At 32.5% G+C, this 72,089-nt stretch overlaps 1 protein-coding gene and 2 long non-coding RNA genes across 3 annotated transcripts; 1 reads left to right on the top strand and 2 right to left on the bottom strand.

Moving 5' to 3' along the window:
- Nucleotides 1–9,114: 9,114 nt before the first annotated feature.
- On the bottom strand, nt 9,115–9,825 carry LOC127736821 (uncharacterized). The gene is made up of 2 exons (XR_007999205.1): nt 9,767–9,825; nt 9,115–9,273 (listed from the first exon to the last, which is right to left on the bottom strand). It is a non-coding gene; the product is annotated as an uncharacterized LOC127736821 (long non-coding RNA).
- An 18,714-nt stretch (nt 9,826–28,539) lies between these two features.
- On the top strand, nt 28,540–62,949 carry LOC127736829 (uncharacterized). The gene is made up of 8 exons (XM_052247419.1): nt 28,540–29,115; nt 30,312–30,860; nt 33,708–33,809; nt 51,609–51,902; nt 53,208–53,402; nt 54,772–54,864; nt 57,967–58,083; nt 62,825–62,949. The coding sequence occupies exons 1-8, from the start codon at nt 28,554–28,556 to the stop codon at nt 62,947–62,949; spliced, it is 2,037 nt and encodes a 678-aa protein (XP_052103379.1). The 5' UTR covers nt 28,540–28,553.
- LOC127736857 (uncharacterized) lies at nt 37,542–39,529 on the bottom strand. The gene is made up of 3 exons (XR_007999228.1): nt 39,267–39,529; nt 38,686–38,773; nt 37,542–37,668 (listed from the first exon to the last, which is right to left on the bottom strand). It is a non-coding gene; the product is annotated as an uncharacterized LOC127736857 (long non-coding RNA).
- Nucleotides 62,950–72,089: the final 9,140 nt, after the last annotated feature.

Here is a 72,089-nt window from a genome sequence, read left to right as displayed (position 1 = left end):
CAAAACAAAAAATATATAAGATTCGTATTAGCATGGGAATATTATATTGACAGTTATCATTTCCAATGTCAAATTGAAAATTCGCGGCAAAGAAAAATCCACAATGCTTTTCAATAAAAAAAAAAAGGTAGCATACGCTATAAATGTATTGCTTTGGGATATCATACGGCATATTTTGTTAATATTGAAAACAAAGGTAAAACATGCTGCACCGAGGAACAAAAGATCGAAATGCTGGAGTTTTCTTATTGACAACATATTGTCGGCATTCCAATGGGAACGAACTGTCTCCTTGTCGACCTCTTCTTTCTTTCACATGAGTCGGAGTTCCTTCAGACACCTGTCAAAAACAAAAAGATCAAAGAAGCCAGATCATTTAATTTCACATTCGGATATATGGATGGTGTTCTTTCCACTAACAATCCTAACTTTCCTATTGGGTTCCATTGACATGTCTTCAAGAACTAGAAATAAAAGAAACTAGAGACACGGCTTGCCAAGCCTCATTTTTATACTCATACCTCGAACTTGACATAAACGGTCATCTTAGTAACAGAATCTACGAACACTTTACCTGTATATGTGATAAACATTTCCCAACTCATTCGATATTCAGAGCTTGCAGCTGTTGCTCAGACTTTATGAGACGTCACCACTGTCTGAGCAGAAAGTTGATGCAAGTTGATGAACCATGGGTATTTCAAAGAAGGTCTTGTTCTTTTCCTAAAAAAGTTCATCGGAAGAAATGCCTCTACCAAGTCAGGAATATGACAGTTGTTTCCATTCGTTTGATGTGTTTGAATGCGAATATATATGTCTAAACTCTTTTAAGTCATTTTAGTTACAACAAACAAAAGAACTATAATAATGTCAATTGGACCTACTTTGAATTTTTATTACATAACTTTTTTGTTCGCTATGAAGATTCCGTATATCGTCAAGTTATCGGAATTCTAATGGGGACTAACTGTGCACCATTTATTGCAGACCTGTTTCTGTATTGTTATGAGTTATAATTTATGAATAAAATCAGCAAAGACCATCGAAACAACATCTGATACAAAAATTTAATAACACTTTTAGATATTTGGATGATATATTGGCTCTCAATAATGACGACTTCAGTGTGTACACTAAAGATATTTATCCTGCTGAACTGACTTTACATAAAGCTAATACTAACAATGAACACTACCCATTCCTGGATCTTGATATCTATATCTTTAACGGGAAGCTTAATACCAAAATTTACGATAAAAGAGATAATTTTTCATTTCCTAATGTAAATTATCCATTTCTAGTGACGTTCCCTTGTCACCATTTGTTGGTGTTTATGTATCTCAACGTGTTCGATTCGCTCGTGTATGTAACAACGTATTTGATTCTAACGAAAGAAACCTATGTATTACCATAAAATTCATTACACCAGGGTTTTCGATATCACAAACTAGTCAAAACATTTATCAAATATTCCGTTTCTATGTATGTTGGCGTTTGTTTTTGTTGCAGTTCAGTGTTTCTGTTGTTCCGTTGTTTTCCTCTTATTGTTTATATGTTTTCCTCAGTTTTATTTTGTAACCAGGATTTGTTTTCTTTTAATCGATTGATGACTTTTGAACAGCGGTATACTACTGTTGCCTTTATTTACTAAATTTTATCATCGTTACAAGGACATCATTAGTAAATATAAATCAACATGCAGACATCTTATACATTCAGGTATTTCACATCCAATCTTTTATAGTAATATTCTATACAAAGCACCAAAATGTCCTCATTCACCACAAAAGCTAACCTAACCTCTAAACAGACTTATTCTGAAGGGATATAGTTATCATACTGTTGTTAGGTCATTGAAGATGGCATATTTTGGAACTAATATTGATTCACTCATAGGGTCTTTGCATCGGAAATGAACACATTTATTCTATAACCAGTTGTTGGCATGATACGGGTTATGTTCTTCCCATATAATTTATGATGGTATGATACTAAACCCCTAACGGGAGGGATTGTGCTTGATTTTCATATGATGAAGACATAATCTTTCAATTGGTTTAATTGAGGTCTGGAGCTGGCATGTCAGTAACTGCTAGTAGTCCTTTGTTAATTAATGTATCACTGTCATTTTGCTTAGTTTCTTCTGTTAACTATTCTGACATTTGTAGTTATCATACTGTTGTTAGGTCATTGAAGATGGCATATTTTGGAACTAATATTGATTCACTCATAGGGTCTTTGCATCGGAAATGAACACATTTATTCTAAAACCAGTTGTTGGCATGATACGGGTTATGTTCTTCCCATATAATTTATGATGGTATGATACTAAACCCCTAACGGGAGGGATTGTGCTTGATTTTCATATGATGAAGACATAATCTTTCAATTGGTTTAATTGATGTCTGGAGCTGGCTTGTCAGTAACTGCTAGTAGTCCTTTGTTAATTAATGTATCACTGTCATTTTGCTTAGTTTCTTCTGTTAACTATTCTGACATTTGACTCGGATTTCTTGTGTTTGTTTATTCTACATTTGCTAGAGGTATAGGGGGAGGGTTGAGATCTCACAAAACATGTTTAACCCCGCCGCATTTTTGCGCCTGTCCCAAGTCAGGAGCCTCTGGCCTTTGTTAATCTTGTATGTTTTTTTAAATTTAATTCATTTATATGTTCCGGAGTTTAGTGTGAGGTCCATTTTCACTGAAATAGTACACATTTTTGCTTAGGGGCCAACTGAAGCCCGCCTCCCGGTGCGGGATTTTCTCGCTGTGTTGAAGACCCATTGATGGCCTTTGGTTGTTTTATGCTCTTTGGTCGGGTTGTTGTCTCTTTGACGCATTCCCAATTTCCATTCTCAGTTTTATTGAGCTTTTGATTTTGACATTCGATAAGGGACTTCCGGTGTTGAATTTTCCTTGGAGTTGGGTATTTTTGTAAGTTTACTTTTCACTTCTACCTACCGACTTTAAATGTATCAACTGCGATGTCGCGGCAATTTAATGACACGTAAATTAACTTGAAACATGAACTGAATACATTTCAGAACACACTTCGACCATAGAGACGTATACCATACAGTTTCAATAAATAGGCAATGTTTATTGATTTTTTACTGGTCAAAATGTACAATAATTAACACCAGATTTGATTGATTAATGAGTGCAGAATGTCTAGTGACATATCCATAGGGATAGTAAATAAATTGTGCTAATTGAAATTAGAAATAAAAAAAAAATGTATATCTTATGAGGTATAATTATCATGATTCTGTCGTTACTGGTACATACTCTAATAACGGTTTTAATTTAACTCCTGAAAATAAAATATAGTCGTTCTTTATTTCAAAACGTTGCAAGATTTAAAATGATGGACTGGCGTTCGCTTTTTTTTTATATCATTCGATTTGACTGATAAAAAGTATATCTTGTGAATTTAGGACGGCTACATGGAAGTTGGTCACCAAAGAATTTGTTATACTTTTTTCTTCAACTTTTACTTACTAACAAAAGTTGTTAAAAATTTAATAATGATGAACTAATTCTTATGAAAACAAATCTGTTAAAGTTATCTATTCAAAGCTTTTTTTATTTGACTGGCTTCATGGTGCCATGAAGTTTGTGTAGATACAAAAGGTCGCAGATAAAAGAGGGGCGAAAGATACCAGAGGTACAGTCAAACTCATAGATCGAAAATAAACTGACAACGCCATGGCTAAAAAAGAAAATAAAACAGACAAATATAAGTACATTAAACACAACATAGAAAACTAAAGACTAAGCAACACGAACCCCACCAAAAACTGGGGGTGATTTCAGGTGCTCCGGAAGGGTAAGCAGATCCTGCTCCGCATGTGGCACTTGTCGTGTTGCTCATGTTATTACAAACCCGGTAATAGTCTTATTCGGTAGGTCACATTCGTGCGAAATATACTACAAAACAGATAATCCTTAAGGATCATCTTAAATATTTATTAGATGGAGATATCTTATTTTTTATTTTACTTTTTATATATGTAAAATTGATAATAATAATTATGAAGCAATATGTCTAACTAATTGCATACATATCAGTGATATTTTATTTAAGATAATTTTATTTCTTTTTTATTAATTGTTTTGTAATTATCACAGTGCATGTAAACAAATGCTCAGATTGTCAAACACATTTAATTCAATTGAGACACATATGACCGAAGAGAAATATTTGTTACCGTTTTGATATATGTATTCATGCCACAAAGGTTGGTATCGATTTAAAACACCAATAAACGCATATACTGTTCATTTGATATATGGACATTGTCATAACATACTCAGTACATAATTGCAGACATTTAGTAAGCGTCACTACCAAATATTTGTCTTTGAGCGTTTCCGATGAAGGTAAACCAAGAAAAGCGCTTCGGACGCATGAAAATAAGGTATTGTTTTCATTATTTACCAAACCTCACAACATAAAACACTAGTTAGACAATAAGCCTTCAACAGTACCTCTGGGTAATATTTGCTGCGAATCTGTTTTGACCAAATCATATCATGGGTCTGCAAAACACAGTTATTTTGTCAACCGTGAAAGCCCTATACATACGACACTTTTTTGGCTGTTCCGTTTTAACACCCTCCCCTATTAAAATTATATTAATAATATTACATCATTCAATTATAAATAAAAAAAAAAAAAAAACATTTTTCACCTAGAAATGTTTTTTTTTTGTCTAATTGTATTACATTTTGAGGCATACAAGAAGCCTGAAAACGCCCGGTGTTTACATTTGACGCATGAAGCATTAATATGACGTCACTTTGTTTAGTTGCTTGCCAAAGACGATAAGTAAACAATATTTCGCGGAGTACTTTCTTTTATGAAATTCTATCCCGAAAAATAACTGAAGTGGACTTATTTTTTTATTTTGCATTCAAAGAGAGATAACCATATTGTATATGAAGCTTGGCCTACGTTTAACATGGATTTTACTGTCACAAATTGAGTTAACCTGGGGCCGGTTGTTCAACTTGTCGTTAAGTCTAACGCTGTCGTTAAAATATGCTAACGCATCGTTAAAATTTAACGCATGGTTAAACCTGTTGCTCATCTCTACGTTAAATTTTACGCAACGTTAAACTGTCGTAACTTCTATAAAATCTAACGCTGCTATTGACCTTCGTTAAATACTTAACGAAGGGTTATAATTTATAAAATGGCTGCTCTGTTGATGGTACCTAGGCAAAGAAAAAAGAGAATCTTCAGAGGAATGGTTTGTCATCTTAATAATTTGACAGATACTGAAATGAGGACAAGATATAGGTTTGGAAGAGACTCTATAGCCTACATATGTAATATTGTGGGAGATAAATTGAGGAGATCCACAACAAAGGAAACTGCTTCAACAGTGGAACAACAAGTATGCATAGCCTTGAGGTTTTATGCCTCTGGGTCATTCTTACAAGTGATTGGAGATACGATGGGGTACGATAAAGCAACTTATCTAGATCAGTAAATGATGTTACTAATGCTTTGCTCGATGTTAAAGACAACTTCATCCAGTGGCCAAAAGACATTAATTCTATAAACAGAATGAAGTGTGGTTTCTACAGACAAATGAACTTTCCAAATGTTTTGGGATGCATTGATTGCACGGACGTCAAGATACAAGGGCCATCAGAGGACGAGGCAGCTTTTGTCAATAGGAAGGGGTACCATATTGTGAACGTGCAGGCTGTGTGTGATTACGAAGGTACTTATTTAATTTAGTAATCTTATTTATCTCTGATCTCCTCTTCGTCTGTTTATTTGTTTACCTTTATTATTATATCCCTTAATCTTTCTCGTCAGTAAACTCAGCCCTCGATGTTATACGACCCAAATATTACCAGTGATCGATCGACGATGACCACGATAACTAAATTTAGAACGCTTATTCCTTAAATGGAGTTGTAAAATGACGACCCTCACCCCAAATGTTCATCTGCATATTTTGCAATCAAAGGCGATGCAGATATCGGAATCTGAAGCTAATAAAGATGGGGGGACAGGGTGAGGGAACATGGGAAAATATTTCGATCGATTTTTGTCCAGGAGTGAGGGAATAGGGAAGTGTGAAGCAGGGACCCCCCGAACGCCCCTCAATAAATAAAAATAACGGATTTTTTTTTAATTTGTACGTTCAAATTGGGCCTTAGTGCTTTTACAATTTATAAATCATGTTTGGGCTTTGGGGTTGGGGTGGGGGCATTGTATGCTATCTTTTTCAATTAGAACGCGCACCTGTGAGGGAACCCAAAACACTGTTGCATGTGCCACTTAAATCATATGTACTATTTCTAATCTATACAATGTTTATAAATGAAAACATATTACTGATGTATTTTTTTTTGTACGTTTAACTTTTATTCCATGATGATTTGATTGAACCTATCAGTATATTCAATAATTTTATAATTTATGTATGTTCAAAATTGTTTTCAGGAAAAAAAATACATACGTTTCCTTCGTTATTTGTCACAAGTAACAATAGACTGACCTTTATTCAAGCTGCAGTTAACTGTGACATTAAATTCGTACTCCTCATAAAATAAAATTAGTTTAATATATTTTCAGGGAAGTTTACCAATATATCTGCTAACTGGCCAGGTCAACCCATGATTCCCACATCTTCAACACCTCAAACCTGTGTCATTACCTGGAGACAAACAACAGAGGACTTGCAGACGGTTTGATCCTCGGAGATAGCGGGTATGCATGTCGCCCTTTTCTCATGACACCCTATCCAAATCCCAGAGAAAGACACCAGCAAAGATTTAATAGAGCACACTCCTGCACAAGATCCATTATTGAAAGGGCTTTTGGCTTTAAAGAGAAGATTTCATGTTTTGCACTCCGAGGTAAGAATAATTATAGAATACTTAAAATATATTAAAATAAAAATATGTGGTATGATTGCCAATGATAATACTCAAAACCAGAGACCAAATTACATAGACGTTAAAATCTATAGGTAACCGTACAGCCTTCTACAATGAGATAATCCACGCCACATAGTAAGCTGTAAAAGGCCCAAAAATCACAAATGTTAAACAATTCAAACGAGATAAGTAGCTTCCAGATTTATGTACAAATAATATATATACGAATCATCTGTACAAACACCCCTTATGATGCAGAGCTATAACAGTTAAATAACCTAGGCAGTTTCGTACAACAAATGCAAAAAAAAAACTTCAATCGAGAAGAAAGAAAATATATAGAGAAAAAAGGGACACAAAAAAGAAACTAATTATGAAAAGGACAAGTAGACACTAAGGGAGCTACCATCTAATTTTTAGGGGGAGGCTAGGATGAAAAAAATTGTCCTGCTTTTTTCTTTTAGTTGTGATCTCTGTCCTGCCTTTTTATTTTTCACACTTATTTTTACATAAATTGTCATTCTGCCTTTTTTCCCTCAAAACTCCTGTCCTGCCTTTTTTTTAAATTTCATACAAGCCCCCCTCCCCCCCCAAAAAAAAATCAAATGGTAGCTCCCTAAAACTAGAGACAATTGTTGCAGAAAGACATACAGTTCATATGAATTAAAGATTGTCAATAGTGAACCTGCTATTAAAGTAACCATTATTTTTTTTAGAATGCAATGAAAAAAAGTCATTAACATGGTATTTTTTTGTAAAGGGGATATCTGCATGGGTAATTTTCCAGGAGACGATTGTAGAAGAGAATACACTTCCGAAACAGTATTATTATCCGAGTGAAAGATATCCGAATTAAAAATTAACTCTTCATGCCCATAATTATGTTTTTAAATTTCAGGTCAGAATGAAACCAGAAAAAGTCTGTCGAGTCTTTGGTGCTGGTGCTGTTCTACATAATAGCTTTAACAAGGAATGAACCTTTGGATGATGTTTGTGGTGTACATGTTCAGCAAGACCAGCCAGTGCAAGTTCCGAATTTTGAAGGAGAACAGGATGGTAGACACATTAGTGAGCATGTCGCAAGAGTTTTCTTCCACTGAAATACATGTTTTGAACACAAAATAGTCTTTATTTTTCATCCAATATAATATTGTGATAAATAATACAAGTTATGTTTTCTCAAAACACATGCATTCGACATGTTGAATTGAAAGCAAATTATGAGTTCATATTACATTTACGGTAATGTGAGCTATTGGCACTACTAGGTGTCCGTTGTCAACATCTTGTTTACACATCATCTCCGTGTTAATTCTACTCTGAATGATATCTTACCCTAAGGATTGGTTAAGGTATAGATTTAAGGTCATCCTTTGGACTTTGTTCGTCCAATCAGTAAAACCCTTGACGCAAAGTGGGTCTTCCATAGACTGTTGGATGTGTAAATACGCCGGCACATCCGGTTGGAAAGGGGATGTAAAATCTGATAGCATTGTGTGGAAATAGTGTAACGCTATGCATATTATAAGAGCCCTTACAAAAACTCGTGAAGGGTCTGATCATACCTATTGTACTCTTTGTTAATTTGTTCTCATCATGAACATGCATGAAATATACGCCACTGGATGTAAAGCAAACGATCAAAATGAATGGCACTTATAAAAATAGTGATCAAATCCAAGGTCAGAACACAGTGCCAAAATATAAACATTTCCAATAAAATTGAGAATGGAAATGAGGAATATGTCCAAGACACAACAACCCGACCAAAGAGCAGACAACAGCCGAAGGCCACCAATGGGTCTTCAACGCAGCGAGAAAATCCTGCACACGGAGGTGGTCCTCAGATGGCCCCTAAATAAAATTCTGTACTAGTTCAGTGAAAATGGACTTCACACTAAACTCCAAAACATATAAATGAACTAAAATTAAAAAACATACAAGACTAACAAAGGCCAGAGGCTCCTAACTTTGGACAGGCGCAAAAATGCATAGCCAGAATTAAAAAAACAAACATAACATACAAATTGTAAAATTCAATTGTCTCGAATACACCAAAACATAACACAAGAAGACTCAAAAGTGGTATATAGATATATCAAATCAAAATAAAAAAAATGCAAAATACTATTGAACGAAGAAATTGAGTCCTAAACATTATTTGTGACTTGGTACCGTACACATGCATTTTTTTGGGCAAATAATTGTTGATTGATAAGAAAAATAAATAATTTAATTCATTAAAAGTTGAGAAAATGTTAGTGGAGTATTCTCTTTGTCTCGTTTCATTTCTTCCAGCAACTCTATCTGAAGATCTAATTTCCTCATCTCTTTAGTCTGCTTTGCCATTTCTCCCTTCAAATACAGTATCTGAAATGAAAATGATACATGTAGATCTATATATTTTTAACATACCGGTATATCTTTATATGTGTCTGTATACCTTACAACTCTTGTGGAATTTACAGAAGTTTTGCATGAAACTGAGAGTTCCAGATATAGTGTTTGATCTGTTGGACATATGCTTTGTCCAGAGGCTGGGAGCCCATAAATTTAAATTAATTATTTTGGAAGATTTTCATAAAGATGAAGATTGCAACATTTGAAAATGAAATGTTGATTAAGTGTAATTTAAGATCGATTCACGGTCTCACATCATTGCCTATAGATACAAACCAATCGATGGGGACCCAAAAGGTCAATTTTTTCTTAGTGTTGATAATTGATTTTTACCTTTTCATTTTTCCGAGTTATGACAGTCTTGAACCTACCACCGAGTCATTCATTATAAGACAATGGTATGTCAATCGTTTCTAAATTATTCTGGATTATTTCTAAAATAAATGCAATTGTAAAATTTTACCTGTAGCTCATAAACATCATCAGCAGTTGCTTTCCTCTTCTTTGGATTTACTGCTTTCTGTGTTGTTGGAGTCCCCAGCTCAACTACTGCAGCTGCTGGGCATGGCACCTGGATATTTACAGCTGGCAGAAGTGGTAATGGCTGATGAATGGAATCAGATCTAGATAGGGACAGTGGCTGGCTTGGAGGGGTATCAAACAGGTCCTGGGAATTTGTTGCACTCTCCAATGGCAATGCTGCTGAGTTGTCAACTAGAAAATATAATAAGGTGGTTGTTATAAATTATCATGAATGGAAGTCATGTGTGTCTATTGTTAAATTTTTCTTACTTAAAGAGGTTTTTTGTTTAGCCATTCTTTCTTTGCTTTCATTGACCTAGCCTGACAAACCATATGCATCAATGACAACCAAAATGAGATGGCTAGTAACAGAACTATATCAGAAGACAAACTTCTGTCCAATTATAAGGCAGTATTGCACCATTTAAAATAATTTTCTAGTAAATCTATTGGTTTTGATGGATTAATGGATTGGTGTTTAACGCCGCTTTCAACACTCCATGCTATTTCGTGGAAGTCAGCTCATATTGGTGGATGAAGCTGGAGTAAACAACCGATATTAGGTAGGGACATTTCCAATCCTTAGTCAATTATCATTGGATTGGAGTGCACCTGCCCCGTGCTGGATTTAAACTCACAATCTCACTCACTGGCTATATATATATTGCTAATTGTAAAATGAAAATTACTGGCCCATCTACATTTTACACTTAATTGTAGATGTTGAAATTGCATCCCCTTGGTAGATTTGACAAAAGAAAAAGGACCTATTCCAGTGGCACTTCTGTGTATACCTTTCTGTAGGACCCCCTCCCCCTTTTTATCAACATAACTTTTTCACTCATATCCCACCAGGTTTAACACCATCTATATATATTTATTTTCAAAATTTTGAACGATCATCAAAAGATGATTAATAAAATTGTTTTAGTCTAGGCCTTTACGAGCGTATTCCACGATATAATTTAAGGTACGGGTTAGCCAGGGTCCGAGAGACATCGTCCTGTCGGCTACAAATCAAAGGGAAATAACAGCAAGCAGGTTCTTCCCTGGATAAACGAACATTTGAACTGAACATGTATTGTCCCAAACCATCATTACAACATTGTCAAATGACAATATTTAAAATCAACCATCGTTAGAAGAAAGTGTGTCATGAGGTAATGAGGTTCAAAACATAATATGTTCATTAGCATGCTGAGCGTCTTTCAAGGTTAATATTTAGGACGTAAGTATGTGAATGCAGACGACATAAATAATTGACTAAATGAATTAAAATAACTTATTATTCACTGAGTAAAACTGAATATAGCCGAATGTTAATTAAATACTAAGCTTACACATGATTAAGGATCAATAAATAGTTAAATACCTGTCAATTTTGGATGACATGGTATGAATAATCGGCGATTTCTTTAATCAACAAAAAGTTACATGAAATCGGAGAGAATAACTGAATAACGAATAGCATTTTAAGATTCATTATTTTTATATGTTCACAAAAGAGTATGAATTAGTTTCTGATACATACCAAGTACACTTTCAACTCCTACAAGACCTTTGAAAGAAGCTGAGTCTTTGCAAAGGTCTATTGTCCTTTCTATGGCCAAACTCAATCTTTTTGGCTGTGGACCACCACCAGTAACCCTCTGCTCTTTGTTCAGTTGGCTAAACACCTTTTTAGCCTCCTTCTTGGTGTTAGCCCATTTGTCTTTACAGTCTTTGGTAGACCTGTTGGCAACACTCAGAGCACTGACCAAGATAGAAATCCTGCTCCAGACAGCAGTCTTTCTAGAATTGGTAACTCCATCCCCAAACTTTTCATTAAACACTTTGTAATTTTTTTGTACTTGATCTTGTATAACCATTTACTACTTCTTGAGTAAAGAAAGGTTTTCTGTCCCTATGTTTTTTCGCAGAAGAAATGTCAGCCATGTTGAAATAAATATTAACAAACCAATGCATTGTGGGTAACAAAAATAATCTCTAAACTTTAGTTAAATATTTAACGAGGGGTTAAAATATCATCGTTAACTAACGACGGCGTTAAACCAAGTTGAACAAGACCATTTTAACCATGGGTTAAGTAACGACACGTTAGAGTATTTAACGACACGTTAAATTTAATGCTTACGTTAAGTTAACGACAAGTTGAACAACCGGGCCCTGGTCGTTTATATAAAGTTGGGCAACAGATAATTTTTAGAACTAATGCGTGTGAGCATATATACTGTGATTATACTGGTTGACAATAATATAGGTCGCTATATTAGAATGAAAATTAATGATTACAACCATTCAATTTAAACACTGTTGACTATTGACATGCAAACTACATATGGCTTTGCTTTGTATAGAAAGATGTCCATAAACAATCATTTATAATAAAAAAAAATCAGAAATGGGTTTGTTCTTTCATTTTATTGATTGAAAGTTGTTTATTCAATTTTAAATCTATCATGAGAATCCATGACAATGATGCAAATAATAAACCATAGGTTAAGTAAGCAAAATTATTCGAATGGCTTGATAAGATTGAAATGCTGCTCGAGGCAGAAATGTGTCGTCCATTAAACCACTTTCTGAACCATAAAATGTGTTACAACAAAACAAACTCTTAATTGATATCCATTGTCGGACACTCTATCTTGGATCATCAACGTTCAAACATTGGAAGACCGAGGATAAATACGACCGATGCACGTATACGACCGAACCTGAAAGAATGACTGAATCTATGTAAGGGCAACTTTACCATGACGAAGTTGGTACCTTGGATTCTGAATAATTCATTATTCTGATAACGAAGATTTAAGAAACGTTTGCTAAAAATCATGTCTGTACCGAAGCACAAAACTTGAGCTGATGATACGCTCGGAAACACACTGTCAACTAGCAGTGGTATTGAACCAATGCCATGTAGTGAAAATTACATCTCATTAAGTTTGTACGTCCTAGACGCTTTACTGGTCACATCTAGAAAAACCGTGAAATATAAGACTTAAACACATGACGAGCTTTATGAACAAATGGGAACTTAGAGCATGGCTGTAATATCTTAGTCAAATTTGCCTTAGAAAGCATAACCTTTATTTCTTGTTAATTCCTTAATTTACCAGTGGAGAACAAACAGTGCCCGGATGCATCACCAGCCCAGTCGTCAGCACTTCTGTTTTGACATGAATTATCAATGATATGGTCATAATTATAAAACAAATATCTATAAACTTGTAATTTTTAAAAGCATAAATATGTTTACCAAGGAAAAGATTATCTTAATTGTATTTGGTAAAACCAGTTGGAATTTTGGGTCCTAAACACTTGTCAACTTCGTACTTTATATTGCCTTTCTAACTGTTTTGATTCGAACGTTACTGATGAGTATTTTGTAAATGAAACGCACGTCTGTGGTACAAAATTTTAATCCTGGTATCTATGATGAGTTTATTTCCTATAGCAGTGGTATCGACCTAACACTAGCCTAGGATAAAAAAACATTTTATTAATTTTATTCGTCAGTTTAAAACTTTTGTTTCTCACACGAATATGTCTCTTTCAAATCGATTTGCAAGATTTGAACATAAGTAAACTACTGTCGCTTTAATTTATAACATACATTTGGCATGGCGGTTATATTTCTTAGAATGATAAGATATGATAAGAAAACAAAATTCTTTTTATTTGAAATTCTTAGTTAAAAAACTTTGAATATCTGTAATGATTTATTTTTTGTATAGTTTGGGTTTTAAAAAAAAATATTTATCAATAATAGATTTCATGACACATTCATACGTTTATGTATCTTTATTGCATTGAAGCATATGTTCTGTAGTTAATTTATTTTGAATAAGAACTGAATAGTCGTTTTTTTTACATCGTAGAAACAAGTGAAGGAATCAGTTCTATCTCATATCCAAAAACAAAATGGCATACAGAAAATTCAGCAGGTTTGTAAATTTTGCACATGTGATACAGGTGCATACGTTTTTTTGTTTATTTTTTTTTTCTATTTTAATACAAAATACGATATCGAATTGAAACTTAACAGATGTTAACCAACAGAAAAACATAGACAACATAAACGAATTGAGAATAACAAAATACAACAAAGATACGTTAATCAAAGGCAAAATAACTGACCAAAGAAAAGGCAATATCGCGGCGACACAAAATTATAAGTCTAAACTAAGAATATTGGAACAAAAAAAATGATTTTTTTTTGTGGGCAATCACCGCACATAAGTTGATAAAACAGACAACAGCCTGGCAAAAATAAAAACAAATAAGACAAACAACAGTAGCTTAACAGCACACATTAAAACCAATTTAAACTTTGAAATACCAACTCAACAGAATAAAACGATATTCAGTATGCCGTGAGTGCTTCCCAAACAAACAGAATTCAACCCTCCTTCATACACAGGATCTACAATTTTGTTGCAACGTTAGTGGTACGTGTTCTAAAAAAGTACGTTCGAATGAGCTGATCAACCTTTAAAGGAATATGTTACTGATACAGTTAAGTATATATATTGACTTACATCTAGACATTGACAATGAGGGTCGGTGGTAAACTAAACTTTTCGATACAAGAGATGATCTAGCTTCCTAGTTGTGAATTTCCATTTCTATGAAGCAACATTTCAGCAGCGCCTGCATATGGAGTACATATCTCCAAGTTGATACAATATTCTAGGGCTTGCATTTCCTATCATTATTTTCTTGATAGAGGGTTGCTGCTCACAAGGAAGCTTTAAAACCAAGAGAACCAAGTGATGAAGTTGAAATCATTCGTTCAAAAATTTTACGGACGCCATCCCGAATTGGTTGACCGGTTTGGGATATCTGTTACACAGATTACAACGGATATGCTACAGTTGTCGTAACCACAATACCGTCCTCTTTTCCCCGAATGTGACCTACCGAATTAATTTATCACCGGGTTTTTACTTACATGAGTAACATGACGGGTACCAGATGTGGAGTAGAATCTGTTCATCCTTCCGGATCACCTGAGATCACCCCCGGTTTTTGCTGGGGTTCGTGTTGCTCAGTCTTTAGTTTTCTATGCTGTTCTGTGTACACTGTTTTGTTTTTGTCTTTTTGTCCCTTTCGTTAATTGCCATGGTGTTGCTAGTTTATTTTAGACTTATATTTTGAATGTCGATTTGATATCTTTCGCCTTGATTTTACTAGTAGATATCAGAATTGCGATTGGTACTAGCAGGATTATGGATCCCGTGAATTCAAATTTGTACTATAACTTATCACACTAACTAGTCAAATACATCGATTAAACGTCACCTGCATATATTTCTGGAAGGCATAAAAGCAAAAATTAGACAATTTTAATTAGCTGAATGCAGTATATGCTTATTGTAAGTTTCGAAGTTTAATATATACAACATGCTGTGTACACTTTATGTTTCTCATACGACTAATTAATATGTTATCACGTATGACGTAATAAACGTAGGTCAAATAGGTCCAGTAGGTCCAAATCTAATCCGATAAACCTATATTTCATTAACATAGTATTATTGAATTGTGTTCTTTACACTTCCACAAATATCCATATCAACATGTTTTTATTAAATAGATTACTTATAATATAGTACTAACAATATTCTTTATTTGTTTTGTAAACGTGCGATGTACAAGTATGAGATAAAACAAATATGAGCAGTTAAACGAATATTGTTTTCATAATTAAGCTTCAAATTTTGTTTAAGACAGAGAACTATCGTACTTGACTTATTCTATTTGTCAAATTATACAATTTGAAACACAACAATTTGCACAAAGTACAAGAACAATGCGAAAAATAGTGTTGATAAATTATGTTGCCGGAGCTTATAACCATACAATCTTAGGTTATTTTGATATGGCGTGGCTTGCTTTCATAATGCACGGGTTGCTTTCATGCGGCATGGATTGTTTTTATTAGACATGGGTTGCTTTCATTAGGCATATATTTTTTTCATACAAATTGAAAAACAGATGACGGATTCACACTACATATTCGTCTCTCATCCAATGTATAATCAACATTTGTATGAATTAAACGTAAATTGCAACATTATACACATAGTTTAACCACATTTCATGTTTTTAAACGTCTAAAGTAAACACAGTTGTGAATTTTTGAAACAAAGAATCGGAGCGTGTTTTTATACGTTTGTGTCGGAGGAGTTGGCTATTTGGTGTGGCTAGTGGTGCTTGTTTTGCTGTCTAATATGTCTAGTTAATATTTTTCCTTTTATGTTTTTTCTTCAAACACAGTTTAAAAAAACCACTGACAAGGTTTCTGATTGTTAATGGGTTTATACATTGAGTTGCTCGATGAAGACCTAATCTACCATCTGTTTATATCGCAGTTAGTATAATAACAAAATATAATCGTTCAATGTTATTTATTGTAGAGGCATACTTGAGAATACTATCTACACCTAATAAGTAATAAGAAGGAACTACATTAAAAAAAAAGATAATTCAAGACCTTAACAATGATTCACGTTCAATATGTCCAAACGCGGGAGCCTGTAACTCAGAGGTTGTCGTTCTTTGCTCTCTGTCCTTTTTACTTGTCGATTATTGTCTTAAGCAAAAATCTTGTTTAAATTGATACACTTTTTGTCGTAAGTGTCAAGTGTTCAGGTAGTTATACATGATTGGCTATCATTTTTCAGCATACGGATTTGACCGATCCTTATATAGGTAAATCAAGAAATGATCTTGGCCACAACATTTTATTAAGCGTTATTTTTCTCTCACTTCTATCTACCACTGTATCGATACAGCATTTGCCGGACTGTTAGTGGCCGAGCGTTTAATCAGCCTTGTAGTCGGTGCTTCTGTATTGACATGGTCCAAAACTTACTTTTTTCATTTAGATTTTCAGTTGATTAATTGAGAAATTATAAAAAAAAAAGGTTCCAACTTCTTCATGAAAAAATTACCTTAGATGGATTTGGTTATTTTGTAATCCCTTTGACGATTTAACAATCATTTCGTTCAAATTGATTCACTTTTTGACGTAAATTATGTTTGTTAAGGTAGATACTTGTATGCATCATTGGCATTCAAATTTTGGGTTATAAACGTTACTAATGAAGTTAATCCAGAAAATCACCCCTGACGCAACACAGTGATAATGTGTTATTTCCATTTGTTAAGTCACAAAACCGAAATCAGCTACAAGGTTGCAAATAGCATTCGGAACATGAGGTTCTAAGACGTTGTATCAAATCTCTACCTAGGAAAGAATAATATTTAAGTTAGTGGCTATATTGATTTTTTTTAATTCAGCTAACTATAGATTTTCAGGAATTCAATATTTGGTGCGGTTTGTGTTCAATCTTAAATATAATTAAGGAAGGAAGTTGCACATATTCTCATTGTTGAATGATTAAAATGACAATCTAGTTTTTGTCTTATTACATTGTCTTTGTTCTTTTAAAATACCAGAGATACATGAAAACACACAATGGCGGCGTTGGCTAAAATGTGAAAACATTCCTTCATATTTATTTGTGTACATTTGGCAATGAAAAATCATCGGATGATTTAAATGGTCATCCATTAAAAATGACTAAAGTATGTAGATCTTCGCGTTACAATAGTTATGGTGCATATTTTCTATTTGCAAGACGAAGGTGCGTGGATGTTTTCTTCTTTTAAAAAAAGAATTGTTGATCAGGAACAGTTTTTCTATAGAGAATGATTTTTTGAAGATGCCAGGAGTTTATAGTTCTTTAAAGTTACTGTCATTCTAAGCATGTTTGACTTATATATCCCTCATTTTTCAAATTGTCTGAACTGATCCCACTTTCTTTTCTTTGTGTTGCTGGTTATACAGCTCTCTGTCTCTTTGGTTTTGCAGGTTTGTCTGTTCAACAACCATGTTATTTGACATTCATCAGAAGCACGGTTCTTTCGTTTCTTTCGTTTTTCTTTGCTTATCGGACTAACTTCGTTAGTTTTTCAAATGTTTTTGTTTGCTTTCTTTTTTACTAGCACTTCATTATTTCATTTTTTTTTGGCTGATGGAGACTTTAACTTCTTTTTTCATCAAATGAGATGAACTTTAAATGCATTATAAGATAATAAACATTCATATATTCATTATTGATGTATCATGTATCAATAATCTATGACAGATTTACATAATAACAAATGCATAAACTGAAAAGAACAATTTTATATATACTGTAGGTAAAATTATATATGAGCTACCCAGCCTGTTTCCAAAAATAATAATTTGATTGAATTTTTGCATATGACATGTAGTAGCAAAATGCGATTCCTTAAAGTCTCGGCTTAGCTGTTTAGAATGTTTTTAAAGGAAATGCAAAAGGTTGGAAGCCCCGAGCAAATATGTAAGACACAATCTAGTATCTTACATTGTGTATGTTAGAACTACAACAATCTCATAAAACTATTGCAAAATAAATTATAAAACGCAACGAATTGTTGTTAACTTCATTGAATCAATATTCTTTTAAGTACTCAACAATACGTGTACGTCATGTAACTTGATTTCTTTTATATGACAAAGAGAGAGGAATGTGTATTTCATTTCTATACAAAAGAAACATACTGAAAAATGAAGTTATTTTTAGAATGAAGACCTGTTGGTGACCTTCTGCTGTTGTCTGTTCTATGGTCGGGTTGTTGTCTCTTTGACACATTCCCCATTTCCATTGTCAATTTTACTATTTGTAAATGTAATATTTGAATGTCTATAGATCTATAGATGCAAGATCAACAAAGTAAATAACAATAAGGATACTTTATAATGCAATTTGTTAATATACCCTTATTGCAATGTATTGCTCCTTATACATTTGATAACATCTTATCTGTATAAGACCTGGAGTTTCCATTTTTTTTATAACGCATACATTACATTACATATTTGCCAACACACGACTATTTGATAACCGTTCTTTTTTACAATAATGTTCAGTAATTAACGAAGCAATTGGGACTTGTGTAAATCGAGTAGGTATTCGTTTACTGATAAAAAGTAAAATTCGTCCATCGTTTACATAATCAGAAGGCTAACACTTCAATGAAAAATGCTGAATATGAACATCTGTCAAATGCATGGCTATCTATATGTCTGGTAAGAGCGCTGACCTATCCTCATGACCAGTCAAAGCAAATATTATTGTCCACAGGTCTTGTCTGAAGCAGACATATCGAAAAGACTGGTCTTCCACCGACATCATTATATTGCTTATAAAAATACGGAGATATGGTATGATTGTCAGAGTGGCAACCATCTACCAGACACCAAATGACAGAGATAAAAGCAATTAAAGGTTCAGTTTTTATCAATGAGAAATAAAAACATACTGTATAGTCCACTATGAAAGTCTCCGACAATAAAAATGTGAAAAAATTCAAACGAGAAAAAACAAACGGCATAATTTATAAAATACAATTTAAGAAAACTATCTATAACAGACTTGTACCAATAATGCCACTAAATAAAATGCTCCTAATTTAGGAAAGTCACATAACAAATGTGGCAGAGTTAAACATGTCTGTGAGCACCCATCTGCGAATAGAATCAAATTAAACGATGTTCAATTTTTTTTTTGAAATCAAGTGGGAAGAGCTTTTTGAAATTTTAATTTTCAAAACAAAGCTACTTATCTTGTTCGTTTCATTTAAATGTATATATAAAAATTTCAAAACCGGTTTAACATGAAGTATCTTTATAGACGTTACTTTGTAAAATGATAATTTAACAATTCTAATCCCTTCACTATAAAGTGCGTAGAAACAATGAATTTTTTTTGAATCGATGTTTTTACCTAGATGTAGCATTGCTTTTTTGTGACATCTATATGATATAAGAGAAGCATTTAAGTCTGCCTCATATATTGTCTTACATCTAGAAATTGACTATGAAGGTCGGTTGAAAACAAAACTTTATACCTTAAAACTGCATAGGGAGTATATGTCTCCCAGTTGTAACGATATTCCATGGCTTGTATTTCCTATCATGATTTCCTTGATAGAGGGTTGCTGCTCACAAGAAAGCTATCAAACCAAAAGTTCCAAGTGGTGAAGTTGAAATCATCCCTTTGTAATTTTTACCGACGCCATCATAAGTTGGTTGACCGCTATGGATTATCTGTTTCACAGATGACAACGGATATGTTCCAGTTGTCGTAACTACAATCCCGTCCCTTTTCCTCGAATGTGACCTTCCAAATAACACTTATCACCGGATTTTATCTTGCATGAATAGCATGACGGGTGCTACATGTGCAGTAAAATCTGCTTACCCTTCCGGAGTACCTGAGATCACCGCCAGATTTTGGTGGAGTTCGTGTTGCTCAGTCTTTATTTTTCTATGTTGTGTTTTGTGTACTGTCGTTCGTTTGTCTTTTACTTTTTCAGCCATGCCGTTATCAGTTAATTTTCCACTTATGAGTTTGAATATCCCTTTGGTATCATTCGCCTCTCCCCTATATGACAAACTGCTTTGTATTTAAGTTTAAGCGCAAACTAATGAGTTTATTGCAGAACTCAGTTTTTCATTTTCGTCTGAATTTAATGTTGATAGAAAAATAAACAACATTGCCATGATATTTGTTTGCATTAAATAGATTCATTTGTTCATTTGTTTTACTTTGAACCATTACCCAGCAAACTCACTTTACAGAAACAATGATATGAACATTCATACTTTTCATTATGGCACCCTCAACGGAGTTGGGATGACGTATTGTTATTCTACGTTTCTTTTTTTTCTTATTATGGCACCCTCAACGGAGTTGGGGTGACATATTGTTATTCTACGTTTTTTTTTTTTTTTCGTATTATTATTATTATGTCACCCGATCGACAATGTCGGGTGACATATTGCTTTTCCTCTGTTTCTTTGTTATTATTATTCTCATTCTTCCAATGATTTTTGTCCGGCAGTTTTTTTGGAGCAAATGGAATCAATCTTAATGGTTGTTTACTATAACAAGGAATCCTGACTTTCGAGTTGCAGCTTTGGAACTAAAAAATGGCTGCCATCACCATGGAAACCGAAAGAAGTTGAAGAAATAAAATTTTATGTTTGGTGAATTATTTGGGTATGCTTAAACTTAAAATCATCAAATTTTTATAAAATGCAGTTGTCGACTATATACAAGTTTCTGATTATTTTGGCAATCATTGGAACTACTATGTTGCCACAGAAACTACAGCAAAAATTTCAAAAATATCAAAATGCTCCAAATTTACCGAAACTTCACAGTAACGATAATCAACATTGGTAGAAGTGCAATTTGACATTTAAATTTCCAAAATGCTTACCGTTACCATGGAAACAATGCAAAAAAAGGTAAAAATGCTCTAAAAACCTTAAAGTAGCATTTCCTCCCTTAAAATGGTAGGTCAAATACATTGAAACTTAGATTGTATGTTCCCTCCAATGTACCAATGTGGCATCTGTCAAACAAATTTTTTGAATGGTCTCTGTTACCATGGACACCAGCAAAAATGTCAAAAATTTCCAAAATGCTTCAAACTTCATGAAACGTATTATGATAGTTAATTGGCAAGTATAGATGAAACTTTTGACTTCGGATTTTCCAAAATGGCCACCGTTGCCAAAAAAATGTCAAAAATTTCAAAATACTCCAAACTAAATAAAAATAGATATGATGGTTAACTGTCAAGTATAGATGAGACTTTTGATTTTAGAATTTTTAAAATGGCCGCTGTTGCCATGGATACGACAGAAATGTGAGAAGTCCAAAATGTTCTAAATGTACTGAAAATTTACAAACAGATGTATAGCAGTGCATATATGTGCATTCACTGTTTAATATTTTCGAAATGGCTGCCGCTTAGTGTCAATGGGGAAGGGTGACATCCGCTATTGCTTGCAATGGCAAATCTAGTTTTTATTATTTTTCTTCAACACATTTTGTCCGCGCTAGTTCTGCGAATCAAATGGACCAATGTTGATGGAACTTTACTATAATGAGGACCACATGTGAAGTTGTGTACATTGCTATGGAATGGTTCAAGATGGCCGCCTTTTCCATGGAAACAGCAAAAATGCGAAAAAAATCAAAGTGTTCCAAACTGAATGAAACTTTACAGAAATGTTACCTGGCATATGTAGAGTAACAGTTTGGCTTTGGAATTTTCAAAATGGGTGCCGTTACCCTGGCAATTGGGGGACGAGGGTGCCATCCGTTATTGCTACCAATTATAAATCTAGTTATGGCACCCTCAACGGAGTTGGGGTGACATATTGTTATTCTACGTTTCTTTTTTTTTTCTTATTATTTTTATTATTCTTCCACAAATTTTGTCCACGCTGTTTCTCAGAATTGAGTGATACAATGTTAATTGAACTATACTATGATACAATGTTAATTGAACTATACTATGATGAGGACCCTCATGTGAAGTTGTGCATCTGAATCTGGAATTTTTTAATATGGCCGCCGTTTCCATGGAAACTGCAAAACAGTGAAAAATTTTCAAAATTCTAAATCTTTCATTATAAGACCTAGCTGGATGAAACTTTATGGTAATGTTCCTTGGTATGCCTAATGTTGCTACAATATTAGGAAATTCCAAAATGGCCGCTATTGTCATGGAAACAGTGCGAAAATTTAACATTGACCCTATGGGAAAACACATTGAAGCTGCATTTCCTGCAAGAATGTTAGATCAAACCTTCCAGAACTTACTGGATATGTAACATGGCATATCCCAAAGTGGCACCTGTTTTTGGAATTTCGGAAATTGTACCCGTTACCATGGAAATAGCAAAACAATTCAAAAATTTCAAAAAGCTCCAAACTTGATAAAACTTCACAGAAAAGTCAACTGAGATGTGCAGAGTTGATATTTGTCTTTGGAATTTTCAAAATGGCCGCCGTTGCCATGGAAACAGCAAAAAAAAAAAAAAAAAAACAACATAAAACACCTCGTAAATTTGAGGCAAAATTATGTAATCAAGAGTATGTGCATACGATCAAATACAAATCTGTACTGCAAAACATCTTCTAGAATATGCTAGAAGAAAAAAAAATATAATTTAAATTGCTTCTATTCTATACAAAAATCGTGCTTTGAAGAGGAAATCGCCACCGAGAGAGAGAGAAACACTACAGTACATATTAGTGACATTTCTGTACTTGCATTAGAGTACACATCCGTGAATCACACACCTGTTAAAATATACACATTAGCTGAAATCAATCGATGAACGTGTAATTTAATTTACAAGAAAAGATACATGTATCGTGTGATACGCGAGCTAATAAAGAACAAAAATGAACAGTTGGTATGCCGCTCCGTCAATATATACACATGTTGTCTGTTCAATGTCCCCTCTAAAAAAAATATAAATGTGCTAAGTCCACGATGATATACTTTCGCATCACATGACGCCACGTTCTTCCTCGCGCGTGGGTCTATTTTTAGGTTATAAAGAATTCCCAAACTATGTATAGAACTCAAACTTATTCTACGGGAAGAGAAAAAAAAAGGGGGGGGGGTCAAAGATAGATATGCCAATTCCAGCATGTATAATAGATGTGCAACTTGACTTTGGTACACTCAAAATAGTTACTGCTGTGACAATGTCCAGCACAGGGTGACATCCTCCGCTATTGCTTGCAATAGCAAATCTAGTTATTTTTATTATTCTTCCACACATTTTGTCCACGCTATTTCTCGGAATTGAGTGAACCAATGTTGATGGAACTATACTATAATGAGGACCCCCTTTGTGCAGGTGTGCACCTCACTTTGGAATTTTTTAGTATGGGCGCCGTTTCCATGGAAGCTGCAAAAATGTGATTTTTTTTCAAAATTCTAAATTTTTCATTATGAGACCTAGCTGCATAAACTTTATGGAAATGTTACTTGGTATGCCTAGATGTGCAGACAGTACTAGAAATTTCAAAATGGCTGCCATTGTCATGGAAACAGTGCGAAAGTTTAACATTGACCCTATAGGAAAATACATTATAGCTGCATTTTCTTAAAACATATAACATCAAACTCAATAATACTGTATAGATATGTAACATGGCATGTGCCACTGTGGGTTCTACTTTTGAAATTTTAGAAATGGCCACCGTTACCATGGAAACAGCAAAAATGTCGAAAATTTCAAAATGCTCCAAATTTAATGAAAATGTACAGAAATGTTAACTGGCGTGTCAAGAGTTGTTATTCGACTTTGAAATTTTCAAAATGGCTGCTGTTACCCTGGCAATGGGGGACGAGGGTGCCATCCGTTATTGCTAGCAATTACAAATCTAGTTGTATTTGTATTTGTATGTTCGGTTTTTTATTGAATATATTACACAAAGGAGATGCTTTTCATTTCCTGTGACGGGTTTTCCTTTTTATAACAATAGTGTTCCATTGGTCATTTCTTTGGTGTCATTGTCAGGGTTTTTTGTATACGTGAGCTGACTCCAAGATCGTTTCGATGCATACAAAACACGAAGTAAGGTAAGACCGTGTTCACACCAAACGTCGCGTTTCGTTAACTGGCTTACAATCAGGATAATATGTACATGAGAACTGTTAACTCGAATAAACTAGGAGTACACGTAATTTTTATGTGTATAACAAAGAATGGAACTCAAATTTTCTCTGAAAACTTCTGTATCAGTTTATCCGGTATAGACCAATTCATTTTTTGTTGGATGGAATGGATGGGGCATATGAATTGTGAGTCCCTAAACATTTAGTGCGGAGGGAGGGATGAATTCAATATCAATTTGCACAAAAAGGTGTTCCCGTTTGAAAAAAAATGATCTGTATTCAAGTAAAAACAATATTAACCGAAAGGAACCGCCCCCAAAAGCAAAAGATGAATAGTCGGTTTCTAATAGAAACCCTTCTATTGATTTGGAGCAATTGGAGATGTCTAAAGATATCTTCTCAGGCTACATGTGCATTACAATAGGTAGTACGGATAACTGCAATATTTAATAGTAGGTCCTCCCTTATAAGCTTTTTTCCTGTATATACTTTTCAATTGTTTCTGCACATGGGTCCAATTCCATAAATTTATCAATGCATAGCCAGTGTCTGAGTCCACTCACTTCAATTGAATGATTTGTTTTGTATGATGATTGCTTTGAATATAATTCTGCGTTAGTACGGGGATAACCATTTCGTATTGGGGTCGGGGGAGGAATTTGAAACAAATATTCTGGCTTGGTTCTAACTGCCAAATACAACCTTTCCTAAAACAGAATCAGAATAAATATTCTGTGCTACAATAAGCAGTATTGTGAAGGTAAAATTTGGACCATCGTGAAAATCAACTGGTTTAAAACGAATCGTCCTACTTCAAACAATCCTGAAACCCACACCCTTGAAAATCAAATGCTCTTCACATAAGGTTATTTAAATTAAGCAATGTTGAGATTTGAAAATATCAATTGGTTTATAAGTTACATGTGATTCATAATATGATTATAATCATTTTGTAATAGTTGTTTCTTCCTTAATTATTCGTAACAAAATTCACGTCGTAAAACATGGTATCTAGCTTTACGTACACTAAACACAAAGAAGGCCTATATTACCTATCGACTGTATGTAATCGATACCTGATTTACAATAAATGTTAACAGTTTTTTATCAATGGGGACGTAGTAAAATTAAGTTATATCAAAATCAAACCAAAAGTAGCTCAAAATTAACACGGCATTACTCTTAAGAGAAACCTGCACATTTAAACGTGTTCAGCCTGATCTGTCTTAAGGAAAACGTTTTTTTTTTTTTTAATTCCACAAACTAATGTGAATTCAATATCAATCTTATAACTAAAGCCTGAATCTGCAATATATGAGATGTCATTTAAAGTCATATGGTATAACTTGAGACATTATATGGACAATGGAAAAGACTGTAAACTTTAAAAGGCTTGACAGTTAACAACATATTGTTTCTAATCAGCGATCGCATACTTATGATAGGTTATTGTGTAGGATCAATTATTTGATTGAAAAATAAAACCTAAGTTTAAAATTGTATGTCATGCGTAGTTGTTCTTGTCATGACATAAAGTCAACAAATAAACATAGAAAATAATAGGATCATATTGATAATGAATTTAAAGGTAAATTTGTAAGTAAATGTATGACGTCCATTTAATATTGTATTATATTGTTGGTATCAAACTTGGATCATAAAGAAAGATATGCAGAGTCATGGCTCAGAAAATGAAGTCTGAAAGATAGTCACTCCAAGTTAATGCCAACAGATCACGACGGATTTTAAACATGTTAAACCTTGCAAAGTTCACGACCTTTCATTACTGACGACTATATCATTTATCATTTAACATATTTATATTCATCGATAACTTTAAACTTGAATGATGCATTTTGTATTACAGATTAAACTGCCAACCTTACATGTTTTTAGTTATTTGTCTTGGTTATAACAAAATTACACAAAGAAAATAAGAGTGCGGCAAAACACAGATTTTGTTTTGATTGCACAATGTATGTCCCTTTTTGTAGGTAATAAAAAAACTCATACCGAATAGTCAGCTTTAAAAAAACCCGAAATGACAAATGCAAAACAATGCATACAAAAAAAAATTAATCGCCTGAGTAATGTACAAAACAATGAAAGAAAACCCTGAGTTATGTACAAAACAATGAAAGAAAAGCCTGAGTTACGTACAAACCAATGAAAAAAAGGATATACAGCAACAAACAACAACCTCTGAATTACAGGCTCCTCATTTGGGAAAGGCACATACGGAATGAGGCGGTGTTCAACTAGTTTGTTGAAGCCAAGCATTCCCTCTAACTTAGGACAGGAGTGTAACGGTACAACATCAGACCAAACTATAAAAATCAGTTGAAAAGGGCTTTACTCATCAGATCGATACAAAACAGAAAAAAAATCTAACAAAAACACAGACCGGATGTAACAAGGTATTTATGCATCCGCATAACAAACGAGACACTAACTATAGATCAGAGTGTCCCCGCAGATACTAATAGCTAGTTCAAAGTCAATTACAACTTATAAAGACAACATTCATCTAAGACTCAAAAAGTTCTCCTTCCTATGAAATTTAAAAAAGAAATCCTTAATTAAAGTTTAAATTATGTCTATTCACTGATATTAAATTACCGATATACTGGTTTTGAAGTACATGCATAATCAATTTTTGTTTATACTAGTTAATACTGCGCTTTATTATGTTTTTCTTCTGACAGATGTAAAACATTAAATGCACCATTAATTTTAAGTCATGGCAGTCATTAACAAATAACAATGTCAAACACATGAGACAATATTTTCTTGATTTAAGATTGCAATTTGCTTCAGTATGATATTGTACCTATGTGTTTGGTTTAAAAAATCATTACCTGTGGGATAGACAGTATTTTCAAATGGGGTGATAAAACAAAGATTTCGAGAGTTTGTATCGATTTTGTTGTATTTTTAAGTTTTTTTTGGAAGAATAAATCTTTAGAAATAAACAAACAAAAGCAGATGTGTTAGAACCATATGACTGCATCTTGCCCGCAAATAGGTCTTTCCAAATTATGCATTTATTAAAATCAAATGTAGGTCTTTCCGCATTATCAATTTATCTAAATCAAATGTTAACAATTACAGGTAAAGTAAGCAAAGAGAGTACAATGGATCTTAAATAGAAACTAATAACAATACACTCATATACCAAATACACTCATCATATACACCAGAATTACGATTTTGTACGCCAGACGCGTGTAACGTCTTTAAACCGCATCAGTGACACTCGAATAAAAACGTACGAAGTTGAAGATCATTGAAGATCCAAAATCCCTAGAGGTTTTACCAAAAAAAGCTAAGGTAAAATATGCCTTGGATATTTAATCCTTTGAAATTAGGAAAAAAATCAAAGTTGTGCAAACAGTATGACCATATCAATGTTAATTCATGTCAACACTGAATTTCTGATTGTTGGCCTGGTGATACCCTCGGAGAGTAAACCTCCATTAGCAATGACTAAAATATATATCATGCATGGAATCAATCCGTAACAAGTACAGATAGCTTCAATTGTTTTAACAAAACAGTCTTAATTGCATAAAATACAAGTAGGCAGTCATTCAGAAGCAGAAATATATATTCAATACTTAACCATTAAAGAAGCTGATGAGAATCCACCAAAGGGCGAATATATCCATTTTATAATGAGTAAAACTCAAATGAGCGATATATTTCTAATGTAAAACATTTTTTGGAATTCAAGTTGTTTACTTCAAATCACAAAACAAAATATGTAGTATATATGAACTGTTACTTTCTCTGTAGCTATGTACTAGTTTGTGAGAATAAAATAATTCATTCATTCATTCAAATATAATTAAAAAAACTGTCGAATCTTTTCCTAAATATGAACAGTCCAAAACTGATATACAGAGGATTTTAAAACCTATGAAAACAAGTGGTTGTTACATGGGTTGTGTTTTCTAGACTATTGTTTGTGTTATTTGCCATAGTATTGACAGTTCGTTTGTTATGAATTCGACTGTCCGTTTTGTAATTGCCGCCTTTAATTAATCATTATACACTTTTACTAAAACCATCCAACTTCCCCAGCAAAGTTGACATCAACAACGTATAATCTTCTGATTCTGTCCTTTCATCATATTGTGTCTCTTACTAGTTTGAATTTATTGCAGGTCTAAACAAAGATATAAAGCAACATCATGTATCATCAACGTAGAAATGATAATGAGGAGAGACGTGCCAGACTTGCTTGTTTTGTACTTTATCTTTTTCCGAATATAATGCAATGTTACTTATCGCATTACATACACAAAAAAGGATTATCGAATAAGTACTGCAACAATAAAAGGAATCCACCTGTGTTAACGCCTTCTGAACTACTTTTGGTAAAAGAGTTACCGAATGTTCAAAACTTTACAATACAGCTATGCTATAAATTGATCAGCTTTGAAGGATTACTCCCAACACCATCAAGTGGATGGGGACAGTTTCCAGATCATACAGCATTAAAAATAGCTGATGATATTGAACGGATACGGCATGTCATAAATGCAATCAGGGCAATGAACAATGATGACTGTACGGAAAATTATCTTGTCAAATTGCTTTATAGACATGATAGATATAAACTAGAACAGATTATTCGGCGATTTCGGATTGCATTGGGGAATAAAAGTGTTTTTCAAACTTACAAATCTCTTCTGATACAGAATATAGATACAGCAGTTGTTTTGACAGAATTTAAAAACGTTGGTATTATAGGTGAGAAAGATTTAAAACATAAAACTTAAAATTCAACGTTTTAAGCTCAAATATTTTATTTCGATCTCGTAAAATATCGTCTAAAATGTATTTCACAATACCTTCAGCTACATACTTTTAGTAAGTTATAACATATTTCCCAAAACTTAGTATAGTATGAAATAAAACGAAAGATAGAGTAATACTGTTATATACTTTAATGATAACATATTTTTCTTTCACTGATTACTTTATCAAATTATTTTAATCGAAAAAATTTAAAAGTATATTTGTTGTTTTTGTAGTTATCGTGTAATTTGAGGTATTGGGATTTTAGATATTTGATTGATTTATTATGAAGGTTCAATATACATCAATTTATTTATAATTCTGTTGATATAAGCAATATGGCCACCTAAACACTTAAAACATACAGTTTTAAGAGTTGATAGCCATCCAAGCCCGATTTAATATATTTCTAAAGTATTAATCACCGTTTTGTTCATGTATAAACGGATCTTAAAAATAATATGTTGAGATAATCAACCAGTTTGTCAATCAGTTGTTGATTCTCAAACATTCTAAAGATTTAGATAAATAGTCTTCAATATGTATAATTTTGCAGTTATATCAACAATTTTGATTTATCGGCGCTCAATTCTAATACTGTAAATTCAGAAATTATTGCGTGCATTTATTTTTGCGATTTTTCAAAAATGCACAAGAATGCGATTTTAATTATTGCGATTTCAGAAAAATCTACATACATATCTATGTTTCAGTTATCAAAATGCGAGTTTTTATTATTGCGATACTCACCTAGTCGCATTAATAAAAACCTCGCAATAATTTCTGAATTTACAGTAGTCCTTCTCAATTAAAAGATCAACCGCAATTTACCATAAACATTCCAAATGTATAGTCCTTTCTACTGATTGCTTCCTATCTGAATGACGCTTGCGTGTGTACAAATAATTAAATCACAAGGTGCACTACAATAATATCTGTGTGCTTCACGAAATAATTATTTCAATCGGTAGTCTAATAGATTTAAAAAAGACAGATTTCTAAAACACTATTGAAATGTATTTACAAACTTGTGCATACTTGCAGGAACACATTACAATATTGAGAAATATGCCTGTTCCTTTAAAAACCCTTTGAACGATGTCTATTTTACATTAACTCACTTTCTTGTTTTTTTTTTTCTTTTTAAGAATGTGATGCTCCTCATATTATATTACAAGACCGGGAAAGATACAGCAAAATCAGTGCTGTGATTAATGAATTTTTCCCTAAAATACTACAAAACTTAATACCATCGTTCTATTCACCATTGCACTTGTACAACATGTGTACACAGCATGGGCGTAATTGGGATAAATCACAGACGCTACAGATAAACAAATTGCAATCTAATTTTGGCTACACATCACTGGATGCTTCACTGCTTTACCAGTTGTTTAGAACATTTTCTTTCGTACCAAATCCTACACAAGGATGGGGACAGATACCTGCCAAACGCGATACAAACATTGCTGACGATATAGAGCAAATTCGACTTTTGCGAAATGAGTGTGCTCATCGCTGTGACACATGCATCGACCCGACAGTGTTTGACAACTATTTCTTACAGTTTCGGGAAATAACACATCGAATTGCTGCTGATTATGAGCACGAGTTAACTGCAATAGCAAGAGAAAGTTTAGACTCCAAGAGGCAGATTGATTTAGAGATAGCTCTTCAGGAATTAGTCGATATTAAAGGTATATTCATTATGTACTTACTATTGTTCTTAATGTCGTTTTATAATGGGTATATTGGTTAAGATAACGCAAACAACGTAGAGTGTAACATTCGAGTAGTCCCTGTGTGCAGTGTTTAATTGCGTGTGTATTCTACTCTTAACTCTCTCAGAAACTAATAATATACGTCTTTCTTATTTAATGTTTTAATTGTCAATTGGCATCTTCTTATTTCTATCTATCTTATATACCTTATGTTTTGTGAATAAATTTAACGGTTTAATCGTATTGGAATCAGGTGCCTCTAAAATACTTTGTTTAAGATTATGTATTTTGCTTGTTATTATTTCATATGAGTTTATCTTGTGTTTGTAAGTTAGACTGATTGATTGGTGTTTAACGCCACTTTCAACTTTCAGCTTACTATGAGTTGAGAGCCGTAAGGTAGCCTATATTTGAAGTTCCGTCCTGTGGTCTCTTATTGATAGTTTTTTCCATTGGCAATCATACCAATTCTCCTCGTTTTATATTAACAATGCATGTGGAATTCTTTATTTCAAGTCCGATGTGATAGACCCGTTTAACATGGTCATTGAACTTGAATCATATAGAGAAATGATAACTTCTTTTCATCTTTCTGATTACTTTATGATGTCTGCTTCATATGAATAAAGGAACACGAGAAGCAGATCTTGTACTCATAGGAATGTCAACTACTTGTAGAAAATACATCCTTTACACGTAAAAGATATATTGTCCATCAAAAAAAATCAACCTCCTTGATGGTGTTAAATTGTTAAACGTTATGTCGGTATCTCATATCAGCTTAATGCCTGCTCTGAAAAGATGAATATGTCTTTAATTTCAATGTACGAGCTATCTACTGTACGAGAAGAACCTTCAAATGACGTTTCATCTCGACTTCTAGTAAGTGTTCTTCACCTTACTTTTTTCTGTTCTCTTTACTAGGTCCCTTACTTTTCTGAGAGAACGTGCAATTAGTTTTTGTTATAAAAAAACTAGTTTAAGAAAATTGAATGAATCATGTTGAGGTATGAAAAACTCTTTGATATTTTTGATAAATTATGTGTTTTTGTAGTCCGTTTAAAACGATGGATATGTATAACTCATCGGGTCTGTACTCTATACTAACACACAATCTAATGACGTAATTATTTAATTGAATGTTCCTTTGACAAATGTCATGGCAGATTAATTTGCTCTGACTCGTATAATGCCTTCGTCTGTATTGGAAAATTGAAATATACTAGATCAAATTTTTTCGTTCAGTGTATGTTCACTTCTTTTTGTTAATATTTGTCTTTTGATTGAGTTAAACCATTTCAATTGATATTTTATAGTGTGTCTTTCTATGTTGTGATACACTTTTGTTTCGGGTAGGGTGGAGGTTGGCGCCTATTAAAACGTTTAAACCCGCTGCATTTATTTGCACCTGTCCTAAGTCAGGAACGTGATGTTCAGTGGTTGTCGTTTGTTGATGTGGTTCATAAGTGTTTCTCGTTTCTCGTTTTTTATATAGATTAGACCGTTGGTTTTCCTGTTTGAATGGTTTTACACTAGTCATTTTGGGGTGCCTTTATAGCTTGCTGTTCGTTGTGAGCCAAGGCTCCGTGTTGAAGGCCGTACTTTGACCTACAATGGTTTACTTTTACAAATTGTGACTTGGATGGAGAGTTTTCTCATTGGCACTCATACTACATCTTCTTATATCTATTGATATACTAACTGGGACAATGTTCAGATGATTAAAGCGGCAAAATTTCTCCTCGACAACATCTATGTACGTTTCTGCAACACAGTTTATGAATTAAAATGAATCATTTTAAATGGACAAACTCAGTAAAGAATTGTTTAAATTACATTTAATTGATAATTTAAAAAAAAAAAACACTGAACGGTACCTTGATGATAGTTTTGCTTCAAATAATCAAGAATTTTCCAATTTTAACGCGGAAATGAACAAAAACATTTATAACAAAAGAGACGATTTGTAAATTTTCCCTTTCGGGACGGCTCATTTTGATCCTTGTTACGGTGTTTATTTCACAGCTTTTTTTTTTTTTAACTCTGTCCGTGTCTGTTGCCGCGTTTTAGATTTCATTAAATTTAATTGTTGAATAACTGTTGAATTATAAAGTGAGGGATTTTCATAACCACAAATTTATTAAAACTTCTACTTAATTTATTACTACCAATACAAAGAAACTCTTTCCATTTGCATTGTCAAAACTTTACTTCAATTCATTAATCTAAATTCAGATAAAGTCTCTGTGAATGGTTTCATAACAATATTACTCAAAACACAGGTACCTTTGACATGCATATTCAAGGCCCTCTGGCCTGTGTGAAATTCTAAGTCGAAACTTATTCATGTTATTTTACATATTAAATTTCCAGCAGTAATATAACTTGGTCCAAAGTAACATTTAAAGAAATATTTGACGCTTCATAAATCATGTAAAGTTTACGTCAAGGTTCTTTCATCAGCTACAATGAACCCTCACATTACTGACTTCATTATTTCACATGTTATGTTATGTCTCTCAAGCAATATTGAAATAAGACTACTTAGTAATCAATGATTATATGTTTAAATTGCAGTTATAACTATACAGAAGTTGATTTTGTAACAAATACACACAGTGCTAATGAACTAATACTTCTTGCATGCGGGTTTGTTTGTTTGTTTTTTTGTTTTTTTGTTTTTTTTTACTTTTGTAGAAATTAAAAAAACGCCTCATTAACACAAAAAGTTAAAACTTAGATAACACATCCATTCATACTCTTTGATTTCTGTTTATTAAACATACAAAAAAGAGTTACAGTAATTGCTATAACTTTTTTCAGAACAATTTCAAATGACGCCTTTGAGGTTTTATTGGGGGAACGACATGGCGATGCTGATTAAAGATATCAGACAGAGGATCCAGAGAGAAAAGGACATACTAGGTAAGGATATTGTTTGTGTTACTTTCATACAAAACATATGTAGCCAACACCACATTTAGAAAGAATATCACTCCCTCAATGCGAGGACAAGGGTAAGAAATATGACCATCTGTTGAAATCTCCTGTCCTATAATAGAACCCAAAGTAGGATTTCAGTTGGGTTTTCATTTTGGATGTACAAAACACCACCGGCCCAGTTCGGAATAGATATGGACGTACAATCTGATGCATCGTGTATGGAGAGTGTCGCTGTCACTGTAAGTTTCAGTTTAATTGAATCAGCTCAATGTGTGTCAGAGTATATCATCAGATAGGTATATTTTTATTACCAATTTATCGTCCTTGAAATGATTTCAGACGTTTTCGCATATGATAATCTAGTCCGCAATTTGATAGAACTTTTTTTTGAAATCAATAACATTCACAATAGGAAAATATGCTAAGTCTATCAGCCATTTTATTATAAAAAACCCTTAAAAAACTAAACAATAAATTATTACGTCATTTTAAGTCTGTCAGTCAATCTTCAGACTTAGACTTTCTGTAAATTTAGTACTGTTCAGACAATTTGCTTCCAGTCTTCTGAGATCTGGTCAGTCTATGGTCATACTTTTTAGTCGTTGTTTTCACCAATATCAACATCACTTTAAATCTTTGAATAGCTATTAAACAATTACGAATTGACTGCAAGGTAATTGTCTTAACATTACTAAATCTATCACAGTAGATTAGTCTGAAACAATGACTGAAGGACTGAACAGGAATGAATAGTTTATTGTTCAGATGATGATAAAATCAAAATGACCGTTTCAGATAATATTGTGTGTGCAATTGTACTACTGGAAGTTTGTAAAATTATTCATATTGTACATCATATCAATTTGTAAACAAGTACAACCAAGAATAAAAACATTATCCTACAGTGGGCTTGCCTATAAATTATGTGTAGCGCAGCAAATTAATTGTTAAATAAAATTAACAATTTTATAGCATCTTTTTATTACAGATGAGTATAGAACACACCGTTCCGTTAAAAGTTTGATTACAATGAACATTTTCTTTAAAACTACAATATGCATTTAAAACTATCCCAAACGACCAGATGTTGTTACCTATTTTCAGGAATAAGTTTGTTTTTTTTTTCAATTTAAGATTAATCAAACTTTTCAATTGACACAACATGTTGCTATTGATTCAGTATTCCTAGAATAGTATTGAACATTATGTTTGTAGTTATTTTGACAGAAAATTGTCGACCCTCAGAGATATAATTCCGCTGTTGAATAAAATTCTAAGCACTAGAATCTTTAAAGAGTTCAAATTTACTTTGGGATTTTGCCTTTCATATGTTTTTGATACAGGAGTTAAATGTTTAAAAAGTAAAAATCTTATTTCGTCAAAGTGTTAATTTCGCTAATACCTGAAACAAATCTTGAAAGAATTAAAAACTTAAAAATTGTTCTTTGAAAGGTCTTTCCACAAAAAAAAAACATGTATTCTAATATGAAAATAGTAAAATTCGGTTTAAAATGTCATTTCCTAAGGTTCCCTAGGTCTTAATCATATTTGGTTCGTAAGTTATATCACCATATGCATATTTTTAAATAAAAGAGGGGAGACAACTCTAATTTGATGTAAGCGTACCCTTTAAACCAAAATGTGTGTGTTACGACATGTCGCAACTAACAATTAAGTAAAAATATGTTGTCGATATCTTATATTGTGTTTGAAAAGAGGTGAAAATAAGCCAAAATCCAAAATTAGAAATGACCTTGACCTTTGACCTTTTTTTACCAAGGACCTAAAATCAAAAGACCCTGGTCTCTATCATTTATTGTTTACCAATTACAATTACATTTTACTTATTCTAAATACAGAAGGGGAAATAACTCTCATATGGAGTTTCCGGACCGCTTCAGTCAAAATAATTTTCAAGATCCTGAGGATATAACGAGCAAATTGGTGAAATAATTTTGTCGTAATCTTTAACGGTTGCGAAGGAGATTTGTACACAAGAAAAGCAGTGTTTTGGGAGATAACTCTTAATATAAAAAGTGTTCGGCTTAACAGGGTCAGTTTCAAAATCGTAATAACTGTTCGATATCATATGCAAAAAATCTAAGCGACATCTTGCGAAACTAAAAAGCACCGTCAGAAAAAGTGGCGGAAGAAGAAAAAAAAAAAAAAAAATAAAAAACCAATTGTTCAGAGAACAAACCAATTGTTCAGAGAACAATTGAAGGTCTTTCAACCCGAAACGATATATTTTGATGTGAAAAAATATTAAAACTCGGTTAGAATTGTAATTTTCAGCACCAAATGATAGCTTATTATACGCTGAATTTAAAAATATATGGTTTCTATATATTTTTGTTTGAAATAAGGAAGATAATTTGTTACTTCCGGTTTGGAAAAGGTCACTTCCGGTATCATTTGATAGTTTACTTGACACTGATTCCAAAAATATATGGTTCTATGTACTTTTACATAAAATATGAACAAGAAATAGCTACTTCCGGTTTACAAAAGGTCATTTCCGGTTGATTTTTTCAAGGTCATATGGCTTGCAACTTAATGCACAAAGTACCATAGTTTTATCAGGCATTCATTAAAAGTTAAAGCAAGGGTCAAAATCTAGAACGTCAAATCAAACTTTGACCTTGACCCCAATTTCAAGGTCATGAAACAATGGCCTCAAATCAAAACACTATAGGTCTCTACTATATATTGTTAATGATTTATATTACCATACAGCTTATATTAAATATAAAAGGGGCGAAAACTCCCATTAAATGTCTACGTACCCTTTCAACTAAAATGTACGTGTTACGACATGTCGCAACTAACAATTCTGTAAAAATATTTTGTCGATATCTTATACAATCTCTGAAAATAAGTGATAACAAGCCAAAATCAAAATTTAAAATATGACCTTGACCTTTGACCTTGACCTTCATTTCTTTTTTTTTTTTGGACGGAGGACCTCAAATCGAAAGACCTCAGGTCTCTATAAGCTATGGTTTTTCAGTTACAAAAGCACATCACTTATATTAAATGCATAAGGAGAAAAAACTCTCATATGGAGTCTCCGGATAGCTTCCCAGCAGGCATTTCAACGTTGAAACAACGTTGAATCAACGTTGATCTGTAACGTTGAAAAGACGTTGAAATAACGGTTGGTTTTGAAAGTTGACACAACGTTGAATATCTGACGTTGAAACAACGTTATATTTTCAACATTGTATCAACGTTGATTTTTGATTGAATATAGGTTTAAACTTAACATTGAAACAACGTCACCCTAATATTGCAACAACATTTTTTCATGTTGAAATAAGCAATGCGTTGCTTGTTGTTGGTTCATCTGTCACATGTGTTTGTCGTTACAAATTTAGGCGGTTGGTTTTCTCGTTTGAATTGATTATTGAAGGGTGTATTGTGTCCGGGTCTTCTATTGCGGTCTATACGGTGTGGTGTGTGCTTATTGTTGAAGTCCGTTTAGTGACCTCCACGTCAATTGGACTCTGGTGGATATTTGTGTCATTGGAAATCATACCACATCTTCTTATATCTATAATAGTTAGTAACCACACAAGATATTGAAGCCACATGACTCTACAGAGGACATCAGCAAGATTTGAAAAAAAAAAACAGTACAACAGATGTCAAGTTATGACAAAAGCTAAATTAAATATAGCCAAAAGGTGATCTGGTAAATGAATACAAATAATCTCTTAATCATTTTTTATTATTTTCGTGAAAATGAAATGTAGTCTCTAAACTCCTACAACCATTTCTGGTGCACAATCCTTCTTTAATTCAGCTTCTGTTATCTTTGTGTAGGCCTCCATTACTCTTCCTAAAAAAACAAACACAAATAATATTTTGTAAACATGACTTAGCAATCACGTAGAACGTCAAAGGCAGGGAATAAAATGTTATATAGGCCAGGTTTTTTTTAAATAATTTACTGGTCTATATAATAGCGGATCCGTTTTTACCATTTTTTTCGCTCCTGTACATGTACAATGTAGCAATGCCGCCTATCTCGAGCACAACGATCTATGTTCAAATGCCACCTATTTCGGCCACCACGATCTATTGTAACAATGCCACCCATCTCAAGCACCAGGATCTATTGTGACAATGCCACCCATCTCGAGCACCAGGATCTATTGTAACAAGGTCACCCATCTCAAGCACCAGGATCTATTGTTAAAATGCCACCTATCTCGAGCACCAGGATCTATTGTACAAATGCCACCCATCTCGAGCACCAGGATCTATTGTAACAATGCCACCCATCTCGAGCACCAGGATCTATTGTAACAATGCCACCCATCTCGAGCACCAGGATCTATTGTTAAAATGCCACCCATCTCAAGCACCAGGATCTATTGTAACAATGCCACCCATCTCGAGCACCAGGATCTATTGTAACAATGCCACCCATATCGAGCACCAGGATCTAGTGTAACAATGCCACCCATCTCGAGCACCAGGATCTACTGTTAAAATGCCACCTATTTCGAGCACCAGGATCTATTGTAAAAATGCCACCCATCTTGAATACCAAGATCTATTGTAATAATGCCACCCATCTCGAACACCAGAATCTATTGTACCACCTGTCTTATTGATTGCAGAGGTTATGTTTTAAATTTGATATGCATTAAAATAAATATTAATCCAAATAAAATCAAATCAAATCAAATGTCTTTACTAGTATTCCTAATTAAAGGGCCCATATAGAGCATATAAATCAATTCAAATCACAAAGTTCACACAAACAACACAGGCAATCCAACATAGGCAATCCAACATACATACTGATTATTGATAATCAAAAATGTTAAAAATTTTAAAAAATACATACCTTGACAGCTATTACTTTTATCCTTACATCTTTCTTTCCTAAGTTACTGATCTGTCCCTTTCCTAAGTTACTGTTCTGTCTCTAATACCTGTGCAAAAAATAAGAATAGCATCGATCATCATCGCCAAGCAATATTTTAAATTTGTAAAATTCGATTGAAGAGTAAAAAGAAATTATTAAAAATTTCAGAGCATAGTTGACAATAATTAAAATAGTGTGATTATGGATGACGGGTTAAAATTTAGATAAAAAAGGGGGAGATGATAATCTTACTTCGCAAAAGTTCCTTTTCTTTAACAAATCAGCAGTAAATAACTAAAACGAGCTGTATGTAGGCTGAGTATGGTGTTTCCAGATTGTAGTACATATTTATATAGAAGTGCAGTCATAAATTTGAACGTACAACAAAAAAGACGATGTACACACTGAAGTCAGTAATGTTATCTTACAACATACACTATGGCGAGATTTTCAAAATATACACGTACGTTTGTGCATTTATAATCTCCCAATGTTAACATCACACAAGCATAAAAAAACAATTAGTACAGCAACGGATAATAATTTAAAGAAACACTTACATTTCTATGAATTCTTCTTTGCTGAAAACGGTCCTAAATATTGTCCAGGAAAATTATACAATTTCCGCGTTTGAAAAAGGCGGTCACACACGTGTGGTCATACATTAATCAGCATTATGTCACGTGATAATTTTATCAATAGATTATTGGGAGTGCTAATCCTCGTGTATCAGTTGTGTAGATGTCGCACTTTCACATGCTGTGTCTTATCTTTGATTAAAATATTTCCGGATAATAACAAATTAGTTAGTAGCATATTTCGATGAATGATCATTTAAATGTGTACACTTTTATGATTTTGATAAACATCCCGGTTTTGGAATATTCCTAATTTTAGATATTGTACAAAAAAAATGAACGGAAACATTGATTACAATTTTTCATAGCAAAATCCTTATTTATGAACTTTTGTTGATACAATAACAAAGGATGTACAACTATAATGATTCACCTTTAACGCTGATGGTGGATAATTTTTTACACCGATGCATACCATTTTTTTTCTGGACGAACCTCCATCGTCGACATGTCAACCAACATTTAACGTTGAAACAACATATTTATTTCAACCTAACTTCAACATTGAAAATTCAACTAAAATTCAACGTTGAATCAACTTACTTTCTGCAACATAACTTCGACGTTGCTGTTACAACGTTGAAACAACGTTGAAGCAACGTCATGACGAAATATCAACCACATTTCAACGTTGAAATGACGTTGCGTGCCGGGTGGGTTCGGTCAAAATTAATCCAATTATTCTGAGGACATAACGAGCAATTTGGTAAAATAAATTAGTCGGTTTCTTATGCGGTTGCGACGTATAAGTAATAACAAGAAAAACAGTGTTCGGGGAGGTAACTCTTACATCAAAAAGTTTTTGGTTACGCGGTGTCAGTTTCAAAAGCGTATTAACTGTTCGATATCATATAAAATATGTCTAAGCGACATCTTGCGAAACAAAAACAAAAAAACAGCGAAGGAAAAAAAATTAGGCGGAAGAAAAAAAATAATAATCAGAACAAAACCAAAAGGTCTTTCCACGGAAAAGTGGAAAGACCTAATAATAATAACAATAGTAATAATCAGAACAAATACAATAGGTCTTTCCACAAAAAAGTGGAAAGACCTAATTGTCAAGTTTTTTGGAATGAAAAGACAGGGTGCACTCTATTTACCTTTAACATGCCCAAATAGATAATTTTCTAGAATAAAATCGTTTTCCTTTAATTAGACTATTTTAGTCTCTGAAGCATGATTTTTTATTATTAATTATTTTGGCTTTTAACTAGCTGTCAGTAACTGCAAGTACTCTCAAATCGTACTTTCTTTTTAATTTGACCTGTTGATACTATTTGTAATGCTTTTTTGTTATTTAATGTTAACATGGATCTTGTCTATATACCAGCTTTGATTATTTGGTATTTATTTATTTACTACAAATTTTCACTTCTTCGTACTATGAACATCAAAATTATTTCATTTTTCCTTAGATGCTGTTCTTGGACCTGTACAGGAAGTTTTATCTAGCACTAATTGTATATTTTTATTGTTGATATTCACCCTATATGCACCAAGTGTTAGATTAGTTTTATTGATATTAAAGAAATTTCTTGGTATTCCTGAACGGAAGATTTTATACACAGAGAAGAAGAAGTATACTTAACAACAAAATTATTTTCATTTACCTGTGTATAATATGACGCAGGTTTCTTCAAAAGTGATGATTTTCTATAAATTGTTTGAAATTTCACAGTGATATCATACTTTAACTTTGTTTAAACCTGTTTATTTACTTTTGACTTTAATTATTTATCCCTTGTAATTTTTTGTTAACTGTGTATTTGCATTCAGGTGTCACAGGTCAAATTTATTTGTTCATTGTGTGTTAAGTTACGTTTTTTGATTGAGTTAAGCCTTCCAATTGATATTTTATAGTGTGTTTTTCTATGTTGTGATGTTATACTATTGTTTCAGAAAAGGGAGAAGGTTTGGTACCATTAAAACGTTTAATCCCGCTGCAAATGTTTGCACCTGTCCTAAGTCAGGAATCTGATTACAGTAGTTGTCGTCTGTTTATGTAGTTCAGACGTGTTTCTCGTTTCTCGTTTTTATATAGATTAGACCGTTGGTTTTTCCGTCTGAATGGTTTTACACTAGTAGTTTTTTGGGGCCCTTCTTTGCTTGCTGTTCGGTGTGAGCAAATGCTCCGTGATGAAGGCCGTACCTTGACCTATAATGGTTTACTTTTATAAATTGTAACTTGGATGGAGAGTTGTCTCAATGGCACTCATACCACATCTTCCAATATCTATTTACCGGATTTGTTATAACATAAGTAACACGACGGGTGCCATATGTTGAGCAGGATCTGCTTACCCTTCTGGAGCATCTGAGATCACCCCTAGTTTTTGGTGGGGTTCGTGTTGCTTAGTCTTTGGTTTTCTATGTTGTGTCATCTGTACTAATATTTGTCTGTTTGTCTTTTTATTTTTGGCCATGGCGTTGTCAGTTTGTTTTCGATCAGTGAGTTTGACTGTCCCTTTGGTATCTTTCGTCCTTCTTTTGGTACGATTTACTTTTAGGTATATTCGGAGATGATCCGTCGGATTATAAAGTGGTTAAAAGAAAAATGCAGAGGTTAAGGAATAGTCGTCAAATTCAGATCTTTCATTAAAATTTGTAAATTATTTATTTGCAAAATTCATTCGAAACAATTGAAGAATATAAGGTTAAAATAAATGCCATGATCTGTTGTAAAATATTCCTTTTGAAGGTAACTGTGGTTTCTATATGTTTGGCGATAGATGTTTTCTTTAACTTCGGCTTCTGCAACAATGTTTTTTTATCAAATTCCAATTTTATAAGCTGGTGGTCATGGACCTTATTGTAATGTTAAAATGCATTGCAAAGAACGAAATCATTCAACAAAACGTTTATTGGCTGTATAGAAATGTATTTTCTTTTTTCTAATTGAGGAAACATTAAAAAATAGAATTGGTTGATATTCATTGCAAAATATGTTTTTTTTTATAGTTACGAAAGACGAATGATGCTCTTTTCAACCGTTTATTATCAAAATACAGCCATAGGGTAAACACATGTATCCAAGGGAAATAAGTTGTGCTTATAGTATTTAATCCTTAATTTACATCCTTGGTTGATAATTCATTTTTATCTATAAACTGCAATCTGAAGTACACAAAAGAAACCTGTCTCTAATCGTTTGTCGTTCAGTAAACAATATCACATGATATGCAAGATGAAATTAATAGAAAACTGAAGGCAATTTTTAATTTGTAAATTCAAAGCATTCCTTAACTCAACATTTTAATTATTTTGTGAAACATCAGCATGCATATTGGCATTCATGAATATAACTGATGTACTAAATATTAGATTTAACAATTGGCAGCAATTGTCTTCGCAGATTGCTTTTCTCGAGTGCGGGAGATTTTTTGTTTTTTCTCAACTTCCCAAACATAGGCTCCATTAAAATTAGTATTTGCTTCTTTTCCACAAGAACGCAGTATTTCAAAGTAAAGTGGGAAGCAGATTTATTTGTCTTGGTTTCACAACAGTATCTTCTGATATTCTCTTTTTTTTATGGTCAGTACTGCTAGTACCAGGATGTTAAACGCTCTTCACTTCCAATGAGCGTCTATCACGTTGGTGTAGTCATTGATTTATGTCATCATAAGTGTTTAATCATAACAGCTCTTCAAAAGCTGTACAGGGTAGACTATTATTTTGATAGTAATGGCATTTTCCCCATCTTCATATCATGATTGTCATATTTAAGCTGTAATAAAATGCGACCCCCCGTAAAATTAGTTAATTGATGTTATGTGCGCATAGACATACTTGAAGATGTTTGACTTAGAAAAACAACTTTATGCTAACAAATACTAATTCGAAACAGTCTAAAACGTTGAAAACGACACTTTATAAATTGCATGCATTCAAAGTGGTCTTCCGGATTTACCTTCATCAGGAACATTCAAAGCCGAATATATAAAAGCCATGTATAAAAGGATTTATAAGAACCAAAATAGTAGAAGAAATATATGACAAAAAAAAACCTAAGAATAATAACAAAATTCATATCAACGAACAATTTAAGAAAGATTTGCTACAGAGCTGATGGTACCCTCGAGGACTGATAGTCATTCAGCAGCGGTTTCTACCTAGTGTTATAAACACTCAAATTAACCCTTTATTAATTATATGCGTCCGAAATGCATTTTTTGATTTACCTTCTTATATTATGTTTACAAACACCTTAAACAACTTACAGACCATTTACACATTGGAGAAAAACACATCTAAAAGACACACGTACGTAACTCGACACATTGACCTTATTGGACCGATGAACATATTTTTTTTTAAATACTCGCTTAAGTTTAAACAAAGTACCTAAATATTGTAAAAACAAAACAAGCGAATTTTCATTTTGTCCATCTTTGTGAACGTGAAGCTTGTTCCCTGCTAGAATTGCACAGAAGGTACATTTATGTAAATCCAGCAATCTTCGTTTACACGTTCGTCGAGAAATACATCTATACAGTAATTGTCGGATTCTTAATACATTTTAAAAAGGCAGTTTTTCGTCGCACCTTGAAATAAACATACAACTTTATGGTAACATGTTCAATAAAAGCTAAACTAGAATCAACTGAAAACACATTTTTTAGTGACAATTTTTATAGTAGTAAATCAGATCGTGGGATTCTTTGATAGGTCATAACGCCTGTAACAGCAGCTGAAGATGCATACACGTTATAGTACTGACAACTATTTATTTAAACAGCTTTAACTTCACATGTGTAAGTTCTAATCTAATGTATCAACCTCAACGCATTCTTACTTCACAAACATTTATATCGACTGATATCACTTTTTTTTTGGCCTTGATTCTCGTGGTTATCTCCATATCAAAATTCAGGACAACACGGTACGCCTTTTTTTTTGTTGGTGTGTCAATATTTCAGTTCGTGATGACGACAGTTGCGTCTTGTCCTTCTTACATAGTGTATATTTTATTTGAGGTTGATATGCGCGTGTAATAACCCTATGATTTCAATTTAAAATAACACGATACCAAATGACGTTACGTTCCTCATGTTACTAAACAACATTTATAGATACAAGTCAATTCAGGAGGTCCCACCATGTTTCTGACGGTCCACTCAACAATACATGTACGCCCAACGCTGTACCTGTATCTCGAAGTCATAAAATGAAATAACCTTTTATTTTTAGTAAACATCATCAATTGTCACTTTCCATAGATGCCGAGAGATTTAGTGCAATACTTTATTTGACATTGATTACTTCGTTCTTTTCCTCTCCTTATTGTTCTTTACACTTCAAAATTTACTTTTAAAATGTTCTATTCTATTGATAAGTAAGCATTTATACGATTTATCCACAAATGTTCTTATCATGCATAACAGACCACGGCTGAGTTTTTATCTTTCTTTATTTTTTTTTGGCAATACATTCTTATGTGTGATTTACGCCGTTCCCGATGAAATTTTTGTTTTAAGTATAAGTCCAATTAATAGAAACGCGGAATAACGTGTAAAAATAGGGTGAATTGTACAACCATTGTTCGCATATAAGTTAAGAAATCCATTTGTTTCAATACGGGAAAAGGAAATTCATTTGAAAAAAAAACGGATATTATCTAGCTAACTATACAAGCAGACGTGAAAACTCAGACAGAAAATGATTTGTTGGACTGCACAGATGATATCTGAAAGCTTGTTAAAGTATAAAGTGTAAATATGAAAATAAGAAGATTTGGTATAATTGCCAAAGAGGCAATTCTTCACCAGAGACCATATGAAATAGAGGTTCACAACTATAGGTCACCGAATGGCCTTCAACAACGAGCAAAACCAAAACCGCATAGTCAGCTATAAAAGGCCCGTAATGACAAAATGTAAAACAATTCCAATGAGAAAACTAACGGCCTGATTTATGAAAACAAAAAATGAACGAAATGTAAGCATTGTAATCGTATACGCGCTTTCTTCAGAGGACAGCAACCCAGGAATGAGGAGAAAATAACAAAGACTTGAAAATATAGCATGTAAACACTAAATTTGAACTCGGTTAGGTCACAATAAAATTAAATCAGTAGAATGTTATATTAAATTAATAGTTAATTTACGAAACTCGACACGGGAAATGAAAATAAAATTACAAACACCATTTAGATCCCGTTACTTATTTTTTTCAATTCAATTCTAAAATAAATTAGTATCTTAAAAATTATAATCAAACAATTCATTTGAACATAACCATGACCCAACAATAAATGGATGATCAGTGCTTTGATGAAGGTAAATCCAGAAAAGCGCTTCGAACGTAAATAAAAGTATAGAGAAAAAATTTTTAATAAACTATATGACGCCCGACAAGCAAAAACGGCCTTCATAGCAAAATTTATATATTTTTGGTGTTTGTCTTATCTAAACAGACAATACCAATGCCAAATTGGTGCAAAACAAAAAAAATGGCAACGAACGGAGAAAAACTAGATGAGATTTTTCAATTTTAATTACACACAAAATATGCTCTAACGTTAAAATTCAGTATAAAGTTTTGTTTTCAAATACTAGTTCGGTTTGTTGAAATATGGCTATTACACATTTACTCTTCTCCTGGTGCTTGGCAAAATGCAGCCTATTATTATTATTATTCAATCGGGAGAAGAAACTGAAAAATAAACGAGATCATAAAATCATTCTTCAGGGAAAGGTGTGTTTTTTTGTGTTTGAGTTGGACATGATGTACAAGTACAGATCATGAAAAACTCACCATTTTGCAAAGAGGGACAATATGATTAACAGACGATTGACAAAGGTGCCTTTTTAGGGAAGGACATGTTATCACTGTATCAAATCAGGCTCGTCCTTCAGGCTAACCTGATATCTTACCGTGATTGAGTCAGTAACAAAAACAAAAAGTCCTTTATTCTATATAGAAATACGAAGATATATGTACAGTTTTCAAGCTTAAACTGCTATATTGCGCTGAGTGTTTTTACATATAAAGAGGCTGCATATTCCTAGGATTTTGTTGTTATATATAATTTTCCACGAATGATAGAATGTTTAAATTTGTCTTTTTAAGTGAAACATTTCATACAGGATGCAATGTTTGTCCGGCTAACTACTCACACAACTCATGCGTTTACATCATACAGAATATGATATATTGAAAATGCGTATTTTGTTACGATTTCGATTTTCTTTTAATCTTTCACAAGTAACAGAATATTTAGCCTTTTTTGGCTGGTGCAACAAATGTGTCTTTTGGACACAACCATTTCAAATCGTACTTCAACAGCATTATTTGTTTCATCAACTTGTTTTTGAAGCAGTTTATTCGTGCATGTAGCGGTGGCATCACCTTTGTCTGGTATGGTAGGGTTAGTTGAAGATTCAGTTTTGAAAAGTTAAATATGACTTGGTTAGGAAGATATACAATTAAATCACTAATCATTACTCTTTATATAATAATATGAAGATGTGGTAAGATTGTCAATGATGCAACTCTCCACAAGAGACCAAATGGCATAGAAATTAACAATAATAGGTTACCGTACGACCTTCGACAATGAGCAAAACCCATACCGCATAGTCAGTATTATGTCAAATTGATTCTACAAAACAGTGCAAATAGTGATTTATAAGAAGTAAATCCATAACACAGCAGTGTACATGTAACACCATAACTGTTTGTTTATGCATACTTTTCCATAACTTGTTGTTGCTGTATACTTTTCCACTGATGATACTTGTATATTGCAGTTTAATAATAATGTTATACTGAATTAATAGGAAATGAAAGAAACCAGAATTTTTAAGTGTTTAGTCTTACTCCGTATATAAGATCCATTCAATGAAAAATCTAGAACATTCAAAATTTACGTTATCTAATGAATATTACAAAAAAAAAAAAAAAAAAAAAAATGGTGATCCCCTATTTTTATCTAATATTCGAATATATCTAGAATAAAAGTACATATGTGCCACAAATCTAAGAAATCGGGAGACATGTCAATTGGTTTCATGTTATCTTAAGTCCCTTTAAACATACATTGAAAGGGAAGATATATACAACTGTTCAATTGGGTCGAAGTTTTGAATAATGGAATGTAAGTAATTAAGTACACACAGATTAGTTATTTTTTTTTACATTTATTAAAAAAAACCTACATATAAGCAAATAGTTTTGGTATGATTGGCAATGGGAAAAATTATCCATCAGTGTCAAATGTTTCCATCGTCTTACGATCTTCAAAAATAAGTAAAATACAGAAAGTCACATAATTATACAATGCTAGTTATATTTACTGCATACACAAAATGTTATCTTGCTCTCACGATTTGATAATGCAGTCTCATTTGTCAAACTTTATAATTGATTCAAAGTTATGCATTTTCTTCAAACTTCAAATACTTGCAAAACGGTTTGTCTTTGTACCGGTCGACAAAGCAGCCAACAATGTGGTGATACGTAACTACTATACGGAAATTCCTAAGAATGAAATTATAAAATTTTCTACATTCAGCATGTTCAGGTCAGTGCGCTCCACAGAGAGTCGTTTAGTAAACAGTAATATCATAACAACACCACAGCTTAAGGCCTCTTGTAAAAATTGAAGGTCCCTACTATGTATCGGTTTCCTAAACCACTCAACAAAAAAAACGTAAACTATTGTTTAATCTCTGCCTCTAGTAAGTGTTCTTTAAATTTAACTAGTTCCTAAACTACTATCAAAGAACTTATCATTAATTATTGTGAAAAAAGATAAAAAATAAGTGTAATTAAGTATTTTTGGAGTCTACAAAATTCTTTGGAGGTTTTAAATAAACTACGTACTTTAGATGGTCCTCTTGATTCTGCTGACAGTTTTTCTTTTCAACTCTATACACTACACTTCCACATAATCTTATCAAACAAAATTTGACCTATCTTATAAAATGGTTGTTTGAAATAACTAATTGCTACTATATTTGCTGCAACTCATTTATAGCTTTCTTCTCTAATGAGAAAGGTAAAAATGCTAAATATGCTTACTGGCAAATATATTTGCTGCCACTCATTTAAAACCTTCTTCTCTAATGAGAAAGGTAAATTTGCTAGATATACTTATTGGAGGTATGATGAGATGTTTGAAGCAATTAATGTTCTCCTTGATAACATTTATGTAACTTTCGGTAATAAAGTGTATCGACAGGTTGTAGATATTGCTATGGGCACCAATTGCGCCCCTTCAATAGCAGACTTGTTTTATACTGTTATGAATCACAGATTATGAAAAAAATCAGTAAAGACCTGTCTAAATTGCATTTAATTGATAAATTACAACAACGCTTATCGTTATCCTGATCATATTTTTTCGTTAAATGATGAAGAAATTTCTAATATATATTGGAAATTTACCCAAAAGAACTTACTTTGAATATATCAAATACAAATTGTTATATCTGTCCTTTTCTAGATTAGGATATTTCAGTTTAACACAGAAAACTTAACACTTAAGTTTACTACAAAAGGGAAGATTTTTCTTTACTTATTGTAAATATTCAATTTTTGGATGGCGATGTTCCTTTGGCATCATTTTACGGTATTTATATATCACAACTCGTTCGCTATGTCCGTGTTTGTAGAGATGTTTTGGATTTTAATGATCGTAATCTGGTACTGGTAAATTATTAAGTTTAGATTTACAGATGGGTGCAGTCCTAACTTGTACAGTCAATTTTAACTTGCTAGTCAGACATTTTGACTGGTCAAAGTTAACCTGCGACAAGATTTAGGACTGCTCTGACCAGTCCTAGGACCACAATCAAGTTAACTTGAAAAGCGGACTTGGTCCTAGAACTGTTTTAATGAGTTAAAAAAAAAGTTTGATACAGGTCCGCTACTATTGTAAGTAACTTCGAAACCAGTCCTGCAATAAGTTAACTTTATTTTTGACAGCTCCGATTGAACCAGAAATGAATCAAGTTAACTTTTGGTTGGTCTGCTTAACACTAAGTTAACTTGTAACCAAGACCGCTCTACATCGATGTATAAAATATTTTTAAATGTCTTTTGTTTCTTGATATAAACAATACAGATTAAAAATTTTGTAAAAAAAGTGCGCATACAATTTTGCTTGTTATACACATTTCTCCGTGATCTGTCTTTTTATAAATTGAAAACGATATTGGTTACACTGCTAACATGCATCGAATATATATATTCCAATAAATATCAAATTCTTTAAGTCATATATATATATATGTATTCTATTTAAAATGTTTAAGCTCTGATTTGTTTAAAAATGTAGCATTAATTCTTAAAACCTTGGTTATCAGATAAAATCGACAAATAATGATAATAATTACCGCATAGTACATAGATTGTATAAAATAATCATGATAAATGAAAGCAATATTGGTGTACAGTTACTAAGATATATCATGTTTATGGTCGGCTATACTTCAGAGTACCCACATTACTACTATTTCTTTTTCTGCATCAATTAAGAGTGCAAGCAAGTCCTCTTTTTATTCAAATAATTGAATCATCACCAAAAATCAGCAGTTTTCATGTCTCAGACTGGCTGGTTTCCCAATATTATTTGACCGCATCAACCAAAAATGACCATATTTGCACTTTATTATGTTAATGTATATAACTACATAATAAATCAGTAATTTCAATTTGTTTTATGTCAGGATGGATTGTATGATACAAATGACAGCAACACAATGACTACACAATTTTGTCCGCATCAATTAAGAGTACCAGCATGTTCTCTTTTTACTCAAAATATTGACTCGTACCAAAAAGTGAGTAGTTTTGATACCTCAGGATGGCTCGTATAACACAATTATTTAACTGCATCAACCAAACCTGACCATATTTGCACTTGGTTGTGTAAATTTATATGGCTGCATTATCATGATTATAAATCAGTATTTTTGTGTATGCCAGGACGGATTGTATATTACAAGTAACAGCAATATTGAAACACAATGACTACAAAAGTTTGTTCGCATCAATTAAGGGTCCCAGCATGTCCACATATTATTCAAAATATTGACTCGTAACAAAAAGTCAGTAGTTTTGATACCTCAGGCTGGATCGTATTACAAAATTATTTGACCGTATCAACCAAAACTGACCAAATTTCCACTTTATTATGTAAATTTATATGGCCTCATTATAAATCGGTATTTTTTTTTATGTCAGGACGTAATGTATAATACAAGTGACAGCAATATTGGAACACAATGAATACAAAAGTTTGTCTGCATCAATTTAGGGTCCCAGCATGTCCTCTTTTTATTCAAAATCTTGACTCACCACAAAAATTCAGTAGTTTTGATACCTCATGCAGGCTCGTATAACATAATTATTTCACTGCATCAACCAAAACTGACCATGTTTGTACTTTATTATGTAAATTTATATGGCTGCATAATATGTATATATAAATCAGTATTTGTTTTATGTCAGGACGGATTGTATAATACAAATGACAGCAATATTGGAACACAATGACTACAAAAATTTTCGCATCAATTTAGAGTACCAGCATGTCTTCTTTTATATTCAAAATATTGACTACTAACCAAATTTCGTATAACAAAATGATTTGACCGCATCAACCAAAACTGACCATATTTGCACTTTATTATGTAAATGTATATGGCCGCATAATCAGTAATTTTGTTTTGTTTTTTTTATGTCAGGATGGATTGTATAATACAAATGACAGCAATACTGTAACTCAATGACTACAAAATTTTGTTTGCATCAATTACGACTGCAGCATGTCCTCTTTTTATTATATAAATTGCAATATAATTTGAAGAAGATCGTAATATGACAGTTTTAATTCGTAGACCTTCTGAATACTTTACACTGGCCTATGATAATTTGTTGACGACCATGTATATTGTGTCAATGAGTAATTACGGATGTTGTCTTTATCGGTTCTATCATAGATTTTATTTTAGATAATAATGCATTAGTATGTCTCAACAGTACATCAAATTGACGTGTACTGATAGATTTATTTCTAATCTAGTTCTTGAGAAGATGATTTTTTTAAACATTGAAATAGGGTTTGGACTAGCTTTTAGTAAATGTGTGTACCCTAAGATTGGTATCGTATTGTGTAGGTTTGTTTTCTTATCGCCGATATTATCTCATTGGCAATCAAAGAACAGCTCCATATGTTACAAAAAATAATAATATGGTGGTTGTCAAAATAAGATTTATTCCTTAATTTTTTGTGAGACATTTTTCTAATTCACATTTTAGGACAGGAAAAATTTCTGATCGAAATCGAACTGATAAATATAGATGACGCTGAAATGAAAGCAAAGATATTAAACGAGGCCAGGACGCAAATAAATGAGGTCGAGTTAAACATCGAATTTGTAGGGGCTTTAACAGGATGTCTAGTTTTATATGCATACATAAGAACAGAAACTTTGGCAACAGACGATATTCTTCAAACTGAATTGTCATCCTTTATGACAAGAATTCTCAAGAAAGGAAAGTTTGGGATAACTTCTACTCAATGGATAGATGCTGTCATTTGTCCTAGCGAAGGTATGTTAACCTCTATAAAACAAACAGAAAAAGACAAACAGATCTTAATTATCATGTACTGTTTTCATGTTTACAAAATGTACAATGTTACGTGGGTTTCGCTTGTACATGACTCATTAGTTGTGCTCGAAACAAATCAGTTGAAAAGTCAAACATATTATAAAAAGGCGTTTTACACAGTGTCAAAAATCATACTCTGAAGAAATTCTATTCTTTAAAATAACATGCACGCTACAAATTTGACTGTTACATATGCGCATTTCATTCAATGAAAAAGCAAAACCAGTAAAGTAGAAAATAATATTTATTTTGTCAACAATTTAAAATCGATGCCCTAATATATTGAATGGGAAACGGGAAAGTATTCATCAGCAGAAGTGTGTCTTAATAGAAAAACAAAAGATATGAGCTATCCATCCATGACACAAAATCAATACATGCACAGCAAAGAAACACACAAAAGCAAAAGAACAGCGCATTTATTGCCGTTCTTCATCTTAAAGTCACAGTGAGGCCTTCAACACGGAGCAAAAAAAAAAAAAAAAAACTCTCAGCTTACTGCAAGTTTAAGACGGCCCCTAGCACCGGCTTGAAATTTAACTGTTTTTGAAACTTCTATCTCAAACGTTCGACCAAAACATGAAAAATGAAAGAAGAAATAGAAAGCAGCATGCATCATGAATATATTGAAACTGCCTAGATGTAAATCTAAAAGTACACTTCAAAATATTAAATACTTTTATTAGGTATTATTGTTCTTTGGTAAAAAATATATATCATTTTCTTTGAAGAAAAACACGAAGAGATAAGAGAAGAAACAGACAAAATGCAGTTTCCGTTGCAATATCCCTTAAACTATTCGCACTGAAAGGTGGCTTCGTTTCTCAAATTAAAAGTATATACTTAATAAATATACTAATAGAAAAGCGTTAACAAACCAGATTATGAACATGTTGGTTCAAAAAGATTTGGGAAAATGGTAGTTATGTTAGAAGTTTTGTTCATGCGTTTTGTTCTGTTTAGTGTACACCCAATTGATAATTTCAAAAGATAATGTGTTATTTAATTGCATGCCTTATTTTTTTGACAGCTTATGCAAAAACAAACACCTAACATTAGCATATAATGCGTGCATGTATTAAAACGCCAACTGTAAGATGATAAAGTCGTGTTTTTTTTGTGCTATCAATTACAAAAAAAAAATAATTTTGATTTTTTACAATTCAGTATTTACTGTAAAGGATGGCATATCTCTCTTATTGTTTCTATTGTTATCTAAATATTGATTAAGATATGTTTTTATAGGAAACAAGAAGTTAGAATTGGATTCATCTATTGCAAAGTCTTTAAAATTACAATTCAATGTCAAAATGGATGTGTTTGAAACGGATGTTTCCCTAGAATCAGAAATAGGTGCATGTATGCAGCGAACAATAAAAAACCTGAACGGAAAAGGATTCAATGAGGAAGTGACAGCAATAGTACGTTATGTACAATCTGGTACGCCTTTTGAGTTATAATTTTTACATATTTACCTGATCATTACCAGAGCAAAATTTTTTAAGAGAAAGTTTTAAGCATAAATGCAATTTGTTTAGAGAAAACGATCAATTGTAGATGAGAATTGAACACAAAATGGGTGTTTTGAATAGTTACCTGTTTTGTCAAGTTGGGTTAACATTTTAAGAATTGTATCTACCCCTTTAACACTGTGTAAGGTAAAGTTTTACTCTAAATTGCGAAACAGGAAGTTCTTGTACGCTGATTCATCGGTTATATCTTGAAAATTAAATTAACTGTCAATCATTAACTCTGAATTGCACTCCCCCTCTTAAGTTACATGTCAGATTCTCTGTCTCTCTCTCTCTTTATCTCTCTCTCTCATGAACACAGTCATTCTTTGAGACCCATATAGCATATGCCCACTCATTGCTCGTTGACAGGTGAATGTGACAACACGGCTAGTCTATCTAAAATGTTTTCCACACGTCAGGAACCTAATCAGTGGTTGTATTTTGTCAAATTGTAATGTTTTTTTTTATTTAGAGATTTTTTTTGCTGATGGCAGAAAATTTCACATATATTTCCCAACATATGTCACATCTGCTTTGATCCAAGTATCATCTATTATCTTACCTCCTATACATTTCCAGGAAAGGAACACGTGGAGACCCTGTATTTTTAATATTTGGTTAGTGGGTGGGCGTGTTTTATTTTAATACACGGTTATAACAGTGTTACATTCCTTTATGAAAACAACATGACTTTGAAGATTATCCAAACGTTTCTCCTAGATGACAGATGAAGACATTGATGATATACGATTGAAATTAAATGCAAAAAACACAGTAAAGGCTAAACAATTGTTATTGTTGGTATTTGCTTTTGTATAGACCAATGAAAGTGAGTTTCTGTTATTGAAGACTTGGTCTTTTTAATATGCAACTAGTCCGAATTTCACATGTGAATATAGTCGGTAAGATAAATTTGTTACACAGTGTGTTAGTGCCCTAATATTATAATGTACTACTACTTGTAATGCCAATTTTGTTTACACTGTAGCTTGCTGTTATGTATAAAGTTATAAAGGGGGAATGAAAAGAGAAAAATAAAAATACATTAGTGCCATACGCATATATAAATAAGAAGATGTGGTATGAGTGCCAGTGAGACAACTCTCCATCCAAGTCACAATCTGTAAAAAGTAAACAATTATAGGTCAAAGTACTGCCTTCAACAGGGAGCCTTGGCTGTACACGTTAAAATACCTATTAATGTTACTTGCAGTTGAATATAATTCAAACGACCTCATAATGTTTGATCATTCATTGAGACTTATTTATGAAAGTATTATTCATATATTCTGTAGAGGATACAGAAGAAACACATGCTATGGAAACTAATCAGCTGATTCAAGTCGATAAAATTGTTGAAATGGAAAAGGAGGGTACAATTGACAAAGGTAAATGTAGATTACATCCCAAGGTATTATTAAATGTTTAAATGTTTTCCGTTCAATAATGAATTCTATATGATCCACAAATTTTGCTAAACAAAGATGCCATGTTATTTATTAGTGGTCACAAATAAACATATGCGGGCCTTATTTAGGGGCATAATCCATGGACTGCTGGAAAATAATTATGCTACCTGGGGATATACAATGTACAACAGTTGGTCAGTCAATTGAGTAATTAGTTACTTGTAGTTTTCATGAAACTTTACATGTACTTTTTTTCTTATCCTAACATTCCATTCAGTACCTTTTATGAAATGCCATATCTGAAGCATTGTCAAGTTCACATAGTGGCATATTCATTTGAGAACCCCCCCCCCAAAAAAAAAAAAAAACAGCAAAAAAAAACAACTAGGTTTTGAAATATTGTTTCTTTGCTTAACATGATACTTATTTCTTTAATTGTATTTTGTGTGACGTTTTATTCTCTAAATGATATCTATCAAACTGATTTTTGTACAAAATGATTAAAAACCATAATAATCAAATGATTCATAAGAAAATATTCTGTCATTATGGCATGTTTAGAGTTGTAAATATACTGGTTTCATGGGGCCAAGAAATATATCCATAAATGTTCAAAGATTGGGAAATTATTTATCTAACTTTTCCAAGGAACAATTTATTTGACTTTATTGTAAATGCAAAAATGATCATGACATTTCTGCAAATACTAATTGAAACCATTCAATTTATATGATTTAATTCATACAAAAGTTTGACTATGTGATGAGCTTTTTTTTTTGTCCATGATTTTTTAATTGCAAAATGACATTTATTCTAAAACACCAAACATTTGATCCATGTAGATGCCATGTTTTCACTCAAAAATGTATTTCAAATTTTATTACACTAATATACTGGCTTAAACTTACATGTATTTTTGTATTTCGTGGATTGCCTTAACTGTATTTGGCAAAAAAAAAAAATCAGAAATTTGGGGTCTTTAACTTTGAATTTGATTTGGCCTTAATAACTTTCTTTAATCGAGCATCACTGAATAGTCTTTTGTAGACGAAACGCGTGTCTGATGTACAAATTTGACAGAATAAATTTCCATGGTACAGATATTGGAAGTAACAATAATTTAGATAATCTAAATATAAGTAAGTTTTTTTTAAATATCCCTTCAGTTATTTACTAACAAAAGATCAATAATGTTTGATAATTTACTGAGACGTATTACTAAAATTAAAGTGCCTTTCTATGTGCTGTCTTCATACCTTTTTTTTTTCTTTTTTACCTATTATACAATGCACTTTATCAATTTCCTTTTAAATACGTTGCGCCTATATGTGATAAAAGATTGGCTCGATATGCATGTTTCTTAAATAATTTCAACTTCACCTTTGATAACATGTGTTAACCTTGAACCAGACTGAATAGACTGTAAGATTCAGCTAACGGGAAGATTATTTTTTAAGGTTCCGCAATGATTGTTTATTTATTCTTCAATTAATTAAAATTTAACCCAAAATAACCGTAATCTTAAGTAAGCAATATTTAATGAAAATGGATGCTTTCCCATAAAATCGCAAATAAATAAATAGTCGAAATGCTTATCTTGTGCCAAAAAATGATATTGTTAATGTTATTGCTGATATTGTAATCTCATAATTCTATTAGAAATCTACAGAGATTGTAACCAAACATAACGTTATCGTATGAACTCAAATAAGAGTGATAATGACTTGTCCTGTTTGTATGATTCACTGACAAAATATAGCCATTCTGTGTTAATGGTTTATCAAAATACAGAAAACTTTATGGTAAACAAAGAATTGTTCATTGGCTATTCATTTTAATGAAATATAATGCTTATCTATTTCTAAAATTTAGAATTTAGTCACAAATGTGCGTATGGCATCAAGTTATACCATGGCCAGTAGTTCAATTTTAAATTAAGAATAAACATTATTGAGAAACATTATTTGGACGTTATGCTGTCGTATTAATGTTTCTTATAATTTCGTTGAAGTTTAAACGTTTATATGTTAACGTTTCATTTACTTGAGGACAACATCACACATTACACGTTAAAATCATAACGTTAACGTAACCTTATGAAAAACACGATACTTTAACTTTAAAGATAGGTTACGAAGTAACGTTCATTTTGAAAGTTTTTCTTAATATGTTTTTTTTTAAAAGTTACACATAAACGCAAATGATATATGTTTACCTTGTTTGTTTGTTGGTTTAAGGTTGCGTTATTATAGATCCTTATGGGTTGTGACCTCTAAAGTAAAAAAAAAATGTTGAAAGCTGCAAATTCAATGCAAACAATGACAAAAACAATATCGAAATTTGGTTACAACGCCTAGTGATCATAGTGACCAATTTCCTTGACAAACCAAAAGTTGTTTCTTCGTATATTGTATATCACATGACACAAGAAGCATCAGAAGTTTGATACTAGTTTTCAAATGAATAGTGTATTTTCTATCTCTTTACATTTATGTTAAATTTTTACCTCTTTCGGTGGTACACATTATATTTGTATATGATCTTCTTAAAAAAAGTACTCACTTTCGTTCAGTTGTTTATATGTTGCATGTGATAACTACACAACCAATAAAAAACGACGAACTTCTGCGGATGACAGATTTTCGTCAGATTGATTTGTATACTGAAAGTGACCAGATCATAAAAGTGTAACTACCTATGTTGAAGAGAACAACATTAACCACACCAATTATATTATGAAAATCAAGACAGGCATTTCAAATTTAGTCACATTTTATAAAGTTATACGATGTGGTATGATCCCAAATGAGATAAATATCGAACTAAGTCCAAATGAAGCGGATTTACGCATATAGATAAACAAACGGCCTTCACATGGCGAAAACCCTTTGAACAGTTGCTAGTTTACCCGTGAAACTATCAGACAGAGTTGAAAGTTTGGTAATGTAAATGTGAACCCTTTGGTCATCTTGATTATTTTGTTATATTTAACACCAGATTTATAAAACACTTGTTATATAGATATGTGTCACTTTTGTCACCATTGACAGTTGATTTTTTTATATGTAACTATCACTTTAGTGTTACAAGACAGAAGCACGAATAAACTATCAGGACAGAGGCCATTAAAATGGACAATACCAATCGATTTACAAAGACAAGCTGAAAAACTACAGAAAACAGTAACAAGAACTACAGGTATATAATGATTTTGTGTTATATTTTTACTCATTAATCTATAAACACAAATAATGAATATCTTTATTCCGAAATATATGGGTCAGTAAAAAAAAAAACCTTTAATCATTGTTATTTGAAACTTATAACGGTCATATGCAACGCGTTTCAGGTTTTCATCATGTTCATTACGTTAAAAAAATTGAAACAATTCATGCATATATCAAACTAAATCTTCTGTACAATTTTTCAATGTAAATAACGAAACCATAACGTATTTTCGACTAAGAATATTTCATTCTGTGATTGTTGATCAAAAACTTTCGCTGCTAAATAACTTTCGAGTGTTGGTGTACAAGTTTACCTATATTTATCTATTGATAACTAATTAACAAAAATTGATTGGACACAAGAAAGAAAATTACAATATATATAAAAATAAGAAGATATGGTAGCAATTTACATTTTTTAATCTATGTTGTTCTTGCAGTTTAGTTGTTAAATTAACCTTGTCATAAAAGTTGTTAAAGTAATTGGTTTTTTAAAATGTGTCTGTCACTATCAGTTAGAACTATCTTTATTCCATGTCTTATCTTTTATTTCACCGCAATTTTTTCACGCATTTATAATGTGCGGCTTTGTTAATTTCGTTCCTCCAAAATATTTGTTTAGATTTACATATGCTAAAATTTTAACAACTGCAACCCAGAAATCGATAAATACGTATAAAGCCTTATATAATGAACACTTTAAATGGTATATACATTACAGTTTCTCTCTGCTAAAAGGTTCATAACCTATTTATATCGCATGCAAGGTTTTCCTATTTTATAATGTTTTGTATTTGATATGTATGCCGGTACTTAGTAACACCATGTCATAATTCTGGCCAAAATGAAGGTTTTCCGATAAGTTTTATTTACTCATTATAGACAAGATATTGATTCTTGATAATATAAATTTCGCATTACTATCTTCTTATTTAAGGACGTAGTTTCAATTGCCCGAGTAGTTGCAAAAGAAATTGTTTTTTTTTTCAAAAAGCTCACGACGACGGAAAACAAAGTTTTGACAATAGATCATGTAATCTTGTCCAAATAAACTGAGAGTTAGAATAGCATGTAAGTGAGGATGTAGTCACCATATGCAATATGCAACTTAAATATAGCGCATTCCATTTGAACAGAAAAGAAGAGTCTCGACAAAAAATCAGATATATTATGAAACTCACATCATTACTTGAATTTGCATTAAATCAAAATACAACATCTTCAAATTGATGTGAGGACGTATTGTGTGCTGTGATATAACAACAAAAAAAAAAAAAAAACCCAATCAGGATAAAAAAAAAAAGAGTGAATACGTAAAATAAAGTTGTGCTGTTTAAAATCCATACTTGTATCCTCAGAATAATCATGCGACCAAGGGCAGATAACTCATGTTGTTATTTCCAAAATATTCAGAATAAATTGTTCCAGTTTAGATAACCGGATTCCGTTGCGAGAGAGTCCTACTTTCTGTTACAGGTCAATTTAAAACATGATACATTTTTAGCTCACCTGGCCCAGAAAGGCCAGGTGAGCTTTTCTCATCAATTGGCGTCCGTCATCCGTCGTCCGTTGTCGTCCGTTAACTTTTACAAAAATCTTCTCCTCTGAAACTATTAGACCAAATAAAACCAAACTTGGCCTAAATCATTCTTAGGATATCTAGTTTTAAAAATGTTTCCGATGACTCCGCCCATCAACCAAGATGGACGTCATGGCTCAAAGTAGAACAGGGGGGTAAAATGTAGTTTTTGGCTTATATCTCTGAAACGAAAGCATTAAGAGCAAATTTGACATAGTTTAAAATGTTCACCAGGTCAAGATCTATCTGCCCTGAATTTTTCAGACGCACCAGACAAGCCGTTGTTATGTTACTGCACCTGAATTTGTAATTTTTAGGAAATTTTGCAGTTTTTGGTTATTATCTTGAATATTATAATAGATAGAGATAAACTATTAACAGCAAAATTTTTTGAACAAAGTAAAATCTACAAATAAGTCAACATGACAAACATTGTCATTTAACCCCATCAGGAGTTATTGCCTTTTAAAGTCAATTTTTCACAATTCTTTTACAAAAGTCTTCTCCTCTGAAACTAATGGGTCAAAAAAGCCAAAACTTGGCCTTTAACATCCTTAGGGTATTTAGTTTAAAACTTGTATCCAACGATCTTGCCCATTAACCAAGATGGCCGCCATGGCTAAAAATAGCACATAGGGGTTTACTATAGAAGTCTAGAGGAAAATTGTAAAAAAACAATTTCAAATGGTCACAACTTAAAACCTAATTTAATAAGGGGTCTTCGGTAACTATTGTAAGACTACACTGGGATGTATCTAATACTTTTTATTATGATTTTAACCTTATTTTACATGATTTTCAAAACCACAGTAAAGGTGAGCAACACAGGCTCTTGAGAGCCTCTAGTCTGTTTTTCTCGTCCTTATTCGGATTCCAACAACTGTCTAAAATTTTATTGTTTTGAAAAGATTCAAAGACAATTATTATAATTTCAATAAATTAAATAATTACCTCATAGGATATATATGGCTGTTTTGACATGTTCATTATGTAAATACAAAACTATCTCAGAACAGATTGATAATAACCCAGAATGAGCTTAACAATGTTTATTCTAATGCAACATCGTTTTTAACGTTCATTTTGATTGGATAACGTCACCAATGTTCATGGCATCAATTAACAATTGATGCTTTGAAAACGTACGCGCAAGCGCAGACGACGTTTGACAGATTTTAAATGTATGATTTGACGTTGTTTTCTGTCGGTTTCATTAGAATGGAGATAACAATATTGTATTTTAAGCTCCGACGGCATCAATTGGTGATTTTGATTTTCGCAAATACCCGTTTACTGGCTCCGCAATGTGCGACCATCAATTCACCAATTGATGCCGTCGGAGCTTAAACTACAGTTATCTCCTAAATATAACAGAGGTAAATATTTAAACAAAAGTGATTCAATATGGCTTGAACCAGGGTGATTGATTAATCAAATATGAATTTGTGCCACTTTAATTTACAACATGTTATGAATTGTGAAAGATATAAAAGTAAAGAGTAAATAGTAATTTCTAATGATTTGCAGCCTTAGATAACCGAACAATACGAAACACAAGTTATTTGCTATCAATGACCATGTTGATGAAATACCAATCGGACGGAGAAAAAATATCATATTGAATACGAAAAGTACAAGAAGAGAACGTGATTTTTCACTTCTTTCTGAAATTTTAGATTTTTTTGTATTCGTATGGTGTACATAGATTAATTAGAAAGTAAAAAAGAGTGAGGAGTCTTAAAATTCGTCTTGATAATTGTTTTAACATTAATTACGCTATAATTAAAAGTTGTTTGCTAGCCCCTCTTTGTGATTAATGCAAGATAACTCTGGTTAATTTTCCCAATATTTTATCATTATGGTGAAATAATATAAATTGGTTTTCATGTACAGTCCTTTAAAAAAAATTAAATGCTTTATATGGTTTCGCACATAATTTTGCAGTAAAGCATTTGACATAAATTTGAAGTCTCGGGAATACAGTAATGGTAATGGTGTTCTGTAATATGTGATGTGTATCTTGTGTGTGTGTGTGTGTTTGTTTTTTGTTTTTTGTTTTTTGTTTTTTTTTTGGGGGGGGGGTTACACAGCATACACGTATTTGTCTTTTTGAGAATCAAGTAATGCAAATAAATCAAGGCATTAAGTCAGCTTCAATTGAAATCTGACATAATTATATACAAGAAATTCTTTTACAAGTAGCAGGATCAATGCTCTTGCAGGTTATATGATGCGGACACCAACTTAAAACAGTGTATTCTTGACAGCAGAATTACAACACATGTCAAATGAAACATGTGTTATTCACCTGAAAAACTTACCTCAAATTAAAAGTAGACAGAATACTATTCATTTAATGTATTACTATAATACGACTTTTTAAAAACGTAAACAATTCCAGGATTAGTCTGAGGCAAAAGCATTATCTGGAGTCTCATGGTGTATGCCTCATCAAACTAAGTAACTACAAATGTGACTTCATAATATTTATAAAATTATGAAAGGTTCTTTATATTCATGATATTGGTATTTGATAATATTAAACGTTTCAAAACAAATAAATAAAACTAGAGATATGCATGTCTTTAAAAAACATAATAAACCAATGATAAATTCTTGAATCTATTAAATTTATAAATTTTGTAATGATTTTCAATTAAATCAAATAACTATACGTTAATATGAAATTATGAACCTGTTCAAGGAAGACAATACATGCATTGATTCGATAGTCATATTGGAATTTAAACATAGTTCAAAGGGATATCACTCTTGTATAGACATGACACATTAGAAGAATTAATTAACACAACACTCGTGCTCAAGTTTCTATGAAGTTTCGTAATAACTTATATAACCAACAGTTGTTTACACATTAATACAGTACAGTCGTTAAACATTACTTGCCTTTAGCAGTATAATACACGATACAGATCGTATGCTTGCATCAACTTCCCCTAACAAAAATTTAATTAAAGCTTGAGCATTTTGACATTGTTTTTTTTTATCCGTATCGTTTTGTGATATTATTACAACTTTCTGTTAAGATTTGACTCAATACCCATATCCCGATACCGTCAGGTAGAAACCATTAAGTTTGTGTAATACAATTTTAATACCTTGATATTTTTAGGTTCCTTGTTGTTGACTCCCATTGTATGCGATGGCTATGTCATAGATAGTATGATAGACAGAAGGTTGATTGATTCTCAAAATATTCGGAGAGAGACACACACAGGTAACATGTACTTGTGGTAACTTATTAAAAAAACAACTTTACATAGGTTTTGACATCTACTGTGTACAGCTACACTGATAAAGGAGACATCTTCAAGTATGGAAATTATGATTCACATTGCTTTTGATATCCCAATAAGTATATTTCTGCTTTTAGGTCATCTGGCAAGGTAAGCTTTTGCAAGTGCTATTTGGCATTGTTGGAAGGAAACGTTATTTAATTAAAATGTTTAATGTTTTCAGCTTCCATGTCCTCAAAGGACACGCGAGCTTTTGTCATCACTTAGAGTCCGTCATGATCCATCGTAAACATTGCAAAAGATCTTCTACCTTGAAACTATCAAACCCGTTTCAACCAAACTTGAGGTGAAAAGTAAAATCACAAAAATACTGAACTCCGAGGAAAATTCAAAACGGAAAGTCCCTAATCAAATGGCAAAAGCTCAAACACATCAAACGAATGGATAACAGCTGTCATATTTCTGACTTGGTACAGGCATTTTCTTATGTATGAATGATCATTTGGGTGTCAAGTTAATTAGTGTTTGTTATCTTTAATCCTATGACAAATGGACATAACTTAATCAGAAAGACAAAAATGATTGATGAGCGATACAGGCTCACTGTAGCTTATGGTCTCAATTTCATATTAATTTGTTGTCTCTCTTAATCATTATTGAAATCACAAGTAAAATCTATTTTGTTTTTAAATTCGTATGCGTTACATGTTGATAGCGTTCTTTTGGTCAACGATTGGAATAAAGAATTTTCATGATTGCAATAAGGATCGGATATAACTTGACATGAAGGAAGAAATTATACAGTCGGTATAAATATGAAGACTAGCATTACAAAAAATAGAAGATAGCTTCAGAGTTAATTTGCTGGGACAAAATAATGTTTTATATTCTGGAACATCGTGTTTTATCCTTTTTACCAGTTACTTTTGTTTAATTTGAAAACAATCATAAATTTATCTTATGACCAACTGTCTAACAAAATCATAATCATAAATCGGACGTATTTCCCGTCTTTTAAGTTACACAAAAGAGAATAGTGTCTATATAAAAATAAGGAGATGTGGTATCAATGCCAATGAAACAACAATCTACCACAGTTCATATGAAGTAGATGTTAGTAGTTATAGGTAACCGTACGGCCTTAAGTAATGACAAAAACCCATACAGTAAAGTCGTCTATAAAATGCCCTGACATGAAAAATATAATACAATTCAATTGTATCACGTTTTGGTGTATTTTGGCTCCTTAGGGTTAGATACAAAGCATAACAGGGTTGGTTTCATATTGGAGACACAGATATTTTTGCAAAATGTCCTCTTGTTCTAATGAAAATTATGAATTTCGGGGACTGTCTTCGCTTCGTAGTGATCAATTTTCATTAAAAAAAACACTAAACAGACAGATTTCTGGAGTTACCTTCATCGAGGAAAGACGTTGAGGAACTTTACCTCAAATTTTTGCACTCAGGTGCCCAATATTTATTTAAATCAAAAGTAAAAGAAAGTAGGAGATGTTGGCAATATTTGAGTTATTATAGAACATATGTATTTTTCAGGACACATTAAACCAAGACCCAAATGGGAAGTAATTGATTTTTTTGAAAACAAATGCCTTTTTTTCTATCCAAAATTATACAAACCTCATAACATTGCAATTTTCTCGTCAACATCAGTACATAGTTGTGCATAACATTTTTGTTTCATGGATGACTAAACATGCATAATCATTTATTACATTATTTTTTAAGAATACTATATATACTGTAAAATCAGAAATTATTGCTTGCATTTATTATTGCATTTTTGAAAGAATGGACAAAAATGCAAGATTAATTATTGCAATTTCGGTGATGCTACATACATATATATGTATCAGATATCAAAATGCGAGTTCTTATGATTGCGATACTCACCCAGTCGCATTGTTCGCATTGATAAAAACCTCGCAATAATTGCTGAATTTACTTCAATATTCGATTTGATTAGGTTTAAACAAGTTTATGTAGGTTTAGTATTGCGGCCAAACCTATTGCATTCAAGATATTCAACCACATGACGGTATTATATACCTTTGTCTTCAAGGATGTAAAATTCAAACCTCTAGAATTGCTGTTTATCATCGAACTTATGCAGATATAGTCCCGTGGTTCATGTCATTACTGGATCCCTTGGCATCGTAAACAATGAACAATGAACAACTTAGATAATTGTTAGTCACCGGCAAAAAAATCTAATTCTTCAGTTGATTCATCATACTTCTAGTAATAACAAAACTTCCAAATGCTTAAAAATAAGGTTGTATCTAATATTAAAAAATATATATTATTATCAATGAGACAACTATCCACCAGAGTATAAATGACATATATTAGAGCAGCTATATGTCATGGTATGACCTTCAACGGTGAGAAAATCCATACTGATTAGGCAGCTATAAAAGGTCAGGGCATGACAAAATGTGAAATTATTCAACAACAGAAAACCAACTGTCTGATTTATTATAATTATTTTAACAAAAGGCAAATATGACAAAAATCAATACACGATCACCATAAAGAACAACTCTTGTGTTTGATAAACTATTGGTGTGAAGAATTCTCATAACTTCAACAAATGACTGATATAACTTGGCATGCAGGAAGAATTATTCTAGTATAAATAAAACACAAGCCTTGAAGAAGTAAGAGTTCAGTTGTAGGATTAAATTGTTTTCTCATGCTCTGTAACAATATGTTTTATCCTTTTTACCAGTAGCTTTCAATCTTTGTTTTGAAATTAGAACAAAATAAATAACTTATCTTCCGAATTAAAGTTTAACACTATAATTTCATGAATTTCTTAGGACGAGTTTCCTTCTTTTAAATTATACAAAGGATGATAGTGTATATAGTAGTCCTATTTTAAACAAATATGTTAAGCATCTTTCTTTGCAATACAATTTTAAGACAACAAGCATGTTGAATAGTTGAAATTACTGCATTGTTGTCTGACGCCTATGCATTAGGTCGCAGATACTAAAAAAGGTGTTTACTATATGAGTTCTATGGAATCATTGTTAGTTTTGCATGCTCTACTTGCCTGACTTTATTTTCATTGATCATTATTAATGTTAAAATTTCGTGAGGCCAGCTGTGAAGCTTTATCTTCAAGATTTAACACACATTTGATTGTATTCACTAAAACAGCATACACATTTTAGTGTGTGTACTCTTGTTTTGATAAATTTTGAATATAATTTATTAATTCGAGTCAGACATAAAGTTCAACTAAACACCAACCTTTCACTTAGTTTATTATTGTTCATCTGTCATCAATATTGAACAAAACAACCGGAAGCTTTCTTCACTCTAGTTTGTGACCGTAATTTGACACACCATTAATATTTCACGGCAATTAATTTATTTGTATTGAAATTCTGTTAAATATGAAAAAATCGATAAGTTTTTTAAACAATAATAAAATCGAAACAAGAAAAAAAAAACAAGCGGTACAATATTTATGCAGACGCAACTTACATGTGTGAACTATATTGAATTTGCTTTCTTCTTATTACATGTAGCTAACCTGACCTATAAGCTATGTGGGCTTTTGTAATCATATGGCGTCCACCGTCTTCGTCTGTTGTCTGTCAGCATCCGTCGTTCGTCGGCAGCCAAATGTGACCAAACGTTAAATTTGTAAATTTTTTTACGAAGTCTAGGTTACACATTGTAAAAGGATAATTTGATAAAAGAGAAGCGAAAGATATTAAAAGGACACTCAAACTCATAAGTCGAAAATAAACTGACAACGCAATGGTATGAAAGAAAAATACCATCAGACAAACAATATGACAGAAACACAACATTGAACACTAAAGACTGAGAAACACGAACTCCACCAGCAACACAAACCCACCAAAAACATCCTTCAACACACATGGTTTCGTTTGCTAGAAATAGAACAAAGGGGCAAAATGCAGTTTTTGGCGTATTACTCAAATCTAAAGCAATGAAAGCAAAACATGAATAAAAATAATCCGCTAATCAAGATCCATCTCCTATGGAATATTCTGAAAAAGCGGACAACCCATATTGTCCCTGAAATGTCATTTTTTAGAAAATTTCGAAATGTAATCGAGAACATAATCAGAAATAAACCGAAATTTAGAACAGTGAAAATGACCAGTACAATGAGATCTAAAGGTCAGTCAAATGACAGGAATCGTTATTAAACCCTTAGACGTTGTTATAGGATTTATTGCTGTTGAATGATGAGTGTGACCCTTTTTTAGTTCCATCGTTGCTGATACTATCACATACTGTAAACCAACTTATTTTCGCGGATACTTTATTTCGCGTTTAGCAATTTTCAAGCGAACTTCGCGGCGATTTTATTTTCGCGGTTTTACTCAATGTTTTAATGTAATTATATGTGAGAAGAACTATGTGCTATATATACGCTTCGATTTATTTTTGCGTTATTTTTCCATCTCGCGAAAGTCGCGAAAATAAATTGCTCACGAAAATTTGTTGGTTTACAGTATAATGAAAATTGTACAGGGAAAATATGTTCAGCTGCTGAATACGTTCTGCTAAAAATTCAACACGATTGGAGTGGTCAACCGCCTCTTTATATGAATAATTTCCCTAAATGATTTTTTTTACGTTTGCCTTTTCTCTAAAACCACGATAGAAAAGATAAACTTTTAGGCAAAAAAAGAGAAACAAAATAAGATCTACAAGTAAGTCAACATGGACAAATCGTCAAACAACTAAATGGATTTATTGCCCTCAAAAGGTGGTTTGATTTTTCCAATACTTAATATATACTTTAGTTTAAAGGTATAAGATTGGAGTGGTAAACCGCCTCCTTATATGAGTACTTTTCCCTAAATGATTTTTTTACGTTTGCTTTTTTTTTATAAAACTACGGTATATAGAGGTATTGACTGAAGATAGTAAAAATATTAATTAAAACAAGATCCACAAAAATATCACTAGATAAGTGTTACAAATAAGCAAACACGACTGAATGCAATAAGATTATAAATAAATACCAGAATGAGATATTTTCCCCAGGTGAGCGATTCAGGCTCTTTGTTGCCTTATGTTTTGTGTATAAGTATTGATTTTTTTTTGGTGCAACTGGAAGGACGCATTTGTTTGTTTTAATGTCTGTCTACCTTTTTGTGGATTTTTTTCATTTTGTCTTAATTTTGCGTCACTTTTTTCACTGCATATCTGTTTCGACAAATATTGATAGCATTTTAGGTAATATATGAATTCAAACAATGATGTGGGGTTTGCAATTCATTCCGTTTAGCAGAAAACAAAATATACTTAGAGAGACCTACCTTCTCTAACGCTACTTTCCTGCGAGTGCATATCCTCTGTAATCAAATGAATTTCATTAAAATTCTTTCTCTAAATCTTACAATGCGTCGATCAATTAACGAAGGAGACAGTAGAGTGACAATTTGTTAAAGTTATCTTTTTTCTTTCTATTTTTCAAAGCAATTTTTTGTTTAACTCTTTAATCATACGCTGTATGGATAAACAAAAAATGTTTTTGCTCTGCGCATGTTTGCAGATACTGCAAATTCGTCAAATTCAACAAAATTAAAGTTTTTATTATTTGACGATGGGTTAAAAATTTTGACACTTTATTATGAGAACACCACGTTTCACAGATGCAAGCATTTATTCTGAGAACATTGGCTTTGCCTAAGATTCACAATTAAAAAAAAAAGAAAGTTTAGAGAAAATAGAATGTCACGGTATTTTCTAAATTTATAAACTTCAACAGATTACTTGCTGTCCTAACATGAATATTCATTTTTGGTGTTTTATAGATTTCAAGAAGTTGAAAGATGACATGGTAGAAGGTAAAACGAGTGAACTTCAGAATTTGATCATGGTATCCGCTTTTTTAACAGAAAGAAAGCAGTGTTTTATACCATTTTACAGAGAATTGCTTATGCATACTGTGAAGTCCAAACAAAACTTGTTATGTAGATTAAATCTTTCCTATTGTATAGATAGAGAAAACCAGCTTCCATACTTTTTGGAAGCTTTGTCTTTAGCCATTGAAGAAAAAGAAAATGAATGTGCCAAGGCAATAGCTTGGCTTATCACGAAGATTTTTTTCTTCGCAAACAGAGTTGTTCTCCTTGATCTCATAATAGATATTTGGTCAGCCTTAAACTGTAAGTGCATGAACGAATCTGAAAAACAAGAACCTTCCACGCAGTTTGCAATCGTTGTTGAACTCGAAAATAAGACCAAGAATGTACCAACTAAATATTTTCCAGTTAATATTGTATATTTAGATAATGAGAATGTTTCAAAAGAAAACACTAACGCTGAAAAACAAGAAGAATCGAAAGCGGAAGAACAATTCGCTGATAAAAAGTACATAAACGGACAATCTGCTAAAAACATGTTTGCAAAACACAGTAAGCTTACGCTTGTGTGTAAATCAATTTTTCTCCAACATGGTATTATGAATCAATGTGTTGATTTTTTCTGTAAAGCGAAAGGTTTGATACCTGTTGGAGAAAATCATTTCCCAAAATTCTTTTGTGAAATGCCAACAAAAGTTAAACAAGGATGCCCAGAATTTATGACTAATGTGAGGGTTGGAGACATGATTGGTACAGATGGGTTCAAAAGAGGAACTGTTGGAGGATTTGTAAAGGTTAGGGGCGATAGAACCTTTCTTACATGACTCCATATATTTATGAGTGATAACGAACTTGCTGCAAAAGATATCAGCTTTATGGATGATACATCTGTGTTAATTAATTGCTATCCAGCCAGTATGACATTTGCTGCTTCAACTCCATTCATATGTGGAAAAATACGAGATATCGCCTTCATAACCGGTAATGACAGATCCACAAGTATAGATGCTGCATTGGTTAAAGTAAAGAAAAATATTGAAATATGCCCAACAGATTATGTGGTCAATCATAACACTTGGAATATTTCTTATGCTGGAATCGGTATGCATTTCATCTTCTTGATTGTTACACATTAACTATACATCATGATTATGTCATTGCTAGGAACGACACATGATGACAAAACCAATAATTTAAACTGGTATATTTATTACTGGTAGTAATATTCTACTACGAACTGAACGTTTATCCAATTAATCATTTGCCGTTTATTGTCGAAAATCAATTTTGAATTAAAGCATTGCGAGCTTATACATGTAACAAGGATTACAAAGATAGGGAGGAAAAAGGACATATTGGTTCGTTTTCTATAACCCCAAAAAGCAACATATTGTTGAATCAATAATGGCGTCAATATGCTCACAACTGTATCTAAAAATATCTAATGTCTTACTTTTCTTAAATTGTACATTTAAAAATTCAGAAATTATAAGAAAACAAAGGTTTCAACTGTCTCAGACAAAGTTGTTTGACCTTAAATGTTCCTGATAAGGGTCAATCCCGGAAAGCAATTTCTACGCTAAAAATTTTATTCATTCTTCAGTGACTAGATTTTCTAATACTCTTTCAGATAAATATCAACACCTTCTGTTTTGGATTTTTGATCTGAATGATTTGTAAGGTTTAACATGAACTGAGCTATCTTTGGAAATAGGAAAATAGAAATATGCATTCTATAGCTGGTCCTGCTTATTTACTTAGCCGATCTCAACTTTTACCCCAAAAATATATAAATAACATAATGCCATAGTGCAACTCTTCTTCTTTGTTATCCAATTAATTATTGATGTTTCCTATTAAATAACTTGACTTATTTGTTTATTGGTATTGAATTGTGACCTTTTTTATACATGTATAGTGCAACTGCGGATGCTTATTATTACATGTTGTCTCGCCTCAACGAAGTTGTATAACTGAAAAAAGGGCATACTATTTCCGGCGTCAACAATTTCTAAAAGATTGAAATTAGATCAGTTTTAGACAAAATCGTTAATTGTTAGTCGATACTATTTGGTATATGGTTATATTAGCCTATGCATATCTCATTTCTATTGAGATCATTTGGCCGTGCCCTCTCAGGTTTTTTGTATAATTTTTAAAAAAATAAAGAGATGAGTTATGATTGCCAATGAGACAATTATCCGCCACAGTTCAAATAAAGTGGATGTAGACAGTTATAGGCATCCGTACGGCTTTCAACAATGAGAAAAAACCTATACCGTATGTTCGGCTATAAAAAGCCCCGACATGAAAAACATTAAACAATACAATTGAGAAAACTGACGGCCTAATTCATAACAAAACAATTAACGGAAAACAAGTATGACAGACATGAGGCAACGACAACCCCTGGACTACAGGCTCCCGGACTTAAATAGATTAATAGTAAAAGAAATAAACACGGTTGACGAAGGTCAAGTAACGTTATTGTGTATAAATAAACTGAACATATGTATACCATTCACTCAAAAGCAAGGTTGTGAGGAAGAGAGACTTTAGTTATGTTAGTCATCAGACGATAACATTAGTTGAACATTGCCTTGAGTCCTGGTTTAAAAAATAACTATAGCAAGTTTTAATGTGTTAACAAAAACAAGGTCTCGTGTTCTTCCCTGACGTTGGTATACCATCTTCATTATTGAGCTGTGCGACAAAATAACGATATATCACTTGCTGATATGACAATATATATATATATGGTTACATTCTAAATAAATACTCTAAAATTCATATCTAAGAAAGGAACGATTTTTGTTGGATTTCTTTGCTATGTAACATTTTTCATGTTTTAAATGTGCTAACAATTTCTATATTTTTCTCATTTATTGTTTTCCCACTTTAGGACTTAAATCACCTTTCCTGAATGACAATTGTGTTGATTACAGACACTTTTGTCACCCATATTCAAATAATCGAATAACCACTGTATCTGTTGGAGCCGTTACGGATTTTGCAAAGTCGGATTGTCAAATCATGGATGAGGTGGAGATTGACATAGACATGGAAAGGTGTGATAGCAGTGAAGAAAGAATGGAGGTGGATAAACTTCGACAGGAAACAATAATCCATAGCACCACTAGTACAGTAGTAGGTGATGTGCATACGCAAACTACTTTCTTGGCAAGGACTGAAGGAAAAATGCTGAAAAGAATTTCACGCAAAATGTACGGGCAAATTTACATATCCAATATACCATT

The sequence above is a fragment of the Mytilus californianus genome, unplaced genomic scaffold, assembly GCF_021869535.1.
Source record: "Mytilus californianus isolate M0D057914Y unplaced genomic scaffold, xbMytCali1.0.p SCAF_38, whole genome shotgun sequence".
Lineage (NCBI taxonomy): Eukaryota > Metazoa > Mollusca > Bivalvia > Mytilida > Mytilidae > Mytilus > Mytilus californianus.
The sequence above is the reverse complement of the archived record's forward strand: the minus strand, read 5'-3'. Positions and strand labels throughout refer to the sequence as shown.

Bases quoted from the DNA above. Each gene is read 5' to 3' on its own strand.
- LOC127736829 (XM_052247419.1), top strand. From the start codon at position 28,554: ATGTATCATCAACGTAGAAATGATAATGAGGAGAGACGTGCCAGACTT. The intron at 54,865-57,966 runs GTAAATGTAGAT...CTATCACTTTAG, and splicing joins GGAGGGTACAATTGACAAAG to TGTTACAAGACAGAAGCACG. The intron at 58,084-62,824 runs GTATATAATGAT...TGATATTTTTAG, and splicing joins AACAGTAACAAGAACTACAG to GTTCCTTGTTGTTGACTCCC.